General features: G+C 38.9%; 3 protein-coding genes across 5 annotated transcripts in view; 2 read left to right on the forward strand and 1 right to left on the reverse strand.

The window, feature by feature from the left end:
- Positions 1–1,890: 1,890 nt before the first annotated feature.
- Positions 1,891–46,289, forward strand: LOC135470033 (protein EFR3 homolog B-like). Of its 2 annotated transcripts, none has more exons than XM_064748732.1 (22): positions 1,891–2,024; positions 4,132–4,208; positions 4,745–4,872; positions 6,164–6,314; positions 7,277–7,398; positions 18,330–18,467; positions 21,303–21,434; positions 22,617–22,695; positions 23,545–23,680; positions 27,777–27,899; positions 28,271–28,367; positions 28,722–28,773; positions 29,555–29,727; positions 30,065–30,140; positions 30,951–31,112; positions 32,199–32,327; positions 33,375–33,451; positions 34,186–34,322; positions 35,433–35,524; positions 41,461–41,512; positions 42,144–42,250; positions 43,388–46,289. In XM_064748732.1, the coding sequence occupies exons 1-22, from the start codon at positions 2,018–2,020 to the stop codon at positions 43,529–43,531; spliced, it is 2,391 nt and encodes a 796-aa protein (XP_064604802.1). In that variant the 5' UTR covers positions 1,891–2,017; the 3' UTR covers positions 43,532–46,289. The 2 variants fall into 2 exon arrangements, with proteins under 2 accessions (XP_064604802.1, XP_064604803.1); XM_064748733.1 differs by lacking the exon at positions 35,433–35,524 and adding an exon at positions 36,659–36,741.
- A 5,156-nt stretch (positions 46,290–51,445) lies between these two features.
- Positions 51,446–61,981, forward strand: LOC135470846 (multiple epidermal growth factor-like domains protein 6). The gene is made up of 9 exons (XM_064749893.1): positions 51,446–51,461; positions 52,000–52,182; positions 54,342–54,482; positions 55,410–55,544; positions 56,296–56,568; positions 56,969–57,106; positions 58,128–58,265; positions 58,770–58,904; positions 60,770–61,981. Exons 1-9 carry the CDS (start codon positions 51,446–51,448, stop codon positions 60,970–60,972), a joined length of 1,362 nt encoding a protein of 453 aa, XP_064605963.1. The 3' UTR covers positions 60,973–61,981.
- An 80-nt stretch (positions 61,982–62,061) lies between these two features.
- The window catches only part of LOC135471321 (ubiquitin-conjugating enzyme E2 U-like), a 10,676-nt gene continuing 648 nt past the window's right edge, over positions 62,062–72,089 (reverse strand). For both annotated transcript variants that reach the window (XM_064750503.1, XM_064750504.1), the window contains exons 2-10: positions 70,554–70,627; positions 69,782–69,863; positions 69,328–69,420; positions 68,829–68,926; positions 67,270–67,396; positions 66,246–66,434; positions 64,994–65,090; positions 64,398–64,519; positions 62,062–63,425 (exon numbers count right to left, since the gene is read on the reverse strand). In XM_064750503.1, coding sequence (XP_064606573.1) covers positions 63,295–63,425; positions 64,398–64,519; positions 64,994–65,090; positions 66,246–66,434; positions 67,270–67,396; positions 68,829–68,926; positions 69,328–69,420; positions 69,782–69,863; positions 70,554–70,619 — 1,005 coding nt within the window. In that variant the 5' untranslated portion in view covers positions 70,620–70,627 and the 3' untranslated portion in view covers positions 62,062–63,294. The remainder of the gene's footprint in view (positions 63,426–64,397; positions 64,520–64,993; positions 65,091–66,245; positions 66,435–67,269; positions 67,397–68,828; positions 68,927–69,327; positions 69,421–69,781; positions 69,864–70,553; positions 70,628–72,089) is intronic.

Genomic DNA, 72,089 nt, shown 5'->3' on the forward strand with positions numbered 1-72,089 from the left:
ACCCTTAGCCAGTGAGATGCGATGTTCGAATCCAATGGGCCTGCTCTGAATTAGCTCCCTTGTTACATGACAGTGACGATGACGTAATGCGAGATTAATTTAGACTACAAGAATCTATGTTATGTACTTCAAACACTTATCCTGGGCTTTCCAAATAAGTTTACAAAATTAAAATCTGTCTTAGAACTGCTTTCATTTTAAATCTTGCAGTCAGACATTTTCTGAAGTCACACTTTACCCCTAAATAAGCGTCATTTAAACAGGAGAGTGGCCTCAAGGGAAGTAATTCGATGGCAAGCTCTATGAGGCACATCACATACATGTTGGCAGAATTTAAAGGGCCTGGTACGGTAAGGCAATCCACCCCAGACAGGTACGATAAGAAAGTGCAAATTTCAAAATCCCAGCACAATTCTGTAAATTTCAAAATCAGAAGTATAAAACTGGGTCGAAGCACTCATGAAAGTTATAATGCCATAAAAGAGATGGTTGTTTAGTAAATAACCTGCCAAAAATGCATTCTCAATCAAAACACCAATGTTTCGTTCAAACGAGGCACTGTGTTTTTGGTTTACAGTGTGAAGATCAGTGTTGACCAGAAACATAACTTTCATGTGTGTATTTCTACATGCTGTCAAAATTTCGTTTTGGTTAGCGTTTTATCTTCATATGTAAAACATAAACTTTATAATGTGACTCTTTTTTTTCCTTTGGAAAAATACTTCTGTGTGAGTAAGGATAAAGGCATTAAGTAAGTGTTGTCATGAATTAGAATGGATAAGCTGTGGTATTACATGACATTTGGCAATTATAGCGACATCATACGTGAATCCTGGTTGAGAGCACAAAGTTTATAGGCTGAAAGGTTCATTTGTTGTATATTTGTTTAGTTAACTGGTGCAGAACTTCATGCTCAAGAATTTATCAGAAAGTTACATTTGCAGTGCAGTGATTTTCATAACTCTATAGTGCCTAATGTAAAAAAAAAAAGATATTTCAGTGGGATACAATATTTCGATTTTACGACCTATATATCGCTTCGCTGCATATTTGGAGCTTTATATGCCGTATGCTTGCTATATAACAGGAAAAGACGAGTAAAACACAACTGAAAAAAGAAGTAGCCTTACGAGTGTGTCAGCAACTGTCACTCACTTCTATAGTCAGTTTCACTGCTCAAGGTACACAGAGTTAAGTGTCCTGCATGAAAATAAACAGTGGTCTGTTGACCAAAGTGTTGATCACTGTCTCATACACTGCTTTATGTTTTGACATGTACATGTAGCATGCACAGTTCTTTGTTTGCAGTATCCACATGGACAAAACTAGCTAGTTACACTATAAGAGATCAGGCTGAATGTTTGCAGAAATTGCTAAAGGCATCTCAAATGAGGTTACGTCCTGAACAATGTCAGCTAGATAAGCACTTGAAGCCCTAATGTTTCTACAAACATCAGGACAGTTATTTATTTATTGATTTATTTACTTGATTGGTGTTTTACGCCGTACTCAAGAATATTTCACTTATACGACGGCAGCCAGCATTATGGTGGGAGGAGACCAGGCAGAGCCTGGCAGAAACCCACGACCATCCGCAGGTTGCTGCCAGACCTTCCCATGTACAGTCGGAGAGGAAGCCAGCATGAACTTCAGGACAGTTAGAGAACTAACTATTCAACTTTAAATGGTACCCATATATAGCCTATAGATTGCCCATTACAGTTCCTAAATGCAAGAGGTAATCACGGTATAGTAATGTATACTATTCTTTAGGACGAAAATGTTGAAATTCGATATAAACATTGCATTGAATTACTGGGGATTCGAACCACGGCCAACAGAGTTAGAGGCTATCTTCTCAACAGGTGTCGCTGCTGTCAGCAGTAGTGGTTGTTGTTGTTGCTGGTAGAGGTGGGTGACAGCATTTCGGACAAACAACGAAGGTTTTGCAGCTAAAACCGAGGACACAACTAATGTGAATCACTGAACCAGAGTTGAACACAACTGAGAGTAAAAAATGGCAGGTAAGTACGACGAAGTATCATGGCATAGTCGCAAAAATGAGATTTGCTATTTAATGTTTTGTTGTTGTTGTTGCGATTGGGCAAAAGCCGGCGATAGTCTGATAAAAGCCATCAAGCGAGAGCAGGCTTTTGACCAAACCTAGTTTATGCATTAAACGAATCTTATTTTCTCCTTTGGCAGTGTGTCTCCTGTAGACCAGTGATTGAGCTTCTAACAAATTATGCCCTTTATACAACAAGGCAAGGGCTCTTTGACACTTGCGCAATGTTAGCAGTTTCTGACCGGCTACAGACGACGATTAAAACAGAATATATGTTTTACTGCTGAACTGAACTGATCAAAAAGTGACAGGTCACTTTGCCAGTTGATTAAAACTAGGCCTACATGTACCTGCTCGCCAGTCAGAGGCCTTATCTGTGTATGTTGCACATGTTTGCTTTTGATATAATGTTTGTTAATTCCTTTCTTTCTTTTAGTATAACAACCTTCAACTGAAGATGCATCACCATGGTTTATAACTGTTTTATTATATGCAATGTATCTCTGACCAGGATAATATACTTGTAAAAGTATTTGTATGTACCAACAATAAAGTCATTTATCAGAAATGAACCTAAATACCCCATTTGATGTACTGTAGTCACATTACTATATACCATGGCCAAGTGATAATAATCATGTTTGTGAGTTCAAGTCCAGCCATATGTGAGAAGGTCTGTCAGCAACCTGCGGATGGTCGTGGGTTTCCCCCGGGCTCCTGGAATCAGTGCTCCAAATGTTAAGGGTGGTATTTCAAAACATACTGCTTGTATTAAGCTGAAGATTTGCAGGTGTGTAAAGCAGAGCAACACAAGGAGGATGTACCATCATTGATGGGCTGTGTGTTTATTTATTACCTTATGTATTGAGCTGAAGTTTTGCCTTCATGAGTGTCCTACATTCATGAGTGTCCTACTGGCGAGCTCTTTGGTAGCTTTGCTGTCGTATCCAAGTTGAAAATTAATTTTATGATTGTTTGAATGGGAATCAACGCACATTCCAGTAGTTTAGGTTTTCGGAAGTCACAATGAGAGTTTGGTTCCCGGATTCATGTGGAAAGTTTGGTCTTGCCATTTGCTGTTAACTCTGATCATGAAACTTTCCTACATTAACCTTCTCATTTGAAAACTACATGTTTCTTCTTTCATTATTGAAGATAAATTCTTATTGGTGTATCTGTGGTTTATTGTGAAACTTAGCAGAAAGCGCGCTAGCACAGTATAATGACCCAGGAGCCTCTCACCAATGCGGTCGCTGTGAGTTCCTCTGGCTTCCTCTCTGGCCTTAGGTGGGAAGGTCTTCAACAACCTGTGGATGGACGTGGGTTTCCCCCGGGCTCTGCCCGGTTTCTACCCACCATGATGCTGGCCGCCGTCATATAAGTGAAATATTATTGAGTACGGCGTAAAACACCAATCAAATACATAAATAAATACTAGCAGGATTAAATATGAGATTTTAATGTAACAATGTCCATATTATTGTTAAAGGTGAAAACAATAAATGAAGGTTAATTGTGACAGTCCGTTAAAAACTTGTTCATTCTTTTTGCAGTAAAGTTTTCTTGTGGCTAGCTGAAAAATGAGTTGGACAATTGTAATTATGAACAACTGACTTTAATTCGTCTGTCAGCTTCTCTACCTGATGTTTAGCAGCCAGGCAGCCAAGATGACGACAGGGAGCTGCAAATCTCTGCCATTACATGCAAATATAATTAACTTGCCTGACAACAAGTAATAACTGGGCTCTGATACTGCTTCACATACATAGTACATTTGTAAAACCTAGACCTAGAAGAGTTTGTAATATAGCAGACTGGTCATGCTATAATTGTTTACAAGCGTCATTGGGTGGTTCATCAGGGCCTCCTCTCAGGCTGTACATACAAAGGCATGTTGGCAACTCGGGGATAATTGTGAGTTTCCTTGAGCCGGGTTTCCTTGGAATGCTGGCTGCAGCCATATAAGTGAAATATTCTTGAGTACGGCGTAAAACACCAATCAAATAAATAAATTAATTGTTGCCTGTTACGTCAACAAATCAGCTGATTGTTCCTCTTTGTTGTAGGCTGCTGTGGTTGTTGTAGTGCCATGAAGCCCAGGTACAAGAGGCTTGTAGACAACATATTTCCTGTTAATCCACAGGTAGGTAACGTGTCTACTACAGGTTAGGTGTTTTACTATGACCTTAATACTATTCCATTGTACATGGTCTGGAAAAGACTAGTGCCTACTGTATGGGCATTTGAATAAAATTGCCTCATGGTCTCTGGCACGGATGGTTAAACTGCTGACTCTCTGTGACCCTTGATATTGAGGTCTCGTGTTCAAATCCAGCTCTCGCTGCTTAGGCTGCAGGTTTGGGTCAGCAGATTTGTTTGGTACCTGGATAAAGTCACAAAGGGCCATCACATGAGTGAAAAATTACAGAGGACAGAGTTAAATATCAATCAGATAATCAGTTCTCTGTCCAAGGATTGATTCAGTATCATAGATCAAATATTTATCACTCGTGATGCTTCAGATTGCATACCTGTATATTTGCATATATAAGTATATGTTACAAATGGATGTGGTTTTAAAATTTAACATTGCTAGAAGCCACATGGCATTTTTTAGCCGTAAGGAAGAATGCTGTTTGACATCACAGTTGAACATCTGTTATCATTTTGTGCACTCAGGATGGTCTGGTGAAGAGTAACATGGAAAAGTTGACGTTTTATGCCCTCTCCTCCCCTGAGAAGCTTGACAGAATCGGGGACTACATGGCCCAAAAACTCATCAGAAGCTTGGCAAGAAGAAGACTTGGGTAAGTCATGCTTTAAACAGCTAAGACTGTGAATGCCTCAGCAGACTGGCATTGTGGAACAACAAAAACCTTAGGTTATATGCACATGTGTTTGTACACATACTCATATACTCACATACATATATATATATATATATATATATATATATATATATATATATATATATATATATTGGTATATACATTGAAGACCACTTCGGCAGCCATATGGTTAGAGCGTCTGTCTGGAAGTCAGGACACCAGGGAACAAACCTGGGTCGGGTGATACCAAAGACTTTAGGAGCTTGTTGCTACCACTGTTGGCGCTCAGCACCGAGAAATTGGACTGGTTGACCTGGTGTCAGTATAATGTGAGTGCATGGGTGGGGTGTCATGTCTAGTGTCCTTGTCGTGATACTTCAGTTGCAGCATGCGTCCTGTCAAAACTTTGTGTATGTACAGTATATGGCAAGAGTTTCATTTATTGTTAGATGGCTAGTTGTTCCTATCCAGGCATTGTGTATGTACAATATATGGCAAGTGTTTCTGTCATTGTTAGATGGCTAGTTGTTTCTATCCAGGCCATGTGTATGTACAATATATGACAAGTGTTTCTGTCATTGTTAAATGGCTAGTTGTTTCTATCCAGACGTTGGATATGTACAGTATATGGCAAGTGTTTCATTTATTGTTAGATGGCTAGTTGTTTCTATCCAGGCCATGTGTATGTACAATATATGACAAGTGTTTCTGTCATTGTTAGATGGCTAGTTGTTTCTATCCAAGCCTTGGGTGCCCTAATTCCTCAATCTTTTGCTCCAGCTCATGCGGGCTCATCTCTGGCCGTAAGTTGGAAGGTCTGCCAGCAGTCTGCAGATGGTTGTGGGTTTCCCCCGGGCTCTGCCCGGTTTCCTCCCAAAATTATGCAGGCGGCTGTCGTATAAGGAAAATATTCTTGAGTACAGCATAAAAAACCAATCAAATAAAAAAATAAATCAATCTTTTCGCATATGAAAGAGCAACGTTGAGTGCAAGGTATGAACATTTATTATTAGATTTTGGAGACAAAACTGCATTAGTTGGAAAGGCCAATTTCATCAGTATACACAATAATAATAAAGCCTTCGGAATATGTTTGAGTAAACACCTTGCAAACATGCGGAAAGGTTGAAGAATTACAGCATGTACAATATATGGCAAGTATTTCTGTTAGTTGGCTATGTGTTCTTATCCAAGACTTGTGTATGTGAATTGTACAGCTATTATGTAATCTCAGTCTAATGGCTGTTGTTGCTGTTGTTGTTGTTGGTAGGGTCGTGTTTATAGCTATGGAGGCCCTGGACCAGCTGTTAGTGGCCTGTCATGCTCAGACCATCAATCTGTTTGTGGAGAGTTTTCTCAAGATGGTCCAGAAGCTGCTTGAGTGTGATGAACCTGATCTTCAGTGTTTGGCCACAGCCTCTGTAAGTATTGAAAGAATGCAGAAAATGTCAAACAAGTCTGATTTTTGTGACTGCTGTTGTCACATCATCACATCCCAAGTTAAATCCCCATGTCACTCATGCTAAAGTGCATTCTTAAATATGAGTTATTGTATTAAGAAACACACATGAAACAGCTTATCAAATAGATACCCAAGTTCTGAAGTTGTAAGCTGAGTCCCACAAGAGCAACTATTTTCACTGGCCTTGATTTATCCGTGTATGGAATTGATTGCTGTTTATAGCAGGCTACATTTGTGTTTTTAGTTTTAAAAGAAGAAAACAAGGTGAACACCCAGTGTACTTCAAATAGCGGCATTATAAATGTTACTTTGTGTTTTTTCATCTCATGATAAGTTGTATAGGCCTAGGCCTGCCACAATGGTATATCCTTTATTTATCAAAATAAACCCATTACATGAAGCTAATTTAACCCAAAACAATCTATTCATACTGCTAGTATTAATTTTAAGTGGAAAATTTTCTATTGGTTCATGTCTTGTTGTAAACCATGTTCAGTGACACTTCAAAGTGCAAAGGTTCTGAAAGTTGTAATTTGCACTTATAGAGATACACTCATTTTTTGTTTAGAAAAAATCCTTTCTCAGGGAGGATTCCTGAGGTTTTACTGCATTTCAGACATTTGAGCTGGTCTTACATGAATTTCACATGCTTTCCACCAGTATCATGTACACTCGTGTGTCACATGTGGACAGGTTCATGACTACTCACCAAACGCTGTTATACTCTGGTTTCTCCTTTTTCCTCCACAGATAAATCTAACCGCCACTATATACTTGTAAATTAAACATTCTTTAGTAGTATGTTATACAATAATCTGTCATATGAAAAATGTTAAACATGGTGTAAAACACCAAGCATACATACATATGCACATTATACACTAATCAAATCAAATGAATATTAAATATGTTTTCTTTCAGTTTATCAAATTTGCCAACATTGAGGAAGACACCCCATCCTACCACAGGCGTTATGATTTCTTTGTGTCCAAGTTCAGCTCCATGTGCCACAACGGTCTCAGTAACAAAGATGATAGACGCAGGTGAGCTCCACTTTTGGATTTTGCTTATTCATCTGTTGTCTTCTCAATCTTTGAATCGGCCTTACTGGCTGGATCACATTTTTACACTAGAGGGTTTGTCATGTAGAAAGTCCAAGTTATGTCAATGTTTAGTTTTAGCGGGTGTGTACAAAGTACAGAGCACAATTACATAAGGGGATATTCCATCGTTGATATTATGTGTGCATATTAAATAATATAAATTACCAAATTCCTGACCTTGTGTATTGTGTATTAGAGTTAAACAAAATTTTAGGGATAGTATATCAAAAAGTACTGCATGTATTGACCTGAAATTTTACATGCGTATAAAGCACAATAACAAAAGGGGGATGTTCCATCTCTGATTCTCTGCGAGCATATTACTTATCGTAAATTAACAAATTCACGATTTCAGTACTTTATGTATTGAACTGAAGTGATGCATTCATGCATCTCCTACAGGCAAGCTCTACCAAATGTAAGATGCAAAATATTAAAGGCTTAACGAACATGGTGTAGAATTCTTAAGTCTGATATTATATATGATTTTTTTTTTTGTTCAAATTTCCAGGATTGAGCCATAGCTAATTTGTTTGCATGTATACAGTATTAGGTTTCATATTTGGGGACAACTAGTCTCACAGTTTTTACTACATCTTCACAAATCTCAGTGAACATGCTGAACATGCTCTGTGGACCTCTTATTAAATCTGAGACGATACATGATTTTTGTTTCAAATTTCCTGGGTTTGATCTTGGCTAATTTCTGCACATGTACACTAGTTGTAGGGTAAAAATTTTCATATTTGGACCAACTAGTTTCACAGTTTTCGTTACATCTTTACAAGACTTAATGGACATGATGAACATACTTTAAAGATGTAGACCTCTTTAATTCTGAGGTAATTTATGTGCATTTTTTTTTAATTATCAAGGGTTTCATCTAGCCAGTTTCATTACATGTTGACCTATGGTAAGCTTTTACATGTATGGTTGGTGCAGATTTCAAGAAATTGCACCATGATCTATTTGTATTCCAAGTAAAGTATGTACTCTGTGACACCAATGACTTTGCCATTATTCAAGATCTGTTTAGTGATGGTAGTAATGTAAAACCATTCTCAGATCTACTCTGGCATCTTTAGTGACATGTACTTTGAGCTTAGGTATACATGTAAGGCATTTCAACTGATGAAGGATCCGTTGTGATGACTTAGAATAGTCCTCGGAGTGTGCAAGGCAATCTTAAGGTCACATGATCATGAAACATCAATTAAGAAACTTGTGACAGAAAATATGTGAAAAGAGATTTCATTGCATAAACTAAGGACTAGCGTGTAACGGGAATGAACTAGCTGTCAAATTGAATACTGTCAAGGGATCTTCTGTGGCAATGTGAAAAAGAACCATTGATGTTGTGAAGAGGTGTTTGGGGAGTGTGCTTCAGTCAGTGGATAACATGAATTCTAAGGCAAGATTTATGCTCCCTGAATGATTCAGCTTTGATCTCATTTCTGCCATCATAAATGCAGCTGCTGGTTACATCTAGCTAATGACTAGTTTCTTGCTGTGTTGAGTTGTGTGAGTGAGGTAATCGTAATGAATGGCATGGTCCACTTGGTTGGTTGCAAAGAGACTTAATTATTTTTAGCTATGTTTTTACCCAATCTGATTTGTGATGGTGTAAAGCTTTAAACCAAAATGAAAGTTATCTGATCGCCTGGCTCTGTATTTTGATTAACAGATATACCAGGTGTACATATAGTATGACAACAACTTTCCATTGAACATACTTGTGCCGTGCAAATGACGGCATGAGTTTGGTCGTATGGGTTAGGATGTTTCATACACTAGTTCACTGATAAGGATGCCATGCTATATTTTATCATTTTTTGGTGTCGAGAATCATTGTATGCAGTATTCAGAAAAACTTCCAACAGCATTTTCTTTATTAGTTAATCTTTGAAGAGACGTTTAAAGATCTTCAGTCGCTCTGTATATTGTAAATCAGGATGCCTAGGTATGTTATAGTGTTCCAGACAGGAGGCGATGTATGGGTACTTGATGCCCATCCCTTTTTTATTCATTTTGCCCTGATCCTTCAACCTCTTCAATCCGCCTCTACAACCAATTTTGCAACATTTCTGAGAGAGGTATTCGGTGTAGAGAAATACTTTGCACAGTTTTTATGAAGCTTGTATCTTATATTATATTAGCGTTATTTTCATAACAATTGTATACATAAATTCTACTGACTAAATGTGCTGTAGAGGTCAACAAAGATTTACAATAATTCTTTGTCTCACCTCCAAGAAATTTTCACTTATAAAATGGCAGTGTTTTTACTCATGGGGGAACCTAGCGTAACACCAGTCTTTGGCAAATTATTGACAAACTCACAAATATGTATACCATTTTGATGGGAGACCGTGCAGATAGCCATACAAGCATCATGGACCCTGTAATATTTTCACCAAGGCTTCACAATCAGTCGGGCAAAGGATACATTTTGAATAAATGCAGGTTATAAAACCCTTATTCTGCATGTCACATTTGACCATACCTGACTCAAGTGTTAAAATTACCCTATTTTTTCTAAAATTTGGGACACCTGGTCTGCTCATTTTAGCCAGTATATATGTAATTTTAGTAGGAATGTTGAGTTTCTTTTTTGTCACATGGTTAAACCATCTACTGAACAACATACTCATTTCTTTACTGTTCCAAAAGGCTGGTAGAGTAATGTATTATTCTACTTTCAACACTACTAATATCTGTCAAAAATTTTAGAAGAATTATGGTATATGACATGAACAGTGTGGGTTTTACTAAGGTCTCCAGATTGGAGTTTTTACCAAAGGCTGGGCATATTTCATCAAAGTTCAGCTCTGTGTATATGGCTGCCTGCATGCTAATAATCAAAGTACACTTTCTTGCATGAAAATGGATTAGCTTTTTGATAACACAGGTTTTAGCATCAATAATAGTTAATGATAAGGCTATTTTTACCATGCTAATCTTGTCTTGTCTATGAAGTAACAGTTTCTAACATTCAGAGAAGAGGATTTTACATGCATTATGGTTATTACATTTGAACCCTAATTCGACATTGGGTGTTCAGTGTCCTAAGCCCAATTGCACGAAGCTCTTTTAGCATTTACATCCATGTAATTACCATGCCAGCCAGAACTGGAAGCATTAAGCCTTTACAGAATGCTCGTAATGCTGTTAAAGAAGTCTTCATTCGATGACATGCTCGTAATACTATTAAGGAAGTCTTCATTCCAGATGAACGTTTCTGCACTATTCCGTCTATTCTGTTTTAAGGTGTTAAACTTTAAGGGTGGGTTTGGAAATAGTGTTTCATGTAGGTCTTTTTTATACAGGTGTGTAAAGCACAATGACCTGAGGGGAAAGTTCCATCATTAAAGCCAATGATGTTTGTTGTTATTAAATATTTAATACCATAAATTACAAAATTAAGACTTAATCTTTCTTTTGTATTATAACAATATTTTTATGGTAAATGCAGGTGTACATGTATTTTTCTGTAAAAAAAAACAATTTTCTCCTATTAACAAGATTAACAGTGATCTGAAATCACCTGGTTTATCCTGGCTGCAGGGTGTGGGGAAGGAGGGTAAATTGGACAGACCTTTATTCTGTACATGTATGGAATAGGTTGCTATTTAAAGAATTTTTTTCACTTATTTATTTATTTATTTGTTTTTGTTGTTTATTCTGACAGTTGAAAATGATGAGGATTGTAAAGAAATTGTGGCTTTGAGAGAAACTTTTCTCTGAGTTTTAAACTTTTAACTTTTAAAATCACTTCTATCAAACTCTGAATAAAATTGTTAGTGGTGGATGTTTCTTTGAAGTGTCTTTCAGGTTATGCCCAATGGATATATTTTTTATTATTTGTTAACATATGACTTACCATATAGATGATGGAAGTTTAGCATACGTGCGCATGCATATCACTTTTTGTAGCCGACAAATCTACAGTAATACAAATTCATTTTTAAATGATCGTGTATTCCAGTGGTTCTGAAGCGCTCCACATATATGACTTTAACCGTCCATACTTAATGCTGCAACAGAATCAGTGAGAAATGAATTTAAGTCCACTGCCTCATATGTCAGGGGCTGATCAATTATGGCCAAACCAACACTTTAGTTAACTGAGCCAGCAAGGCCTAGGGCTTTTTTAGTGTCACCAGCTAGTACAGGCTAACCATCATATGAACCATAAAAGTGAATAGTTATTCTCGCCAGCACTGTGCAATGACCGAGGAGCCTCTCACCAATGCTGTGGCTGTGAATTCAAATCCAGCTTATGCTGGCTTCCTCTCCAGCCATGAGTGGGAAGATCTGACAGCAACTTGCAGATGGTGATGGGTTCCCTTGGGCTCCTCCTGGTTTCCTCCCTCCACAACGCTGGCTGTCGTTGTATGAGTGATATATTCTTGAGTACGGTGTAAAACACCAGTCAGATAAATAAAGAAATCCAGTTATTCTCAAACATCATTTATTGTCAAAAGAAACAGCCATTAAATTTACAACAGATTATTTGATGAAATAAGTAAATAGAATGCTTGTATATTAGTAGACCTTCCTGATGATAGTCGTATAAAGCCAAATATTAAAACAAAAATACTTTGCTTGTCATTTCATGGGGTTTTGACTTTGAAAACATTATTTGTGTGTTAACCTTTTTCGGCTACTTGTAATTTGATGAAAGCGTTCCAGGTATTTTATACCAATTTAAGGTTACATGATTTAAGGTTACATGATTTATTCTTGCTACAAAATCTACCTAACCTTTTTATGTATCTACCTAACCTTTTTATGTGTTAAGGTGAAAACTACTACCAGGAGGTCGTGTAAAAGGCTTAAAAACCCTAACAGTCTTTGTATCTGTTACATGTTTTAAGCAGCTTGAAATAACCAGTAATACCACAACTGAATCAGTGGCTTAGGGCAGACTAGCTGTTTAGTAGCCTTGTAGTATTGGGCAATGACAGATTTTTTTGACGAAAATAGCCACATTATCGTATTATGTTTGCGCACGAGGAACTCTTAAGAAAACCTAACTCCATTATGTGATCTGCCTGCGGGTTGACAGGGACAGTGACTAGAGTCCATAGGGCCTCCGTGGCCGTGGTAGTTAACAATCCAGTGAGGAGCAGTTGCCCAGGAGCTTCTCACCTTGAGGTCGCTGTGAGTTCTTCTAGCTCATACTGGCTTCCTCTCCCTCCACACGTGAGAAGGTCTGCCAGCAACCTGCGGATAATTGTGAGTTTCCCCCGGGCTCTGCCCGGTTTCCTCCCACCATAATGCTGGCAGCCATCATATAAGTGAAATATTCTTGAGTACAGCATAAAACACCAATCAAATAAATCCAATAAATAGATGTTGTTTATTGACTGCTGATGAACAGTGTTATTTACAAAGCTTATTTGCTGCAGCAGCTTGTCTTGCAGTTCTTCTGCTCAAAACAAAATCTATATCACCTAAATTTTGTTTTAAGCAGCATCCCACTTTTTGTCCGTTGAATGTTTTTTGTGGAACAAATCTTGTGCTGACACAACGCATATTAGAGGTTGACAGTGGAATGCATCTACTTTAATTTGTGAAAGTTTCTCTACCCTACGTGTATCCATCGTTTCAAGCATACATTATTTAAAAACTATTTGCCTGTTCTAGAAATCCGTATTTTTATTTCACATTTATTTGCTCTTACTAGTAAACATGTAAATGTCTGGTTAAAGTGTTAAAACAAAACATACCACCAGACCAAAAGCATACACATGTATGGAAAGCTAACGAATTCCATATAAAGTTTAAAAAGCAAACGTTTTTGCTTTTATGATGTTGCGTATTACAGATATCGCAGTTCAAAGTAAGGAAAATCATGCACATTGAGAAAATGGAAGACACGGCAGTGTTATCAGTTTTAACCAATCAGGTGCAAGTTATTTCTATAACCCTCTAAGGTAGCTGTTCCTGCTAACCTTACCTGGATTGATTTATGTCTTATTTCCTCCTTTTCGACATTTATATGGCTGCATTGTTAAAAATTTTTCAACCTGTTACAAATTTCATGTTCCCCTAACACTTCTAATTCAAATTTGTTAAAGATGAGTTTTTTTGTATTTTGTAGTTAAACAAAGAAGCTTGCATGCTCAATGTACAGTAATAGCTTGACTAGCTTGTACACAGTGTACATGTACCTCAACTGATCGGCTCACACACAACTGTATCTGAGCAGGAAGCAATATTTGACTTTATAAACATTGACCTTTAAATGACCTTTTACCTCGATTAACAGGGCAAGGCTAAAATTCTGAAAACATTTGTACTCAACAATACATGAATTTTGAAATACTAAATGGTATCTCTTTCATATAAACAACGTAATTTGGTAGCAAAATTGTTTGGCATTCACTGTAGTTTTGTGGGACAGTGATTGCAAAAGTAGCCAATTTTGACCTCTAAATATGTCGAGGTCAAGAACAGATTAGTTTGTGAGTTACATACGTGATGTGTTTACTTAACATAGAGATTATACCTTCTGGGATTTCAATAGAAAGCTGTGTGTGAATTTACAGCTGTGTACATGTATTGACATTTGTTAACACTAGCTGTTATTGTATACATTCTCATGAAGTTTTGGGCCTGACTTATACAAGATGTGTGGCACACTGTCTAAGTCTCATTCGTCTGAAACATTGCTTATCTATTTTTGGCCTCAATTTTTTATTTTTGTTTGAAAGGCCTAGAGAATAAATATGGTTGTATATAACTTTGATGTTATGTGAGGTGCTGTCTTTCAGCCAAACTAAGTTTATTACTTTATGCATAATGCTTGGTTCTTAAAGAAGAAGATCGGGGTTAAGTCTTATGTTCCACAACAATGTTGAGGAGTTCCCTCATGATTTATCAGCTGGAAGCAGCTGACATGAGACTTCACTTGTGAATGAGGAGCGTACTTTGTTTTTGATGGTGTGAGGATTATTTGTAGCTGCTACAAGCAGCAGTACAGCACCACTCTGTTGGTTGGCTGGTCAATTTTGTGGACATCCTACATATATGTTTTAACATGAACTATTTGCATGTACTTAAGGGGACATGAACAAGACCTCTAAAGGGGAGATAAAAAAATTAGACCAAAAAATGGCCACATTTTTGTGCATATTTTTCCTTCAGTGGTCCGGTAAGTCATCTCAGTGAAACAGCACTAGATAAAAGAGCGGTGGAAATCCGTCCTGCAACAAGGAGATACATTATATACCACTGTATGTTTGAAAGAAGATCCTGAGACAACACCGACTTTTTGTGGGGTGTTGCAGCAATTGCAACATGCTTAGGGTTTGTGCTCCTAACTTTATCCATATATGAGATTTTCTGGTTAGAGGATCTTCTGGGTGAAGATATGGTAATGAGTGGAGGATGTTTATGTAAGTTGCTTCAGGCACTGGCCAGTGATGAGATATGGATGTGGTTAAGATGGTATTTGGGGAGAAAATCAATGAGGCTTCCTTATTAAGGCCTTCTGCTGGGGGGCACAGATTGTAAGGAGCTCTTCTGCAAGGTCAGACCAAGAACCCACAGTCACACTGGATGTCAGGTCTTAAGGTGGGGGCCGGTGAGCAGTGTTGGGGGGGGGGGGGAGGATTGGGTATGGAGGAGAATATGTATATGTGTCCAGCATGTCAAATACAGGAGTCGTGGACTGGAACTACTGATGTACTCTTCAGCCTAAGCTGTACGTGCCCCACTGCTCCTGCTATTAGCTAGAAAATATTTGAAAGTCTGTATCCGTTCTCAAACATGATCAATGTCTTGTGGGAGCACAGGGGAATTTCCAAAACAGCCAGTAGACACACACTCTCAAACGCAAAGATATTGTCAGCAATCAGTGTAGGTTCATGGGTTGTCATTGACTTGCTGGTAATTGCTCCAGTCTCGCTGCCATTATGCTTTATGGCATAGTGGTTAGTGTGTGGTTGCAGCACAATGACTCAGGAGCCTATCAACAATGTGATTGCTGTGGGTTCAAATCCAACTGATGCTGGCTTCCTCTTTGGCCTCAGATGGGCAGATCTGCCAGAAACCTATGCATAATCATGGGTTTCCCTTAGGCTCTGCCCGATTTCGAACCATCATAATGCTGGCTGCTATGGTATAATTTCAATATTCTTCAGTGCAGCTGAAAACACCAATTCAGATATCTAGCCCCTAAGCTGTTGACCAGTTTGGTTGTGCAGTTATAATTCAGCTATGGTAGGTGGTGGTTGCAGTCTTTAATACCTGATGAGGTTTGTTGGGTACCAGGTTAGGCGTGGTGTTTTTCTTTTGGGCAGTACCTGGCTAACACCACCACTAACCCTGATATAAAAGAAATACCAGGTAGCAGAAATGAGATAGATAATAGACTTTACTGTAAACCATTATTCAGTTTGAGTACTGAAACTGATTATTTTGGAAGTTTCGGTAAAGAGGATTTTCTGTTCGGATTGTTTGTTTCTTGTATTTATTTATTTAATTGGAGTTTCATGCCGTACTCAAGAATATTTCACTTATACGATGGCAGCCAGCATTATGGTGGGACAAAACCCTGGGAAAGCCATGACCATCCGCAGGTTGCTGTCAGACCTTCCCACTTACAGGTGGAGAGGAAGCCAGCATGAGCATGGACTCAGTGGCTGCATTGGTGAGAGGCATCTGGTTCATTGCGCCATTCTGGCATTCTAACCACCTCAGCCACACAGGCCCCTGTTTGTTTCTTGTAAGACAAGAATAAAAATTTCAACCAAAATAAGAAATTGGATGACTGTATTTGACCTAAAATGTTGCTCATCACTGAGTTACTCATTTTGTCTGACTTGTATCATAGAATTCAAAGGTAAATGAGGCTTGTTCGGAAGGTAGGATGATAACTTACTTGCTAAATGTAAGGTCCAGCAAGAAAAGTAATGCTGTATTTCACCTGAAGTTTAGTATTTAAAAATGCACTTTGAGAAGCACACAAGGGCCTTAAAATCATACTTTTCATGCCAACACCTACATTTTTCTGATGAGAAATTAATCAAACTAACCAAAAACTTGTAAGTGGCCATGTATACATGTAAGGTGGTTGAATCAGTCAGAATCAAGAAAAATGTATCCCTTGAAAAGAGCTAAACTTTAGGTGAAGTACAGTATGTAGTATTTTGTACTGTATATGGTGTGTATTTAAGCTGTTCTGTTGGAACAGTGCGAGTTACACTGTACACATGTATATAACAGTGGTACTGGGAAATATTTGACCATAAACATGTGCTGTTCACATTAATTTAGTGTATTTTTGTCTGTATTGGGAGCATCTCATTTATCCATGGCCCAGAGTGTTGTGCAGATCACTATTTATGGATCAGTAATATTCACTCACGTCCGCCACCCATCAAGTTTTCCCTGAACCAAGTATTGGTAATGAGTGGCCCAGTAACATTACAGCAGAGCCTGTCTCCCCGACCTATAGATATGATACAGTGTCTAGGTGCCGATGACCTGTCACTACCCAAATTCCTCAGTCTTTTCAGTGTGCATTTTTAATTTGATATTGGAAACAAAACTACATCAGTTGGATTGGCCAATTTCAGGGCTTCAGAAAAAAAGTGTAAATTTATCAGTCTACACAGAATAATGCTTTAAATTCAGAATATATGAACACTGTGCAAACATGTGAAAAGGTTGTAGAATTACTGTAGTCACATCTTTGTTATTAGAGTGTAGCTTGTTGTGGTAAGTGTAAGGTGCACAATTTAGTGTGATTCCGCACACCACTAAGCTTAGTCCACGAGCTATGGACATAACCCTGTTAAGGAGAGTGCAGTGTATGGTTTGTCCATTACACTATTAAGAATATCAGAGTGATTCTCCATGCCAAGCCATTCAGCAAATGGATGGCATGAGTTTGTGTGTGGCTGTATTGGAATGAGGGTTGAGCCAGCTGTTTGGTCGGAATTGGCATGTCAGTCACCTTGGACTGCTGTGCGGCTCTGCCAGCCTTCCTGTGCTTATCTCACCAGGTTTCAACTTCAGATTTATTGATGTGATTATTCTGGCTGGCAGACACAGGACACACAAGTGTTGTACCTATACACAGGATCTCAGGGGAGTCAACCTTATCCTAGCAGGGGAATCAGCACACAGGCACTCCATGCTGATTGTGTAATGTGGCCGTGTCTTTCTCACCTGGCTTTACATTGATACTGTAGCCAAGGCCTATTGCCAGGGCACTTTAGGTCCCATCAGCCACTGGGCAATGCCTAATAAGGACTGGCTCTGTTTGGCTGTTACATGCAGGAAAGATACCCATTGATGTATGAGGTACTGTAGCCCAGCAGGTGTATCTCTGTATTCCAGGCTATCGGGCTGCATTGGAAGAAACCACGTTTTCGTATTGGAAATATGACACTAGTACATGGAGTATGTAGTGGGATCTGTGTAAACTGTGATGTATGGATTTAATCGCTGTGCACTTAAACGGCCATGTTAAATACGTGTGCACTTTTACATAGCTTTGATATGCATTGACAGTTTGTACATGTGTCTGCCCAGTTCCCATCTTTGTCACAGGAAACTTACTGGTACTCCAAGACAGAATTTACACTGAGATATAGTGTGCTATAAAGTGAAGTGTGTAGACTCATTTAGCATATCTTCTGACAGTAGGGTAGCTGGCTCATTGACTCCCATGGTATTATAAAAGTGACTGGAGTATTGACCAGTTCAAGTCACACCGGATTTGCCTGGGGATTAGTGACTGTACATGGTCAAACTATTTACTGTCTATCAGGTTAGCATCATTGTGTTGACTGCCGTAGTTCGGGTGGCAGGATGCTGATCAAATTGCTCTCATCAATCTGCTGCTCTCGCCGTAGGGTGCGGACCTCGGGGCTGAGAGGCTTACAGGGTGTGGTGCGGAAGACGGTCAGCGATGACCTCCAGGTCAACATTTGGGACTCCATGCACATGGATAAGATAGTGCCATCTCTGCTCTACAACATGCATGATCCAAGGTAAACTACCATTCATTCCTTCATTCATTTCTCTACTTATTTGTTGCTGTTGTTTTGTGTTTTGTATTTTTTTTGCTTCCTTACTCAAAGATTCAGCTGAATCCTCTAAAACTGCATTATGTTCTTTCTTATTATCTGTTCATCATGTTTTTTACAATTTTTTAATTGTTCAAAAGCATTGTGTTATCTCAGTATATACTTCAAATTTAGAGCTTCAAAAGCAAACAAAAAGAAATACAGTATTAAGCATTTTATTCTAGGAATACTTTAGTCAGCTGTTATACATGTACATGTAACATTGTCTCTTGACTGACTGTAGAATTAGCTGGTTTTCCTGTAGCTTAATTACAGTACCTATACACCACATGTTAATCAATACTTGTGCCTGTATTTGCATGCAATGTGTGTAGACTGTACACAGTTCTTATACAAAGATTTAGATTGCAGCAGACCAATTATGCAGATTGCATGATTTTTGTTTTCACAAGACAATAATACTAATATGTTTAGAGATCACTATCTTGTCATGTTAAAATGTCCAAATTTTATGTTGGGGCCGGGAAGGGGGGATTATTTATGAATGATTTATTTGTATTGATCATTGTCGTCATAAATGTCCAATATAATATTGCTGGCTTAAAATTGTTATAAGAATTGATTTTAAAGGTTACTTTTTGATATTTAGCAAAAGATTGAGCTTGTTGAGGTTTTGCTGTTTATTACTTATACATCAGTGAAAACTCAGTATTTCCTTGACTGATAAAAATGATATCTTCACTAGTTAGATATCGCTTTTGTTGTTACATTTTGCTATTACACTGCTGGAGACCTTGACCCATGACCACAGTTGACAAGGCCGTGCCCTTCCGCATAATATATGGTTCACCAGAAAAGCAGTAGAATTTCTTCATATGCTTAATTTACGTAAATACCTACCCATTAGCATTAAGCACCTTCGTAGAATGTATCATTACTTACAGATAGCGCTTAAAACTGTAAAAAGGTTTTGGGAGCGCAGACGTGAACGAAATTGCAGCGCGTATGAATGGAATCAGAAATACGATGAAGATGGCACATTGCTTATTTTTTTCACGGATGCAACAGATAAACGAATATGCATTTATATACATGAGGAGTAAATGTCAGGATATAAATAATAAATTTGTGGGTTATCATTTCCACCTCTCACTCGAACAATATTTGTGGTATTCAACCTTCACTGTGCAATATCCTCTGTATTGCAGCCTAGGAATCGTATATATGGCTGATAACTTACATGTGTACAAAAGGCAGGTGCATGTCATGGGTACCAAGTCATGGGTACCAAGTCATTAGATATCCATCATATAGCTGTCTGTATGAACTCTTATGAATCTCATTGCCTTATGGCCCTGTAACCCTCATATCATTACAAAATATCTAGAAAGTTGACTTAGAAAGTTTTGTTAATTTTGTGGTCCAGATGTTTTGCCCATAACTACAGTCCTGGAAAAAAGTTTGGAATATTGTTTTCACTGATGATAGCATTTACCAGAAACACTTTTGTGCGCCTTACATTGAATGCACACATTCTTGTTTGGGTGGAAAATGTAGTGGATTATGTCCCCTTTCAGCTCATACACACCATTATTGCTTGTGTCACCTGAGCAAAATTACGCTTATCCTGGGCGCGGGAACGCCTGAACTGGCAGGTGGGACACTGGCGACACGTGATATTCAGTGATGAATCTCGTTTTGTCGTCTACCGGGAAGATGGCCGTGTGATGGTGCGTCGTCAGGCTCACGAGGCTCTGAACGAAGATTGCATCATGCCCAGAGTCCAAGGCGGGGGCGGTGGGGTCACCGTCTGGGGTGCTTTTCATAGCACTGGGAAATGCGACCTGCGCGTCTTGGATGGACACATGAACCAGCACCAATATCAACGGATTCTGGAAACGATAATGCTCCCATTTGCTCGGCAACAATTCAGGGCAATCTTTGTGTATCAGGACGACAACGCCACGCCGCACCGGACCGAACTGATACGGAATTTTTCTGGAACAGAAGGGTGTTGAGCACATGCAGTGGCCAGCCATTTCACCGGATATGAACCCAATTGAGAACTTGTGGGCGGAAGTTTCCCGTGGGTTGAATAACCTGGATGAAGCCCCAACGAACGTGGCTGAACTAACTCGTGCTGTGCTCACTTGCTGGAGAGATATACCGGAAGAAACTTTGACTTCCTTAGTTGCCAGTATGCCAAGATGTGTGCGCGCATTGTACAATGCGAGGGGTGGGCACACCAAGTACTAAATTAATTTTCTGTATTGTTAGTGTTTTTGCATATTTAACTTACCAAGTATTGTAGACATATTTCCAATCGAATAAAAGTTACAGCTCGTAATAAAATACATGGGTTTCACTGAATTTCTGCACTTGTTTGGGGCGCTTTCAGAATATCGTGAAAAACTCGTCTCCTATAACATTTAGAAATGTTTTGGTTTGAGGAAACTATTGATAATGCATCATAGAGACTAGTCCAAGTGAAACCAATCGACAGATTATTGACCTGAACGCAACGAACCAGGCTCTTCGTGGAGATGGTGTGAAATTCACCAATATTCCAAACTTTTTTCCAGGACTGTAAGTTTCTCATTTTGCAGGATTTGGAGAGTTTTATTTTTCTTAGAAAGGTGTTCTGAGGTTAGTTTGAAAGTTAGGATGATATCCTGCTGGGAAAATGTAAGTTTTAGCACCAAACTTGATGTTTTAGGACATATATTTGCCACTGAAAGGGCACACTGTTGGGCGTGTTTTTAAGGCAGTAGTTGACCCGCTGATAATGTTTTGTTTTAGTTTCGGCACAGTGGACCCAGAGAGCCCCAAGGACGAGGACCACCCCTCATACGTGGCAGAAACCGTGTTCAGAGACCTGATTTGTCGAGCCTCATATGGAAACATCAAACCTCTACTCAAGCCTATCCTCATGTAAGTACTAAACAGACACTCAACTATCATCAATTAACTGAGAGTAAAAAACATTACCCCAACTCCTCCACCTTTTGCATATGAAAGAGCAACTTTCAGTGCAGTTTATGCACATTTTTAGTTGTTTAGTACGGCGTAAAACACCAATCAAATAAATAAATAAATAAAATACTATAAATTTGGTACAAGGCCTAAAAGTTTGGTCATGACTAAATGGTCCACATTTTGTCTGATTCTTAAGAATTCTATTATTGCGGGAAAGGCGTTTGAGGTTTGTTTGGATGATATATTACATTGTCAAAAGTAATATATTAAAACATTTATATGCTTCCAAAAAATTTTGCAAGTGATAATTTAGGTCGTTTACCATATTTTCAGTAGTAAAATAAAAACTAATACAAAAACAAAGCCAATCATGCAAACGAATTAACCTACTAATGACAGGTCAGTTGTGAAGTACAGTGCTGTACTCGCTTGTACAGATCAGATCCTGTAAATCTCATCTTCGTCATGTAAGTAGCATTACATAGCTATTAATGTAGCCATGAAATCAGTTGGATTGTATCACTTGACCATCGCGCAATTATTGGATGCCAGAGAGCAGAATTTTTTTTCATATGGTACGGTAGGCTAAAAGCATAATATAGAGGGGTGCTGCAGTGTTTATCGTTTGCTCTCCACGTTTATCTAAACATTCATGAGAAAATTTTGACAGATGAACAAATTTCATTATGTGTTCATTTTAAAATTTCCTCAAAATACTAAAGTGAAGATGAATAGGAAGGAATATTCAAGGGCTGGATATAGAGTTCCCAGACGAGAACAGGAAGATCAAAATACATCCTCCTGGCCAGCTGAATCTGTATGTGAGTCTACAATTGTTATTTATGCGGGAGGTGAAAGTCCTTGGACCGTCCTAGGTGAAAGTCCTTGGACAGTCCTTGAGCTATATCATAAAGAGGTCATTATGAAGTGTTTGTACATTATGGGGTAGTATTGTACTCATCGTGTGGTGTTGGAAATCTGCATTGGATTAATACGGATTTTCAACACACATGGACCATTAGAATACCACTCCATCATGTACAAAATCTTTCGCAATAACCTAATAATCTTGCAACATAAATCACAAGATAATGCATTTATATGGTCATTTAATCATTTCGTATATTTTATTTGCAGGCACTTCGATAATCATAGCCTCTGGGTTCCCAACAATTTTGCTGTTAAAATCTTCACCATCATAATGTTCTCTGTACAGGTAGGTATGAAGGTGGCCACCTTTCCACAAAGTAATTTTGGACTTAAATGTTTTAAAGTTCAGGATAATGTGTACAGTATTGTTCAGTAAGCTGAAATCGTGATAGTTTTGCCTTGATTTAGCATTTGCTAGGCTTACCCGTTTTAACTCCACAATTAACCGTTGGATTTGGGAACACTTCGTTAATCAAATTTAGAGCAACTTTTTCCATATATGACATTGCTTTAGTTAATGCACCATAAGGCGACATCATGTACGAGAAGAGTTATGAAAAACTGATTTACAAAGTTTTGTGAAAGTGGGCCCAAAATTAAAATTTTGATTAAAAGTCAAAATCAGCTGTGTGGAATTGGCTGCTTGTACTCCTGATCTGTGTTATATCCATCACATGTCAGTTATGTAATAGCTCCATTTAAATGTTGAACATTTCATAGCACATACAGGTACATTAATATACAACGGATAGTACAAGCCTCGGAAACTTTGTGGCCTGGTGGTTAGCTTGTTAGAGTAACATAATTACCCAGAAGCCTCTAACCATGACCACCATGAGCCTTCCAGCAGTCTGTGGATGTTTCTGGGTTTTTCGAGCCCAGTTTTGTCACACCATAATGCTGGATGGGGTCACATAAGTGAAATATTCTTGAGTACGGCTTAAAACTCCAATCAGATAAATAAACAATCCTTTTGAGGTTTTATTCCCTTTTTAATGGTGAAAATAGTTTTTGATATAGTTTGGTTGATAAAAGATGCGTAAAGTAGCTAACAATGACTCAACAATGAGCTTCAACATTGTTTTAGAGTTTCATTTTCTTTTAATTATGTACAGGTATTGTGTTTTTTCTTCAGCCCCAGTATGGTCACTTGGTGATACAAAGTATCATGTCCCACCTGGATACCCATGCCAAAAGTGACTCCAATATCAAGATCAGCATTGTGGAGGTGTTGTATGAGACAGTGCTGATAGCTGCTGGTGGATCAGTGGGTGAGTATTAGACACTCCTGTATCAAGATCAGTATTGTGGAGGTGTTGTATGAAACAGTGCTGATAGCTGCTGGTGGATCAGTGGGTGAGTATTAGACGCTCCTGTATCAAGATCAGTATTGTGGAGGTGTTGTATGAGACAGTGCTGATAGCTGCTGGTGGATCGGTGGGTGAGTATTAGACACTCCTGTATCAAGATCAGTATTGTGGAGGTGTTGTATGAAACAGTGCTGATAGCTGCTGGTGGATCAGTGGGTGAGTATTAGACAGTCCTGTATCAAGATCAGTATTGTGGAGGTGTTGTATGAAACAGTGCTGATAGATGCTGGTGGATCAGTGGGTGAGTATTAGACACTCCTGTATCAAGATCAGTATTGTGGAGGTGTTGTATGAAACAGTGCTGATAGATGCTGGTGGATCGGTGGGTGAGTATTAGACACTCCAGTATCAAGATCAGTATTGTGGAGGTGTTGTATGAAACAGTGCTGACAGCTGCTGGTGGATCAGTGGGTGAGTATTAGACAGTCCTGTATCAAGATCAGTATTGTGGAGGTGTTGTATGAAACAGTGCTGACAGCTGCTGGTGGATCAGTGGGTGAGTATTAGACAGTTCTGTATCAAGATCAGTATTGTGGAGGTGTTGTATGAAACAGTGCTGATAGCTGCTGGTGGATCAGTGGGTGAGTATTAGACACTCCTGTATCAAGATCAGTATTGTGGAGGTGTTGTATGAAACAGTGCTGATAGATGCTGGTGGATCGGTGGGTGAGTATTAGACACTCCAGTATCAAGATCAGTATTGTGGAGGTGTTGTATGAAACAGTGCTGACAGCTGCTGGTGGATCAGTGGGTGAGTATTAGACACTCCTGTATCAAGATCAGTATTGTGGAGGTGTTGTATGAAACAGTGCTGACAGCTGCTGGTGGATCAGTGGGTGAGTATTAGACACTCCAGTATCAAGATCAGTATTGTGGAGGTGTTGTATGAGACAGTGCTGATAGCTGCTGGTGGATCAGTGGGTGAGTATTAGACACTCCAGTATCAAGATCAGTATTGTGGAGGTGTTGTATGAAACAGTGCTGATAGCTGCTGGTGGATCAGTGGGTGAGTATTAGACACTCCAGTATCAAGATCAGTATTGTGAAGGTGTTGTATGAAACAGTGCTGACAGCTGCTGGTGGATCAGTGGGTGAGTATTAGACACTCCAGTATCAAGATCAGTATTGTGGAGGTGTTGTATGAGACAGTGCTGACAGCTGCTGGTGGATCAGTGGGTGAGTATTAGACGCTCCTGTATCAAGATCAGTATTGTGGAGGTGTTGTATGAGACAGTGCTGACAGCTGCTGGTGGATCAGTGGGTGAGTATTAGACACTCCAGTATCAAGATCAGTATTGTGGAGGTGTTGTATGAAACAGTGCTGATAGCTGCTGGTGGATCAGTGGGTGAGTATTAGACGCTCCTGTATCAAGATCAGTATTGTGGAGGTGTTGTATGAGACAGTGCTGATAGATGCTGGTGGATCAGTGGGTGAGTATTAGACACTCCAGTATCAAGATCAGTATTGTGGAGGTGTTGTATGAAACAGTGCTGACAGCTGCTGGTGGATCAGTGGGTGAGTATTAGACACTCCTGTATCAAGATCAGTATTGTGGAGGTGTTGTATGAAACAGTGCTGACAGTTGTTGGTGGATCAGTGGGTGAGTATTAGACACTCCTGTATCAAGATCAGTATTGTGGAGGTGTTGTATGAAACAGTGCTGACAGCTGCTGGTGGATCAGTGGGTGAGTATTAGACACTCCAGTATCAAGATCAGTATTGTGGAGGTGTTGTATGAAACAGTGCTGATAGCTGCTGGTGGATCAGTGGGTGAGTATTAGACGCTCCTGTATCAAGATCAGTATTGTGGAGGTGTTGTATGAGACAGTGCTGATAGCTGCTGGTGGATCAGTGGGTGAGTATTAGACACTCCTGTATCAAGATCAGTATTGTGGAGGTGTTGTATGAGACAGTGCTGACAGCTGCTGGTGGATCAGTGGGTGAGTATTAGACACTCCTGTATCAAGATCAGTATTGTGGAGGTGTTGTATGAGACAGTGCTGATAGCTGCTGGTGGATCAGTGGGTGAGTATTAGACACTCCAGTATCAAGATCAGTATTGTGGAGGTGTTGTATGAGACAGTGCTGATAGCTGCTGGTGGATCAGTGGGTGAGTATTAGACACTCCTGTATCAAGATCAGTATTGTGGAGGTGTTGTATGAGACAGTGCTGACAGCTGCTGGTGGATCAGTGGGTGAGTATTAGACACTCCTGTATCAAGATCAGTATTGTGGAGGTGTTGTATGAAACAGTGCTGACAGCTGCTGGTGGATCAGTGGGTGAGTATTAGACACTCCAGTATCAAGATCAGTATTGTGGAGGTGTTGTATGAAACAGTGCTGACAGCTGCTGGTGGATCAGTGGGTGAGTATTAGACATTCCTGTATCAAGATCAGTATTGTGGAGGTGTTGTATGAAACAGTGCTGATAGCTGCTGGTGGATCAGTGGGTGAGTATTAGACACTCCAGTATCAAGATCAGTATTGTGGAGGTGTTGTATGAGACAGTGCTGATAGATGCTGGTGGATCAGTGGGTGAGTATTAGACACTCCAGTATCAAGATCAGTATTGTGGAGGTGTTGTATGAAACAGTGCTGACAGCTGCTGGTGGATCAGTGGGTGAGTATTAGACACTCCTGTATCAAGATCAGTATTGTGGAGGTGTTGTATGAAACAGTGCTGACAGTTGTTGGTGGATCAGTGGGTGAGTATTAGACACTCCTGTATCAAGATCAGTATTGTGGAGGTGTTGTATGAAACAGTGCTGACAGCTGCTGGTGGATCAGTGGGTGAGTATTAGACACTCCAGTATCAAGATCAGTATTGTGGAGGTGTTGTATGAAACAGTGCTGATAGCTGCTGGTGGATCAGTGGGTGAGTATTAGACACTCCTGTATCAAGATCAGTATTGTGGAGGTGTTGTATGAGACAGTGCTGATAGCTGCTGGTGGATCAGTGGGTGAGTATTAGACACTCCAGTATCAAGATCAGTATTGTGGAGGTGTTGTATGAGACAGTGCTGATAGCTGCTGGTGGATCAGTGGGTGAGTATTAGACACTCCTGTATCAAGATCAGTATTGTGGAGGTGTTGTATGAGACAGTGCTGACAGCTGCTGGTGGATCAGTGGGTGAGTATTAGACACTCCTGTATCAAGATCAGTATTGTGGAGGTGTTGTATGAAACAGTGCTGACAGCTGCTGGTGGATCAGTGGGTGAGTATTAGACACTCCAGTATCAAGATCAGTATTGTGGAGGTGTTGTATGAAACAGTGCTGACAGCTGCTGGTGGATCAGTGGGTGAGTATTAGACATTCCTGTATCAAGATCAGTATTGTGGAGGTGTTGTATGAAACAGTGCTGATAGCTGCTGGTGGATCAGTGGGTGAGTATTAGACACTCCAGTATCAAGATCAGTATTGTGGAGGTGTTGTATGAAACAGTGCTGATAGCTGCTGGTGGATCAGTGGGTGAGTATTAGACACTCCTGTATCCATCTCATGGTTGTGGATACTTTGCATGAGACTGTGCTTATGATATCAAAAAGAAAACAGTGGACTTGCTCTGTTGCTACTTTAAATTGCTGAATATGTACATCAATAGCAAAGCTAGAAATCCTCCAGTTGTTTACTTTATTTTACTTTACACGTAAATAGATTTTCAGAGGCACACAAAGGGAGGTAACTGCAGGAGAATAAATGCACATGATCTTTGGATATAAGCACAAGATCATTGGCTACTTTACTTTACACGCAAATAGATGTCAGAGAGGCGCACAAAGGGAGCATAAGCACAAGAGCATTGGCTATGTCATTGTGAATGTGGTATATTACTTGGTGAGTGATGTTGCTTTGCTTGACTGCGTTATCGTTGTTCACATATTTTGCAGAATGTCGTGTGGCCGTTTATTGAATATGCAAAATATGCAAGAATGACTCTATGAGGTGTAATAATAATAGTAATAATAATAATAATAAATGTTGACATTTATGACAGGTCCATCTGTGCTGGAGGTGTTCAACACTCTGTTACGTCACCTGCGGATCTCCGTGGACAGTCCCGGATCAGACAATAGCCCCACAGAGCGGCGTTTCCAGGAGTCTGTCATTAACACTATTGGTCAGTTTGCTGAAACCGTCAAACCCTTTATCATTATGTTTTTACTTCACGTTAGCCTGAAACCAATTTTGGCCATATAGTAATTACTATAGCCATGTGTATCCATCACCTAAACATTTTGAGAACAATTTTATGTCTCATTATTAAATTTGGTGAAACTGTTTATTTTCTCTCTCGTAGAAAACTTATAGAAAATGAGTGTTGTCTGATAATATTATACTGGTTCTGCTAGGTTTCCTCCCACCATTGTATAAGTGTGATATTCTGGAATAATACGCCAATCAAGTAAATAAATGATGATATAACTCGAAAACTGCTTATTGTAACAGAAATATTGCCTTGCATTTCATAGAACGAATCTCTGCTTTCAGGTGAATTTGCCAACAACTTGCCAGACTATCAGAAGATTGAAATTATGATGTTTGTGATGAGTAAGATGCCTCAGTCAACAGAGGAAGACATGGAGGGGTAAGACCTTGTAGCAGTGAACCATGCATGTGGGGTAGTGGTTATCTGCCCATGGCTCCTAGGTGGCCGGTGTCACATAGAAAATAGCGCTAAAATTAAATCAACCCTATTGCCTTCAATGAGTCTGGTATGCTATAAACACTTAGAAATCATGTAATTTTTTAAAATATTTGAATCTCACAGTTATGTATATGATTGATTGTCATTCTGCAGCATACTAAACCAAAGGTTTTTTTTAATTTGTGGCCAACCAGTCGAAACAAATTTATCTCAATAATTTTAAGGGCATAAAAGTTTCTACCACCAAAAGTATGGTTAATTGTATACGTGTTTGACATATTCCTTATGATACAGGGGCCAGATGGATGTCCAACTGCAGACAACATTACTCAAGACACTACTTAAGGTGGGTACTACATATAGTTTTTTTATTCTTATAGCCACACCACTCTGTGTACCCTACAATACTGTATAGCCTCGCCATGCTGTGTATCCCTACTATACTGTATAGCTTCACCATGCAGTGTAATCTCCACCAATGTACTATATAGCCTCACCATGCTGTGTATCTCCACTATACTGTATAGCATCATCATGCAGTGTATCCCCACTATATGTATAGCCTCACCATGCTGTGTATCCTAACTGTTCTGTGTAACCTCATTATGTTGTGTATCCTCCCTATAGTGTGTACCTCAACTACATATGTGCTGTGTATCCTCACTATACTGTGTAGCCTAATTGTACTGTGTATCCTCACTACATGTGTGCTGTGTAACTTGACTATGCTGCGTAGCCTCACTATACGGTGTAACATAACAATGCTGTGTAGCTTCACTACATGTATGCTGTGTATTCTCACTACATGTGTACTGTGTATCCTCACTACATATGTGCTGTGTATTCTCACTACATGTGTGCTATGTATCCTCACTACTTGCGTGCTGTGTATCCTCACTATGCTGTGCAGCGTAACTATGCTGTATATCCTCACTACCTATATGCTGTGTATCCGCACTATACTGTGTAGCCTAATTGTGCTGTGTATCCTCGCTATACTATGTAGCCTAACTGTGCTGTGCATCCTCACTACACGTATGCTGTGGATATCTTTTCTACAGGTTTTTTGATCATTCCATTGCTGAAAGTGCAAATGAATTTGCAATTTGTGGTATTTTGTGTTGTAGGTTGCCACCAAGTACAAAACTGTGCTGATGTCTAATGCCTTTCCTTCGGAGCTTCTGCGCCCCTTGTTGAGGATGTCCCTGGCCAGTGATCCCGGAATGAGACTCATTGTCCAGGACATCCTCCACACGCTAATTGACCGACACAACAACACAGCCAAGCTCACCACTGTCCGGTAATAGTTTATAGCTATTTATGTCATGCCCAAGATTATGTATAGTTTTTAGTTCCCTGTCGGCACTGGAGAGCACTTCAGGTTTACGCCATGTCATGGACAGCTCCCATGTGCTTGTGTTATCTGGGTTGTTTGGACACCTTATGTCTTAAACAGAACACAGTAATGCATGTACATTTTTCAGTGGACGATATATTTAGCACATTACTTCATAATGTTTGAATGTTGCCCTGAAACTTCACAACGTTACTTCTTTAGTATCGTAACATGAAAACAAAATAAGGCCTTAAAGTACTGATCTTTTTATTTGTTTGTTTGTGATTTTGTCTTGTTTCAGCATTCCCAAAGATATATCTCAGCTTGGTTTGACAGTGGACAAGTGTTCCAGACAGGATATCATGTTCATGAAACGGGTAAGTCAAGCAACATCCTAACTCACCAAGCCAAACTTATTTACCCTATATAACCTGAAAATTCGACCACAAAAAAGCATTTTGGGAGGCAAATAAATGTCATAGGATATTACTTCTGGTGCCAAAATTTACATTTTCCAAATAGGATATCATCATATCTTCCAAGCAACTTAAAAAGAACCTTTCTAAAATCAGTAGAACTCCCAGAATCTGGAAAAATGAGCAACTTAGTCATGGACAAAATTTTATGTCATTTGGGGTATTTCAGGATGTTGAAGGAAAAGACAACTCAAAACTGAGACACTACCTGTGCAACGTAAATACTACATGTAGATTTTAGTTGTAGGACATCATTTTTGTGCATCATTAATGTAATTCATAAATATTAGCCATTTCAGACGACTGTAATTCATAAGTAATAGCCAGCTTAGAGGATTGTAATTCATAGGTATTGGCCAGCTCACACGATTGTAATTTATAAGTATTGACCAGCTCAGAGGACTGTAATTCATAAGTGCTAGCCAGCTCAGAAGACTGTAATTCATAAGTATTAGCCAGCTCAGAGGACTGTAATTCATAAGTATTAGCCAGCTCAGATGCAGGCTTAACAAACTTGCTGGGAACTTAATCTGACCAAGCCATGATTTACATCTTTCAATGCCACGTGACCTGTGGAAATACTGTACAAGTAGCAGTATTAGCCTGTACTATTGGACAAACCAGATTGTACAAATGGCTGTATCAATGTGTGTATTTGTTTGTACATGTGTATGTGTTGATTGCGGCATGCTGTGCTGTCAATCTGTCTAGGTGGGGACAAGTTTCTATGCCCACCTGTATGAAAACATGGAGAAGGAGTCTAACAGACTGGAGAACTACAAGGCCCTGTACTGTACCATGGCATTGATCAGTATAGAGATGGGAGAGGAAGACATCTTGGTGGAGCTTCTGCGGCTTGCATTGGACATTCAGGTTGGTTACTGGTTATGCTTTTGGACTTAGCCTGAGAGTTTTTGTTTTTCGCTTAGGAATATTGTGTTTAGAAACTACACTGTGGTGATTTTGTACACGTGCCATTAATGTTCTTCTGTATCAAGAGAGTGTTAAATGTGATTGGCTGGGAATCGTGTGAACCTTTGGGAAGGGCTTGTCGTTGCCATTCCTTGTGCAAGACAGCTTCCAGTTGGGCCTGATTAGGCACAGGTGGATTCGTTGCTTGCACATGACGACCATCAGGCCCAGTTGGAAGCTGCCTCGCACAGGGGATGGCAGCGAATTCCCCTTCAGAGAGTATCAGGAGGCTGACAGGTAGGATGAGGAGAAATGTTGACGTAAAACACTTTAAGAGATACCAAGTGTAGAAACATTCGACATAGACGTGCACCACTTTAAGAGACACCAAATGGCATTTATCTTGAGTAATTTCAGCCACTGCTTCAACACTGCTCACTCCAGAACCATACTTGTATAGCCATTGTTTCACATCAAGACCAGTGACAACAGACTTAAATGCATGTGTGTTATCATTTTTTGTGTGTATATATATATGAGGTTGTTACCCTCTAACCCTGTACCAGACAGATAGCCCACGTGTATCTTGTTTTATTTTGTAGTTAGTTTGCGCCAATTTTGTTTTGTGTTTCACACGAGAGCGAGTTTTTCAAGGCTTCCCGATCATTTTGGGATATTCCACATTTGACACAGATTAGATGATTTTCAAGTTGTATTTTATTAACTCTGACGACCACATTGAAAGATGATTAATTGTGCTCTCAAAAACAACAGTTTAAATTGGTATGACAGGTTTTATGTAGATGTCTTATACCCCAATTTTTGCATACCTAGGGCCAGTACACATATACTGTTACTTAATGATCAGTAGCCAAGTGAATAACATAAAGTTATTGCCGTGATCAAAAGGTGTAAGTCGGATAAAAACATTAACATTGAAGAAATAATTTTAAGTTTTCAGTGTTGTGAGGATTATGACTTCATTGCTGTTGTTGTACCTTCAAAGCAAACCTATTGACTGGTATTGTGTGTTGTTGTTGTTGTTAGGATCTGGCCGTGAGCAGTCAGCACTTGACGGTGGCATACCGTTGTGCTATCCATGCCATGGTGGCTGCTTACCTCAACCTGATCAGCCAGCTGACGTCCATACCAGCCCTCTACCAGTGCACAGCACAGGTGAGTAGTAGACCTAATCTCCGGGGCCGGTTTGCCGAAAGAGATCGTAGATACAGTAGATTTTATTTATTTATTTGATTGGTGGTTTACGACGTACACAAGAATATTTCACTTATACGACAGCGGCCAGCATTATGGTAGGAGGAAACCGGGCACAACCCGGGTGAAACCCACGACCATCTGCAGGTTGCTGGTAGACCTTCACACTTACAGTCGGAGAGGAAGCCAATAGATTGTAAACCCTACGATTGATTGCAAAAATAAGTTACGCTGCTTGCAAGAAGGAATTGAAACATGATTTTTCGTAGTGATGATCCCGATTGCCAACCAGATTTGACTTGTACATAATGTTGGTCTGTATAAATGTAAAAAGTACCAGTCAATAACTATTTCTTGCCTTCATATTCGAAAGAGTCCTGCATAATATTACTGATTCAGCTGCAAACAACACGGGAAAAATTGATTTAATCTTTTTCTGCGAAGGACTAACGGTAGGCAGTGTCCCTGCTATATCTATAGCTGTTCGATCCTTGATGTCTCACAAATGATAAAGGTCAGCTTCCCTGTAATTTTCTTTCCCTGTACGTTTTTGTTAACACACTGCTTCTGTGTAAGATATGAATATTAATTAAGATATATCAAGACATAATAAAGTATTTGAATGTCATTTGACGTCTCTAACTGCCCCAGCTGTGTATATCTCTGACTGAGTTGAGTGTCAAGTTCCCAGGATTGTAGGCGAGGCTTGATATTTAATTAGTCTTTAAAAGGATTACCCATTCAACAAGTAGTTCATACCTTTACCCCCCGGGGGGTAAAGCCTTAAACCATGTCCGAAAAATTAGAAAAATTACAGCACATTCACATCAACTAATATAATTGTAGTCGTGTCTTAAGGTTTTGGGCTTGTAAGTAATGGTCTTTTGCAGACATGGATTACATCACTTTTTCACTCAGATCAGAAAAGCAGATTTCCTTGGACATAGCTAGAACTGTTAGATTCAATTGATCTGTCAAGGGTGTAACCCTCCATAATGTATATTTCAGGTTATTGAAACTCGTCAAGAGGAGGCTACTCACCTGTTGCCTGAGTTTGCCTTCAAAGAGTTTGATATCACAGACAGGTAAGTTTCACCAGTAGTCAATTCCACATGCCAAACAGTTACATTACATTTTTTCCACCAAACTGTGTTGCACGGTTTCCTCCCACCATCAAGCTGGCCACAGTCATGTAAGTGAAATACTTTTAGATGTGTGCTAGGGCAGCACAAGGATTTGGGAGCCTCTCACGAATGTGATCACTGTGAGTTAAAGTCCAGCTCATGTTGGCTGCCTCTCAGGTTGTTCATGTGAAGGTCTTGCCAGTAACCTGTGGATGGTCATGAGTTTTCCTTGGGCATCTCAGCTTCCACCCACCATCATGCTGATCGTCATCACAGATATACAAGTGAAATATTTTTAAGTATGATGTCTAGCACCAATCAGATAAATAAATAAAATGAATAAATGAATGAATAAATAAATCTTGGATGCTGAACAGTGCTAGTATTGTAATTTATAACAACACCATTTGAAACAATATGTTGACTCCCTATTACATTTTACAGTGTTTCTGTTTGTGTTTCTCATTTGGCATAGTTAATGATGTATTTTAATGATGTACTATAAACACAGTATCCTATCTTTTTTTGTTTATTTGGAATATTGATTTATGATTTTTGATGGTCCAGGCAACAGCCATTACGGTGTCAGTTGATCAAGCATCGGTTGTTTAAAGCTGTATAATGTAATGCAATAACACGGATTTAATAACCTTGCCCATCTGTACAATATCCATGTACCTATGTTTTCCCAACAGCATGGAGTACCCCTCCCTGGATAACCTCGACCCATCCTACCTGTTTGAACAGTCTGCTATCTCTGAAGCTCTGGACAGCTCAGGATACGACATTTCCAAACTCAACACGCCGTTTTCAGAGAAAGTGGACTTTATGGGTGAGTGACGTCTGTTCCCCAGACAGTCTCAGACCAGAAATTTTGAATATCAAGCTGACATTTAAAATTGATCACTATATTAAAGTATTGTATGTATATATATCTAGGTAATAATAAGGCAAATAGCTGCAGTATGAAAATAAGGCAAATAGCTACATTATGAAAATAAGACAAATAGCTGCAGTATGAAAATAAGGCAAATAGCTGCAGCGTAAGACAAAGGCAAATAGTTGCAGTATGAAAATAAGGCAAATAGCTGCAGTATGAAAATAAGGCAAATACCTGCAGTATGAAAATAAGGCAAATAGCTGCAGTATGAAACTGGCAATTCTTCAGTTGTTTACCTTTGTTATGAGGTGTAAATTTGTTTGTTATATCATCTTGTAATACATGCGATTGTGAGAGGGTATCTTCAGTTTTTTATCTCCTGTATAAGCATTGCCAATATCATACCAGTGAAAGCAGGTTTAAGGTAAATGCTACAAGCAGTACCCTTAATATTTGCATACATGTAAACCACAAAATAAAAATAAGGCGGATGCTCGATGGTTGATGTCCTACCTGCATATAGTTATTAGTTACCATAAATTACATCACCGCTTAACCTCTTGTGTATTGGAATCAGGGTTAAGGTAATGTTAGCTGTGGTGTCTCTTAAAGCACTGCATGTGAGAAGCTCAAGATTTGCATAGTGTGAAACACAGTAACACAAGAGGATGTGCCACTGTTGATGTCTGTTTTCAAGTATGAATTATTGTAAATTACGCAATTCATTGAGGAATATTACGGCCTGTTTGAATCAAGCACCTATCAGCTTCCTTCAGAAGTTTCTTAGGCACATGTATTTGGTGAGAGCAACGTTGTTTCCATTACCCTCAGCATGATGTACCAAATAACTGTGTATGGAACTATAATAGAATACTAATGATCCGTAGGCGTATCTTGTATTATAATCTGGACTTTTGTACATTTCATCAAAAATAAGGCTAGATTTATTTTCATTGGTGTTAACTATTTCAGAAAATACAGTTGAGAACCAAAGGCATGCATTGGGGCTTCTGAAGCCCAACAGTTGTATGTTTGTGTTTGCTATATGATGCTTTATTACAGGGCTGGGTAGAGGCATACATAGGAGCACCAGTGACATCCACTCCATCTCTCTAGAAATAGACAGTGTGGATGCCTCTCCTACAATGGGACGGGTGAGACACACAGCAGCATGGGGGTGTTATGGTTGATCTATGTGGTGCTGGGAAGTTGAGTGGGGGTGGAGGGACAGGTTGCTGAGACAGACTGTATGACTTGTCACCTTTTCCATTCATCAGGCTTGTCAAGTAACTCAAAGCACAGGTGTTGCCTTCCAGCCTTTGGTTATTTGGAAACAATAGCAGATCATTATTATTTCAAGACATAGTGACCTAAAATAATGTTCACAATTGTTATACGTCTGGGTTTAGCATTTGTTTGCATGAAATTTCTTAACAAATTCTTCACACATCAATATACAAAAGGCATAATTGTCTGCAGATGGTTGTTGCCAGGATCTGCTCTCAGTTACCACCCCTCCCCCTTCCCTCGACATTGTCCAGAGGAGACAGTTATGTAGGGAGATTGTGCTGTGAACCTGTGACACTGGCCTCTGTGTGTTGACTGTTAGAGTCTAGATTAATGTGGTAGTGGGCATGGTGTATTCTTCAAACTTTTCACCTCTCAGGCTTCCTTTTTGAGCAGGATTTATGTTCCCAGCAATCTGATTGGCTTTCAAAATGGTTTGTTTGGCGTATAAATTCCACAACTTATATATAAAAATATTTCCTTCTAAATTAGGAATCATATAATAATGAAAAAAAATAAAATTCAGATCAGAAAATAAAATTTTCACTCTCTTGAATACCTCATTGTTCTAACAGCGTAATAATGACATGCTCCATTGAGTTTCATGTGCAAATGTAATATCACTGGTCATGTTGGCATTGTAACAGAAGACTCTCATAAGCTTTGACTGGTAATGTATATAAGCTTCACTCATATACAGTGAATCTGATAAACTCTGTCACTGAAAGCTTGTCTTGTAAATATTATTTCCAAAATTAGTCTCTAATTTGCTGCCATCATTGTTTTGTTTTTGTTTTTTTGTTGTTTTGTTTTTTTTGCTCTAAGTAAGAGCATTAGAGAGGACATTGCGCAGCACTGATATGGGGAAAAGGTTGAGGAATGGCTGTTACTATTTTCTTGTCAACAAGCACTCTCCAGTATAGCTTGCTACTGTAGAACTACTAAATGGACTTTTTGTTGACTGTGCATGAATCTCTTGCTGTCTTTCTACCTGTCAGCAGATATAGACATCACATTCCCACAATTGGAGAGGAGTTCATCAACTTCTTCATGTTCTTCCCTTGAGTCCTTGTTTACCATGGAGGTATTTGGCCGTATGTTTGTGTCTGTTAACATGAAGGCTATACTAACAACCTGGCCAAACTCCTCCACTGGTCCCAATATACCATCCTTTCTCACCCCAGATATCGTGTATCCTTAACCACATTGGCAGGGGACATACCCTAATTTTCATGTATTGAACTTCTAAAGTGGATATTTTAAGAATAGTTTATGTAGTGAAATATTTGTATTATGGAAGAGCACAAAGAACAATTATTTGTGGATAAAATTTAAAAATTGTGGTGGATCTCTCATATACTATTACTGTAATTGCTTATATGCGCATCTTATGTCTGCTGATGTCTAAATCTTGAAATATTTTGAAAATTCTTGAGAATTTCGGAAAATGATGCCCTGTATTTAAAGAACCATAAAACTATCTGCTCCTAACTAAATTACCTGTATCAAACAACCATAAAACTGTCTGCTCCTAACTAAATTACCCGTACGTAACAACTATAATACTGTCTGCTCCTAACTAACTTACCTGTATCAAACAACCATAAAACTGTCTGCTCATAACTAAATTACCTGTATCTAACAACCATTAAACTACCTGCTCCTAACTAAATTACCTGTATCTAACAACCATAAAACTACCTGCTCCTAACTAAATTACCTGTATCTAACAACCATAAAACTGTCTGCTCCTAACTAAATTACCTGTATCTAACAATTATAATACTGTCTGCTCCTAACTAAATTACCCATACATAACAACTATAATACTGTCTGCTCCTAAATAAATTACCCGTATCTAACAACTATAATACTGTCTGCTCCTAACTAAATTACCCGTACATAACAACTATAATACTGTCTGCTCCTAACTAAATTACCCGTACGTAACAACTATAATACCATCTGCTCCTAACTAAATTACCCGTACGTAACAACTATAATACCATCTGCTCCTAACTAAATTACCTGTATTTAACAACCATAAAACTACCTGCTCCTAACTAAATTACCCGTATCTAACAACTATAATACTGTCTGCTCATAACTAAATTACCTGTACGTAACAACTGTAATACTGTCTGCTCCTAACTAAATTACCTGTATCTAACAACCATAAAACTACCTGCTCCTAACTAAATTACCCGTACGTAACAACTATAATACTGTCTGCTCATAACTAAATTACCTGTATCTAACAACCATTAAACTACCTGCTCCTAACTAAATTACCTGTATCTAACAACCATAAAACTACCTGCTCCTAACTAAATTGCCCGTACATAACAACTATAATGCTGTCTGCTCCTAACTAAATTACCTGTATTTAACAACCATAAAACTGTCTGCTCATAACTAAATTACCCGTACATAACAACTATAATACTGTCTGCTCCTAACTAAATCACCCGTACATAACAACCATAAAACTGTCTGCTCCTAACTAAATTACCCGTACATAACAACCATAAAACTGTCTGCTCTTAACTAAATTACCCTTACATAACAACTATAATACTGTCTGCTCCTAACTAAATTACCTGTATCTAACAACTATAATACTGTCTGCTCCTAACTAAATTACCCTTACATAACAACTATAATACTGTCTGCTCCTAACTAAATTACCCGTACATAACAACCATAAAACTGTCTGCTCCTAACTAAATTACCCTTACATAACAACTATAAAACTGTCTGCTCCTAACTAAATTACCCGTACGTAACAACTATAATACTGTCTGCTCCTAACTAAATTACCCGTACATAACAACCATAAAACTGTCTGCTCCTAACTAAATTACCCGTACATAACAACCATAAAACTGTCTGCTCCTAACTAAATTACCCGTACATAACAACCATAAAACTGTCTGCTCCTAACTAAATTACCCGTACGTAACAACTATAATACTGTCTGCTCCTAACTAAATCACCCGTACATAACAACCATAAAACTGTCTGCTCCTAACTAAATTACCTGTATTTAACAACCATAAAACTGTCTGCTCCTAACTAAATTACCCGTACGTAACAACTATAATACCATCTGCTCCTAACTAAATTACCTGTATTTAACAACCATAAAACTACCTGCTCCTAACTAAATTACCCGTATCTAACAACTATAATACTGTCTGCTCATAACTAAATTACCTGTACGTAACAACTGTAATACTGTCTGCTCCTAACTAAATTACCTGTATCTAACAACCATAAAACTACCTGCTCCTAACTAAATTACCTGTATCTAACAACCATAAAACTACCTGCTCCTAACTAAATTGCCCGTACATAACAACTATAATGCTGTCTGCTCCTAACTAAATTACCTGTATTTAACAACCATAAAACTGTCTGCTCCTAACTAAATTACCCGTACATAACAACTATAATACTGTCTGCTCCTAACTAAATTACCCGTATGTAACAACCATAAAACTGTCTGCTCCTAACTAAATTACCTGTATCTAACAACCATAAAACTACCTGCTCCTAACTAAATTACCCGTACGTAACAACTATAATACTGTCTGCTCATAACTAAATTACCTGTATCTAACAACCATTAAACTACCTGCTCCTAACTAAATTACCCGTACATAACAACTATAATACTGTCTGCTCCTAACTAAATCACCCGTACATAACAACCATAAAACTGTCTGCTCCTAACTAAATTACCCGTACATAACAACCATAAAACTGTCTGCTCTTAACTAAATTACCCTTACATAACAACTATAATACTGTCTGCTCCTAACTAAATTACCTGTATCTAACAACTATAATACTGTCTGCTCCTAACTAAATTACCCTTACATAACAACTATAATACTGTCTGCTCCTAACTAAATTACCCGTACATAACAACCATAAAACTGTCTGCTCCTAACTAAATTACCCTTACATAACAACTATAAAACTGTCTGCTCCTAACTAAATTACCCGTACGTAACAACTATAATACTGTCTGCTCCTAACTAAATTACCCGTACATAACAACCATAAAACTGTCTGCTCCTAACTAAATTACCCGTACATAACAACCATAAAACTGTCTGCTCCTAACTAAATTACCCGTACGTAACAACTATAATACTGTCTGCTCCTAACTAAATCACCCGTACATAACAACCATAAAACTGTCTGCTCCTAACTAAATTACCCGTATTTAACAACCATAAAACTGTCTGCTCATAACTAAATTACCCGTACATAACAACTATAATACTGTCTGCTCCTAACTAAATTACCCTTACATAACAACTATAATACTGTCTGCTCCTAACTAAATTACCCGTACGTAACAACTATAATACTGTCTGCTCCTAACTAAATTACCTGTATTTAACAACCATAAAACTACCTGCTCATAACTAAATTACCTGTATCTAACAACCATAAAACTGTCTGCTCCTAACTAAATTACCTGTATCTAACAACTATAATACTGTCTGCTCCTAACTAAATTACCCGTACATAACAACTATAATACTGTCTGCTCCTAACTAAATTACCCGTATCTAACAACTATAATACTGTCTGCTCCTAACTAAATTACCTGTATTTAAAGAACCATAAAACTGTCTGCTCCTAACTAAATTACCTGTATTTAATAACCATCAAAATCCCTGCTCATAACTAAATTACCCAAGTCTAGCTACATTAAGACTACCTGAGCTTAATTAACTTACCTTTATCTAACAACCTTAAAAGTTAAGTTCTCATTACTAGGTTTCCAGTATCTACCATTCATAGAGCTGCCAGCTCATAACGACACGTAAATAACAGGGATTTGACAACCATAAAAATGCCTGCTCATAACTAATATGTAACAGGTATCTAACAAAATTTTAAGAAATGTTCATTACTGAAAAACTTGTATCTAACAACCATAAAATACCCTGCCTCTGAATAAATAACCTGCACATAGCCATCACAAATGCCCTGTGCTAATGTAATCATTTGGCTGTAACTATTTCATCAATTATTTTGACAATTTTTCCTTGTGTTGCATGCTGTCCTTGTCTTTATCACTTTGTCTTTCGTTTTTTGTGTGTTAGATTAATAGATTAATGGGAACTACAGCTCCCAGGTGATACATGTAAGCCAAACCCAAAGAGATTTATGTATCCAAGCTTTTTGTACACAAGGGAACACATGTTGGAACTGGTTTGATTATACATTGTCGGCAAAATATGACTGATTGTCACTTGCTCTCAGGAAGACCATATTGTCATTATAGATTCTTTATTAAAATGATTTGTCCTCACTTTGGTCATATCTTATTCCTGATTCAGCAATACTAATAATGGTTACTTAAATGTTTACAAAAATGCAGAAGGTCCTGGCTTTTATACTGCTGGACATCGCATACACTTGACCAATGAGATCAAGAATGAATTTCACCCTTGCACAAGTTGATTTGTTGTGTCTTTATTTGAGGTGATATGTCAGGCACTTGGCCATATGTGGGAAAGATCTGTTAGCAACCTGTGTTTGGTGGTTGGTTTCCCCTGCGCTCTGCCAGCTTTCCTCCCACCCGAATGTTGACCACTGTCCTAGAAGTGAGATATTCTTGAATATGGCGTAAAACATCAAACAAATAAATAAGTAAATATATATATATATGTATATATATATATATATATATATATATATATATATTCAGTATCTTTATATCTACATCTCTTTTCCTTTGTACAACACACTGATTAGTATTTTACAAATCATATTTCAGAGACAGACATTATCAGATGAAATCACCTTTGATTCCTTGAAGAAAATGCTAGGTAAGCTGTTCATATGTAATTAAGACATTAGACTACTCAAAGATAAGCTAAACCATGCTGTTGCCCAAGGGATGTATATATTCTGTTCAACCCTGTGTGCCTGGAGTGGTTTTTCTTTGTGATATTTAGTAAGTATTAATAAATGATAAGAAACATGTAAATTTAATACAAGAATGTTGTGACATAAATGTGCATGTAGTGTTGTGGCTCTTGCAGTAAATCATAGTAAAAGTGGCTCTCTTAGCCGTTACTGGCTTCTAGCAAAAGTTACCACAACTAGCATTGACCAGTCGTGTCAACAAGATGACAAGTTTAAATCCTGATGGCACAGGTTAGGGCCTGCCTTTAAAGTTATACAGAATCAATGCTAATTGGCTGACATTTATCATACCCAGCTTAGGGTATTCAGCTTAGGCTGGACAAAAATCTATGCTCACTCACAGTCAGTCAGAAACGATTCTGTACCCCTTTAGTTTAAATCATTGTCTGGTGCATGTAACTGCCTGGTATCCCAGTGGAAAATTCCTGAGTACAGCATTGCAAACAGTCAAATGAATAAATAAATAAATCTGGTGTGATGTGTGATGGTGGGAGGAAGTCAGGTCTCTGATGGGATTGTTCCATCTTCCAGCGGAGGACTCGCATGATCACAAGGAGGAGGCTCGCAAGAGGATGGAGATTCTAAATGTGTTCAAGAAGGCTCCGTTTGAAGAGATTGTGGCACGTTCAGAGGCTAAGGTAGGCAGGACTTTGTATAACCATCTTAATGGCTCAATCAAGAGTCGAGGCATGCCAGTCACATTAAAATTGGCAGTCTTGGTATATGTGTGGCTTAACAGTTTTCCAATATTTTGTGTATGCTTTCCTGTCGACTTGTTGTGGGAAGTTCTGTCAGCCATGTGGATGGTCATGGCTTCCCCCTAGGCTCTGCCTGGTTTCCTTCCACCATAATTCTGGCTGCAGTCGTATAAGTGAAATATTCGTGAGCATGGCATAAAACCTCAGCCAAATAAACATATAAATAATATAATAAATAGGACACATGAGGTGTGGTTTCAAACCCCGCCTTGGCAAGACTATTTATTGATTCCCTGCTCTTGCTGTTTGTGGGGCCTCGGTGCCAATAAGTGGTTGAAGACTCTCTTGTGGCTTTGTGCACAGAGTAGTGTTCAATGAAGACCAGCTGTCTTGAGCACTTTTCTCCACCCTTAAAAAATCCACGTTAACTGACTGTTACTGGCATGACCAAATGTCTACTGAAATAGGATATCCTAGCTCTCTCCAGTTGGGTCACACACATACATAAGACATAAAGTTGCCAGTTTTCTGGACCTTGTGTTCAACTTAGAGAAATACATGTAGGCCAAGTAAATTTATTAGTTAAATAAGATTTTAGTTAAATAAGAATCAAAACTGATAATAAGTTGATAATGACATGCATGTAAAGGGCCATTCAAAGTTTTTAGTTATTTGTGACAGTTCAGATTGATACTTTCAAATATTTAAAGTGTGTCAGGTGTCTGTATCAAAAGGGTACATATTCCAATTTTGCTGTCCATAATCATTAGTTATGTTGCACCTGTATATATCTATGCTTTGTGAGTTCTGTAAGGTTTGTCTGAAGTATAAATCAAAGAGTTATTGGGCTACACCTCATCTCTCTGTCCATCAAAACTCGGTTATGCAGCCTTTTTTTTTCATAATGTGTCAACATATTGCACTCATTTGTGTATTTTCAACAAAATTGTGGTCTTTTTGTCCTCTTTTTCACAATGGTTGGTTATTCTGAATTGAATTCTGATACATGGCTTCAACGAGACGAGTCACTGTGTAAATCACTATTTTGTAACCGTTTGTTATTTGTTTCATTTTCAGTCCAATTTGTTCCACAACAAGCTCAACGAAATCCTGGATAACATTTCGACAGGCACGGATTCTCCAGATTCTGGTATTCGTGTGAACGGCAGAGATCCAGTGCCAGTGTTTCAGATGCAGTTCCCAGACCTGTTTGTGTATTGACACCACAGACAGAATTCACAACTTTTGTCTGATACAGCCACGTGTTTGTCTTAGGTATGATGGGGAGGCAGCGTATTTTTGAATCCTGTTAGGTGGCGCTAGTGTGAAGTAGGACCTCGAGTCATTGTTACGTCAAAAATGGTTGGTAGCGTAACATGTACACAGTTTCGATGTATCAGTTTCTATTATGACGTTGTACTGTCTTTAGCATGATGTCACAAAATGAGCTGGGAGACGAACATTTGACGTCAATAAAATTGGCGTCAATTGAAGGATGTGCATACGCACACACTCTTGCAAAGGTGCGCAGACTCCTTCCTTTAATATAGATAGCTATAGGAAAGATGACTTTTTATAACCACAACATCATTCTGGTTATGGCAAGATAAAGTCTGTAACCAAAGCCTTCTTCTATTTAAGTTATAACGTTAAACGCTGGAGCCTTATTCTGGCTATATTGAGTTAAGTTTAGTTACTGAAGCCTTATTTTGGATAGGTTGAGAGTTAAACTTTAGAGCTTTAATTTTGTTAGGATGTGATAGTCTGGTGTATATTTATAAAGGTTGTTGGAGAGATTTTTTTACTGTATAGAGCATGTAAATATACTTACAGAATATGTTACTTATATGTGAATGATAGAACTGGTAGATTGTAGATAAAGATGCCAGTGTCATCTAGTCGTTTCTTACCTGAGCTCTCTAGTCACAATGGGGTGATGAACATTATATTGGTTTTACAACTCTGGCCAAACTATGGCCAAAACAATCAATGGTATTCATTCTGAGCTGTTTGTAGCCAGGTTTTATAAATGTATTCGTCCATCAGCTAATTTTTTGACATTGTATATGTTAATGTGTCAGTCATTCAGTTGACAAAGTCCTTAGTGCAAGATGACATAAAACCCTGCACATTCAGTACTGCAGTTTTTTTAAATTTGTCCTTGTTTCATAATGAAAATATGTCGGATTTTAATTATTTTAGCACCTGCACAGTACAAAGTAAGTTTCTTTGGTATACTATTATGACTATCAAATGCTGCGAGTTGTGTCAAAGACAGGGTATATCCTAGCTTGTCTGGCAGCTCCATTAGCTGTGACTATCAATTTTTTACCTCCTACATGTAAGTTTCAACATGGACCACTCATTTTAACAAGGAGCCTGAGTGCAAGACCACAGGAATTTTTTTCATTTGTTTATACTTGCAGCATGCATTGAGGCATCCTGGTTTTATAAGACTCAGCATGTATTTGTACATCTGAATTGGGTCAGTACCTTACCTGTATTGTTCTTCAGTACTATGAATTCAACAGACCCGCCCTAATTAGTACTTTAAAAAAGTTTGTGCCAGAAGAAAGCATCCATTAACTTGTACACTTTGAAGGGTTTCTTATAGCCGTCTCTGGAGTTTTATTGCATATGGAGTTATATGTAAATAGTTTTATATTTTTGCCCTACCCTATTTCCTCTAAAATTTGGAACACCTGATCTGTTCATTTTCGCCATTATATATGTAATTCCAGCAGGAATATTGAGTTTCTTTTTTTTCTCAAATGGTTAAACCATCTAATGAACAACATACTCATATCTTTACGTTTCCAAATGGCTGGTAAAAAATCATGTAATATTCTACTTTCAACACTACTAATATCTGTCACAAATTTTAGAAGAATTAGGGTAAGTATGATATGAAATGGATTGTTAACATGTAACAAGGTTACCTGTTTAGCTTGCTTACATCTGCAGGAGTTGTTCAGGTGTTGTACTTTAGTGATGAATTGTTCATAATGCCTGAAAGAGGTAAACCTTGTTCACTTGTATGTGAATATTTTTGTTTACACAAGAGGTACATTTATGTATTCATTTATGTTCATGTCATGAAACAGAAACAAAATGTACATGTACTTCAATGTGTGCACCGATGGTCGAATGAGGAACTCTTCATTTAGCCACTGATATGCTTTCCATTTTATATGTGTGTAGAATGTATAAACGACCACCTTAATGTTAATAGAATTTTAATGATATGAAGGAAACTTTTTGTCTGTAAATTGTAAATACATTATATGTAGTTTGCACCAGAGTATGTCTATTAAGACTCGCTTAACTTGTGTATGACTATACAAAGAAGTCAAGAGTCTTCTCCCCACCAAGCTGTAATGTATGTGGCTTGTCTATACCTCTATAATGGCTTGTCTGTACATCTTCAATGGCTTGTCTGTACCGCTATAATGGCTTGGTTTGTGCTGACTCTTGCAGTTAGATTTAAATATCTTGATAGATAAATTATATAATGGGTAATAATTATTCCATGTAAGAACTGAATTATCAGGATGTGTTTTTGTTCTTGTCTTTTACAGAAGTACTCCATTATGAGATGTGGCTGAAATGAATATGTTCTTTGGCAACAACATCATTATTTTCTTTGCCAAACTTTGGAAACATAAGTTTATTTATTTATTGATATGATTGGTGTTTTACCCTGTACTCAAGAATATTTCACTTATACCACAGCAGCCATCATTATGGTGGGAGGAAACCGGGCAAAGCCTGAGGAAAACCCACGACCATCCTCATGTTGCTGGCAGACCTTCCCACTTACTGGAAACATAAGAGCTTAAACTCTTTGCAGTATCCTTCCTTATTTATTGTCCTGTTGTTCACTTACACCTTGCTCAGTGTTGTGACCAAACCTGTTGTTCTGAGCTGTTTATGTAGCATTGATCTTAGACTAATATGTTCTAGGATATAAAATAACTGAAAGTCCTTTTTTACTAGACTTGCCAGATGCCACTGTTTTCTTTAATATAGCAAGAACACATGTGATAAAGCATAATTCAGTAAAGCTCAATACTGAAAGTGCAGTTTACTTCATAAGAGTTGAAGTATATTGGAGAGTTCAAATCCAGTTCTTGCCATTGTTTCTGCCTGGCTGGCTATATGGAGAAGTTTGTCAGGTCCTTCATGCCGATGTAACTGCCACATCAGCCGACCATGCTCCCAGCTTAGCTTCCACATTAACATGTATTTCTGAAAGATAAACTGGAAAGTCAAGAATGAAACTGATCTTCGATCTAGCCAGGGACCGATTCCACAAAGCCATTTTTGACCTATCAAATTTGAAATGAGATTTTGGAGCTTACTTTAGAGCACTATAAATTAAGATTTTCCCCACTTTATAAATGTGATCGGAATACAAATGTGTCAAAATTTCATTTTCCAATACCAGACACTAAGCGTTGTGAGGAGGTTTGAAGATTTGACTTAAGTCACAAAAGGCTTTGTGGAATCGGTCTGTCTGTCTACATGTCTTCGGGGGAATTGTCCATAGGGAAAATTATTTTAGAAAATTGTCCACAGGGGGAAAATATCCTAGGCGAAATTGTCTAGAAGGAAAAATAAAAGGGAAATTTTCCATGGGTGGAATTGTCCAGAAAGGAATGTGTATTGGAGGAATTGGCCATATGAGAAATTAACCTTACTAGGAATTGTCCATATTAAAGCAAAATGACCCATGGGAAATTGTCCGTAGGAGATATTGTCCAGTATTTCTGAAATCTTAGCTGGGAGGAATGAAACAGATCGTGGATCTAGTTCGGCGTGTATGTTACACTTCTATGTAGGTGTCAAGGATCCAAAACATAAATTTCTAAACATAAATGGGGATATGTCCATTGTCCACAAGGGAAATTATCCACAGGTGAAAGTGTCCAAAAATGTTCCGGAGAAATTGCCCGTAGTAGGACCATAGGGGGCAACATCCATCGTGGGAAATGTTCATGGGGGAATTGTCCATAGGGGGAAGTGTGTAGTAGGCAACACCTTCACAAACCTTGACTTGGATGACTTTTATTCAACCTTTCATTGGGTTTGAAGGGCTGATCCCGGTTAAGTCAACCCAAGAGATGTCCAATCCTCCAATTTCCCTTGCTTCCACTGTTCTGCATGAGAGGCCTTCATTGCTGGCTTTACGTGGTCAACATCACTCGTAAGGTTGTTTGTGTGGCCTGATGTACATGTACACGAAGTTCTTTGGCGATTTCTTACGCGTACGTGTACACCATCCACCAATATATGGTATACACTTTGAGCTCGATCTGAGAGTGAAAATCTAGGCGTCACTAGTTCCTGACTTCATGCATGGAGATCTACTCGGCAGAAGTTCAATTTGTGGTTTACTCCGGGCACTCCGATTTCCACCACCCATTATTCTGGCCGTCACCCTACAAACGAAGAATTCTTCAGGAGGGAGTTAAATATCGTGCGATAACATAAATATATGGGGTGATTTTTCGTCGCCTTGTAACAAATTACCCTATACAAACAACCAACAAAAATAGTGCGATTCAAAATTTCAACCCTTTAAAGCATTTGCTCTCAAAAGGTTTGAAACATTTTCCTACAATTACATTTACCCTAAATATTTTAAGCTTTAGATCAGACCCCAGAAAAGTGTGTAGTTGTAATTACTATAACATTCTGAGGTTTTGTTGGATCTGTGGAGCACCATCCTCACCTAATCAAGCTGGCGATGGCCTACCTAGAGCAAGTATCGTACTTGCTGACAGGAAGATATGAAACACAGGCTAGTTTTCAAACGCTCTTGTCGTCTTCGTCGTCTGTGGGTGATGCTTGACCAATGAGGTGGTGTTTTCGAGTCCAGCTTTCGCTGGTGTGTCTATACATTAATAGCTTTGTATTGCCTTACCGGTGTTTTGAGATGAGCGCTGTTTTCCATTGGATTCTACCAAGATCCCTCGACCGGTATTTCTGGTCGCCGTCAAGTATTAAATGAGATATTCTTGACAAGGGCGTTAAAAATTGAACAATACATAAAAGAATCCTTTAAATGTTGCTTCGTCAATAGGCGGTCGGATATGGAGATAGACGCTACATGGGGCTCTTCTGAAACCTATGCTCATGTAAGTAATTTACGTTAGACAGAATAATTCATTATCAGTATTGAGTTGCCAAATCATATAACATTGATTACCTCCAGATAAATTACTAAATAAATAATGACAGAGGTGCCCGGTGACATAGATTACCTGTGCATCTCCTGCAGAGCTCTGTAAAACAAGATAAAGTTGTACCCAATGCATTTTTTAAAAATAGGAATGTACAGCGTCACTTATATTTATTTATTTATTTATAGGGGCCTCCGTGGCTCAGTCGGTTAGCGCGCTAGCGCAGCGTAATGACCCCGAAGCCTCTCACCATTGCGGTCGTTGTGAGTTCAAGTCCAGCTCATGCTGGCTTCCTCTCCGGCCGTAAGTGGGAAGGTCTGTCAGGAGCCTGCGGATGGTCGTGGGTTTCCCCCGGGCTGTGCCCGGTTTCCTCCCGCCATAATGCTGGGCGCCGTCGTACAAGTGAAATATTCTTGAGTACGGCGTAAAACACCAATCAAGTAAATAAATAAATATACTTATTTATATCTTTACACTGGTGTTTAAAACGCCGTATTCAGGAAGTTTCCGCTTATAAGAAGGCGATCAACTTGGCTTATGGGTGGAGGAAAGTGACGTACCCTAATTAAAAGAAATCAATATGAATGAAAAACCTCCTGACTGAAATGGACGTGAGAAAGAGCGAGAACTGGATTGGATCTCTAAACCCAAGGCTCTCTTGTAAGGTGGCATCCACTTGGGATTACTAGTTTTCGTTTTAATGCCATTCATGGCTCTCTTCCAAGGATTGGTGACATAGAGGAAAACTGTTTTCGCAAAAATGCATGACGGTACGCAATTGTATTCTCAATTATATTGGGATTTGATCACGTGAGCAATATGTGTGCAGCGAATAGGCCTACTGTTTTGTCTGTCGTGTATTTTACGACAGTGTGCAGGCTATATATCCTTTATACCACATTCCAAGCCCATAGTAACTACTACGTGTCGGTATATATTTTATTGCCCAGCCCATTTAACCGTTACTGATTCCGGTTGAACTAGATAGCGGTAAGCTCTACACAATAGCTATGGACAGTCAGCTGGCATGTCCACAAACCCAGGAAAGTGTAACTCCATATGTCTGGTTATAGATCACTATAGACTCGGTGCCTGTACAAAATGCATGGAGACATTCGGGTTGTTAGAACGAGACAGAGACTTATTCAATTTGTTTACTTTCGGCACATTTCAGCCGTCATTGATTCTGGGAGGACGGCATATATAAACGACGTTCTTCTAACATAGTCGAATCGTAGAGACGATCGCTTCCTTATTCTTCCATGGATAAAATGTCACAGTAGCTTACATATACCCAGAGCCGACTTCCATTCACACAGATGGCGGAGAATCAGGTTATCATTCTGTCCTTGCTGATGGTTACAATATTTCCTGGTATGTAATATCTATAGGTTACATAGTTACTTTTTTATGTATGTTACACAATTATTTCTTAAGTTACTGACAGTTACAGTACTCTCAGGTAAGTAACATATATTCGTTACATTGTTACTTCTATTGTTATTGCCGGTTACAATGTGACACAAATAGGCTACACAGTTATCTCTAACGTACATAGGTTACACATTTACTTCTGTATGTACGTTACAAAGTTACTTCTGTATTTACCTACGGTTACAGTACTCCCAGGTATGTAACATATATTGATTACAAGACCGCTTCGATGGCCTAATGGTTAGAGCGTCCTCCTCGAAGTCAGGAGACCCCACTACTAAACGCGGGGTCGGGTCAAATCAAAGACTTTGAAAATGGTACTTGCTGTTGCCTTGCTTGGCGCTCAACAGTGAGAGGTTAGAGCAAGCAAGCAGGACTGGTTGGCCCAGTGTTTGTGAAATGTGACTGTGTGGGGTGTCATTGGCGTCTTCCGCGCGATGCTTCAGTTGGGGCAGTCCTTTGGTGGCATGGGCTCGACCTGCCACAAGAAGACACAATGTATATATACACACACATATATACACACACACCTAATGACGAAATTGTTAAGTAGGAGGTTGAACCCCAAGCATACATACACACATACATATATATTGGTTATACAGTTACTTTTGTCCTTACTGGTGGTTAATATTCTCAGGTATGTAACATTTATAGTTACATAGTTACTTCTGACGTTATTCATGTCAAAGACACATGGGACTGCAAGTTGATGTATAATATATTGTGGTTTAATAGTTACTCGTGCTTTATTAATATTTACAAGGGTTTATCCAAGTCGATGAATAATGTATTTTGAGTGAGTGAGTGCTTGGGGTTTAACGTAACAATTTTTCGGTCAAGAGACGACGAAGGAGTCCTTAGAGTACATGCAATGTGCCTCTTTGTTGCAGGACGGATTTCCACCGATCTTTTATATTTATTGCTGTTTCACTGATACGGGTCAACCTGTTGTTGCACTATCCCCTTAATGCTGATCGCCAAGCGATTAAGCTACAACTTCCTCTTTTAAGGTATTAGGTGTGACCCGACCCAGGATTGACCCAAGCCTCTCCAAGTCGGTGCATAACGTATTTTGCTTTCGTAGTTATATCTGCTGTTATTAATAGTTACAAGTCTCTCCGAGTCAGTGTATAATGCACATAGGGTAGGCCTTAAACGTTATGGAGTGGTGCAAGTCTCTCCGAATCCAGTGCACAATGTAGGCCTTAATTATAATAGATATAGGTTGCATTTTAATTATGTTACTAACGGTTACATGTGTGTAAGGCTTAAGAAAGGTATGGGCAAGGTTTCTTCGAAGAAATTTTCGTCATTAAGATTGTGGACATCATGTGCTCCGAATACCTATATGTCATGGCAATTTCTTTGGCCAGGGGCTTTGAGTCAAACGAGTGGATGTGTTACGGGGTTGTTTGGCCGCGGATGTCGTTATCAGTGTCACTGTGCCGGACAGACCCCATGTGACCCCAGCAGCGGACGGTGTCCCCGAGGATGTAAGTCTGGGTGGTCGGGGATGACCTGTCAGACAGGTGAGGCTCTATTTAAACTATAGCATTAAAGATCCACCACTAATAATAGCGTCTTTTGTGAAGGAACCTGTCTCAACTTATACTAACTGCAGTTTCCTGCATCTGTCTCACAAACGGAGTCACAAATCCCTCGTCGGGTCTCACAGCCATAGCCGTAACCCCGGAAACCGGTCTCACGTGTAATACTGTGGCCTCGAAGGAGGACGCTGGTGTTAATTTATAATGTAGTTTCGAAGGAGGATTCTACAGTATTTTCGAAGGAGTAAATTTGCAAATAAATGTCACCGACTAATAAAGAAATGAATTTCACTTACAATAGTCCGGAAAAAGGAAACCGGTCTCGCTTGTAATAATTGCAGTCCCGAAAGAGGGACATCACTTGGGAAGCTATTTCTTTCAACTGCCATTAATGACACGTTTCACGCTATAGTAAATTCATTGCTGATTTTCTCGACTGACGCACCATCGCAAAAGTTTATAACCATATTGACTCACTCAAAGTGTTCATAATTGTGATATCTTGTTCCTTTTTCAACAGAAAATGTGGCACTGGGAAAATACTCCATACAAAGATCCACATACAGGGACAATACAGCGGACAAGGCTGTTGATTGGCCAAACCGTGAAGAGACGTGCGCAATGACAAGGCCAGGATATCCCGGATCTTGGATGGTTGATCTAAAGCAGAGATACGTGTTACACAGGATGAATCTGAAGTCAGGTTAAAAGACATTTCTTATCATTGTCCATTAGACTGGCTGTGTTACAGAAGAGGCGTTATCCCCAGTATAATAATAATAATAATAATAATAATAATAATAATAATAATAATATCACAATTATTTGACATGTATGAACGGAACTGTCAACTGGGCTTCTCCGGTTTCCATTCGCCTAAAGAGGCGTTCTTTCTGCGATCGACTCGTCTTTACCAACGAGTTCAAGAGCTCGAATCCAGCTCTGCTAATAGCCTCCCCATATGCCAGACCACGTGGTATGTAAGGGGCTCTGTAAAAACACGTGCTGTGGTTAGTACAGTGTTGAAAAAAGTTTATTTACGGCTTTAAGTCTGGAATGTTTGAAAGGTATATGGCATCATAGAGCACTGCTTCTTTGTACTACGAAATCAGGGGCCGATTCCACAAAGACATTTCTGACTTAAGTCAAAATTTAAAACATTGTCACAATGTTTAGTTTGCGGCAATTGAAGTTGAAATCTTGACACACTTGTGTTAAGATAACATTCATGATGTGGTCAAAAATTTTAATTTACAGGGCCAAAAATTAAGGTCTAAACTTAAGTCAAAACTGGCTTCTTGGAGTCGGCCCCCTTTCTGACTTAAGTCAAAATTTGAAATACAATCTTAAAGCCTATTTTGAGGCTTTGGAAATCAAAATTTTGTCCACCTCATCAATGTTATCTTAAGACAAGTGTGTCCAAATTTTAACTTTCGGTACCAAAAAGTAAGCATCGTAGAGAGAATTTAAATTTGGCTTAAGTCAGGAACGGCTTTGTAGAATCGGCCACAGAGGCTTAATGCTAACCAAAAATGCTATGAATATTTCACAGCGGGCATTAATATTAACTGTCCACACTTTTTTTATGCAGAGCCATCCGAAGATTTGAAGGACGTTCGGGTGTACATCGGGGAAACAAGCGATCTGGTAACTAGTACCTTGTGTGGCTCGGTCTCAAGCCATACTGACCAATCACAGCTCATCTGCGAGTCGCCATTGTCGGGTCAATTTGTGCACGTGGTCAATACCAAGTCCCAACTTGTTCTGTGTGATGTACAAATATATGGTACGATAATATTTTAATCCTTCTGAATGTAGTACCTGTAATACTGTACCTTGATGCCATCATGGAATAGGTCTGCAATGAATCCGTTTCGTTTAAATTTGCCTATTAACCTTGCGACAGGTAAACTTTCTTTGGGACTCATTAGCATGTGCTCATGCTAAGAAAAAGGCATGATTCAGCGGAGACAATAAATCTCACGTAAATTTACATGCATAGGCCGATTGAAAAGTTCATTTTCTTCACGAAACATTTATTACACAAGCTGCAACAGATCAAACTGCATATAGGATGAGAAAGTATTTTTGGCAGCCAGTAGATATGGAATTTTATAACGGACGGTTAAAATGTTGAAAAAATGTCTTTCCGGGCCTTTGCATATGTTATTTAACCAATAGATACACAGTTTTAGTTGACCGATAAAATATATCGCTTACAAAACATCACATTATTTCCATCGGAATGATAACTTCACTGATTCACGAAACATCGTCTTCAATCAAGACATACCCTTGGAGTACCGCTTAACAACGGCTATCTTCATAAATTATGTGTTACTATTTAAGCTAAAATATTTTTTAAAAAATTTAAAGTTAAGAAAATAAAGTAAAAACCTTAGATGGAGCTTTTAAGTCGGCTTAAGCCTTTAATGCGAATTAAACACTAACCGGTTTATTGTTGTCATTTAAAGTTTAAACGCTATAGATCGCTGCGACCATCAGGCCATTAGCCAATCAAGTCGCATATTCAAATCCAGCTCTCGCTGTTTCGGCGGTGGCTTTAAGTCAAGAGGTTTGTCAGACACTTGGCGACGGGCGGTGGTTTATTCCGGGAACTCACTCTCTTATGCCCATAAACGTGACCGAAATCTTACAAGTAAAATATTCTTCACAGCGTTAAGTATCAACCGATCAATCAATCGCGTAGTCATTATTTGAAGAGATGAAACAGAACAATATAACACAGTTAACAAACTGCATAAATTTAGAAATATGTTTGAAACAAACTGTGACGTTTGGTATTTTTTAAGGCAAATATAGTAATTTTTTCTTATGTGGTATACCTAACGTGCATTTCAGTGTGCAGTGATTACCGGTTTGGTGCCCTGGATTGTGAAGGCACCTGCCATTGTCACAACCCTGACGAGATCTGTAACAAGACTAGTGGCGTGTGTCAGAGCGGCTGTGCGCCTGGCTGGACGGGCCCCGGTTGTCAAGAGGGTACACATTTTTACCACCATAATTTTGTCTACGTAGCCTTGGTTCCCTAAACAGAAAATAATGACTCAAAGAGTTTGTTTTCTGAGTGATGCTTAAATGTATTCTGCTAGGAGTGAGTGAGTGAGTGCTTGGGGTTTAACGTCGTACTCAACAATTTTTCAGTCATATGACGACGAAGGAATCATTAGGGTGCATGCACGTGTAATGTGCCTCCTTGTTGCAGGACGGATTTCCACCGCTCTTTTATTTAGTGCTGCATCACTGAGACGACTTACCGAAGGCAAGTAAGCCGCCCCGCCCGAGCCATTATACTGATACGGGTCAACCAGTCGTTGCACTATCCCCTTCATGCTGAACGCCAAGCGAGGAAGTTACAACTTCCTCTTTTAAAGTCTTAGGTGTGACTCGACCCAGGATTGATCCTGGATCTACCGGTCTATTCTGCTAGGAATACCTTAGCTTATATGTCTAGCCATCGCAGGCTGGGGTATCGCAAGCGCAATAGCGTGTCCATGGAACTAGACATTTTGTTTCAGCTGTGACGACATTATTCTTGTGGTCTTCGTCATCATTTGACGCTGAAAAGAACCCAGATACATCAAGTCTTACTCTATGCGATTATAACGCTAAGGATTTGAGCTTAAGTCAAATGGACCAGAACAGTTTTATGTCCCATGAACTTCAAATATGGACAGGATTTTTGTAAGTTCCATATGCATGAACCATGAGTGAAAAAATCTACTTTCATTTTCATCTACTTACAATAACCCGCAAAAGCAAGGCACCAAAGACCCATTCGTGGATTTCGGGTTTAGTACTAAAATGGCGCGTCATGTTTGCCATGATTTCAAATGAGAAAGTTAATAAAGTAAACATATTAGACATATTTAATACATTTGTTCTTTTCTTCTTGTTCCATTTGAGCAGTCTGCCTTGGAAGCTTTGGCCCGGAGTGCCGTACACCGTGTGGTCATTGTCGGGGTGGGGCTATATGTGAGCCTGTATCGGGCGTCTGTGTGGGAGGCTGTCAGGCCGGGTGGAGAGGGAAGAACTGTGACCAAGGTACAACTGTGGTATATCCATTTATGCTCACCCACCACCAGCCCATCTTTTCATCTATATGAACCTTTGCATCCATCTAACCCCTGGGTCACAGGATTCACACACACACACGATCACCTGTCACTTCATTCATCAAGCCGGGTATCTATATATCATCTACCTCACGCATTAATTAATGGCACCCATATGTGTCTTGACATTTCCCCTATAGTGCCTACCGATGTCGTCGGTGACAGTCACAGATCTGTCTATAGGCTTAGATAGATCTACACCTCGTCTGAGAGTCCGTCAGTCCTCCAGCTCGTCACGAATTAGGTTTTCTGACTTTTTCTTTCAACGTTTCAAACTGAAACTTGGTAGCCTATACCAAGTTCAATTAAATAAAACGTTGAGGTCTATTTTCAACAATTTCTGATATTTACCTGCCTCTAAATATCAGAAAAGCAGAAATTGTTGAAAATAGACCTCAGCGTGTAATTAAATTGAACTAGCGTAAACGTAGGCCTATATGTACGGTTTCACCGAGACAAATTACAGACTATGTTCGAGTTTTGGGTCGTTTTGTCCATTTTCACCAAAATTATGGCCGTTTGGGCTCTGTTGCAAACATATGACAGCTATTATTCCGACGACCCAAACTTCCGAAATGCTTGTTCTGCTAGTTGATTGACCCAAATGATAATCAATAAATCTTAACAGGGTCAATCTCTCACACTACATATATAGGCCTGTATATGATTTCCGGTTTCAGCATGTATACCGGGCTCATATGGCCGAGGTTGTTCATCAATGTGTGGTCACTGCTTGCACACTTCCTGTGACCCCTTGTCTGGGGCCTGTCCCCGTGGGTGTGACCCTGGCTGGATGGGACCCAGCTGCGATACCCCATGTTCCCAGGACCGCTATGGTGAAAATTGTGCCTTTACCTGCGGCAAGTGCCGGGTCGGATCCTCCTGTGACAGCGTCACGGGGTTATGTCCCCTTGGTTGTTCTGATGGCTGGCGCGGAGTGTTCTGTACATTAGGTAATATTACACTTTTTTTCTGGGATCTTTGCTGAATATCTACCGATCGAGATGTAAGAATTCCGTTATATTCCATCTGTATACATTAGTTAAATTTTAAATGCCATTTTGGTCATCTATATAACGAAAGAGTGATAAGAACTCCATTATATCCCATCTGTACGCGCTATAGTTTCTTTTTTAAGTGCTAGTTTCACCATCTATATATCGAGAGACAATTCCGTTATATTCCATCTGTACACATTAGTTGTATTTTAAATACCACTTTGACGATCTGTATAGCGATCTGTATGACATTACTCATATTTTAAATGCTAAATGTTTTAAATGGTTGGTCATCTATATACCGAGCGATACGCAAGGATTCCGTTATATTCAAACTACATACTCTTTTTAACAGAGTGCCGTGAAGGGACGTACGGAGCTGACTGTGCTCACAGCTGCCAAAACTGCCACAGCGGTCATTGTAACCACACCACTGGTCATTGTGGGGTCATGGGATGTAAGACGGGTTGGAGCGGACCAAAATGCAATCAGAGTAAGAGAAGTTATAAATGTAAATAATAGGGAAATAATAAAACCTTCCCGCTGATAGGCCTACCACTCCTTGCCCCAAAGGCCACATTATCAGTATAACAGATAGGGAGACATCATCGAGGCTTTAGGGATACACTCTGACCTTTCTCGTGAACCAGAACCTATCAAATACGAACATAGGTCAGCATTTGGTAGGCTTTGGTTCGTCAAAAAGGTCGGCAACAATCCACCCAGTCTTTCCCTCATTCCTGGGATGGTAATATTGGATGTGGAAGGTGACATAAGTAGTATTTACATGTGTAGCCTACTGCCGAAAAAGGGGTTCTGATTAAGGTGCAGATTTTGGAGGCGTCCACTACTCAAAGTTTCTTGACTTACTGCTACAATAGAAGGAGTTGAATACAAAAAATATACCGGTACTCATTGTGGGACGGGCGAACGGACGTACCTACTGACGGACGTCCATCACCTCCACCCTCCGTCTCCCGTGTGGATGGTGGACGATAAAAACTACACTTTCTCTTTCTGGTTACTAATGCTAGATCAGTGGTACACAAAATTGTTTTATGTAACCTGCTTGCGTAGTAATTCGAATGGACGCAACCAAGGACGCTTCGATTCTGCCGTCCAAATGCATTGCTTGAAAATCCAGACACATTGTGACACAAGATGCCAAAGATGCTAAAAATGGCAAAGGTGAGATACGTTGATATAATATGCAGACGTTTATTTAGCGGAAAACACAGTACTTTAAAAAATGTTACATTTCACTCGTGCATGCTTTGCCTCTGTTGTGTGTCTTTGATTTCCTGTATGTTGATTAAATTCGAACCTTAGTCCGCCTACAGTAGTTCAGACCTAAGCTGTTAAAGACAGTGTTCATTCCTGTCTTTGCTATGAAAAATAGGTGACGTACAGAATTATGTATGTATTGCAAGAGAACAGTAGTAATTCCAGCTTAGGCCCGAAACGCTACTGCACGGGAAAATTAAGGCAACTCTGTGTTTCTTGTTCTTCTCTAGAATGTGACCCAGGTAAACACGGTTCCAGTTGTGAAATAGACTGTGGTCACTGCCGCCATGGGGCCATCTGTGACCCCAGTTCGGGGGTCTGTTCGGGGGGCTGTGCCGACGGATGGGTTGGATCTGTCTGTAAGGATAGTAAGTGTACAGCATAATGCTTCGTTTTACGTTCTTGTGGGTACTTTCATGAAGGTTTTCGCGGTAAATTTTGCTGAAGCATAAGCAGGGTCAAAATGTCATACATCGAACTATAAGAAAAATCGACAACTACGACATTTCTCTTCAGCGCAGTTTAGGGGAAGACATGAACAGTATATCAGAAATTAGATTAACCAACCCTTTTCAAAGCGTGTCTTATATCCTTTTTAATGCAAGAAAACCTGTATTGTCATGAATTCGTCTTCTCGTCGATTCTGCTGGTGGACTAAGCATCTCTGAGGCCTGGTCCTTTTGCATTGTTTTAATGTGCTAATTAAGCATTTATATGAATAGTTCAAATAAAACCCTAACTGAGGTAAACTGACAGTATTTTATCGGGTACCTGTGATCAGTTGGCAATTTATCACACGATTACCGCTTCTCAGGTTTAACTCTCTCTGCGTAAGTCTTTTATTATATTAGTATGTCCATTACTTTTTGCAGAATGCCAACGGGGATTCTATGGAGAAGACTGTGAAGTGAAATGTGGGGTTTGTTTTGAGGGTAGGCCTTGCCATCACGTGACTGGGAAATGCCCAGGCGCTTGTACCCACGGGTATTCCGGCACACTGTGCCAAAGTAAGTTTATGAGTACCAGAATAAGATGCTTATATATCATTATGCATTTAGGCTTAATTTGGCCAATGGCCAACTGGTCCATGCAGAGTACGTCTTGAAGGTTCAACAGAAACCTTTCGCGCCTACACAAAAAGTATTTTGTTAATTTCTATAACAAACTGATACTAGGCAAAATTTCGCATTTTCGAACCATGGCAACTTACAAGTTACTGCAAAGGTCACAGTACATTCAGATCAGATATATTCTGCTTGTAACGCTTTCACAGGTGACACTACTTATCAAATCATAGGTTAATCTGATGGACAACAGGATTCAATCTAGGCGTCGTAATACCAATAGTCATCCATGGTGGACGTTCCAGGTCAGTAATCACAAAACCCATTTCCAAAGCAGTTTTCAACATAATCTACGAAGAAACAAAGAAATTTGAACGGATTCATGCATAGAGATGCAGGCAGCAGTTTGTTTTGACGCCGCAAAGACGCAAGAAATGTATAAGGCGTGTATATTTATTCAATATCCAAATAAGATACTTGTTAAAAGACAGTTATAAAGAAAACTGGCATGCTCTTTTTGGAGACTCCGTCCAAATTTGCTAAGACGAGAATATATGTAAAGTTGAACAAATTTAAAGTGAAGACCTTCGCTGGAATAACCTTTACACGCTAGTTTTTACAGGAATAACTGTCGAGTGACGTCGATTGCCGTCACACAGCACACAGGATCTCACAAATGTTATATGGCGAGATATGTACACGCCCGGTGAAGGACCTTCAGAACACGGATGAATAGCTATGTGAATATGCTATGTGAAGGCAGCGTAATGCAATTAAGTAAGAAACCGCTGTCTTTGTACAAATCGTCTAGCAAATGAGAAGAACCAGGTCTGATAAAGATAACTCTATAATCTACAGCATAAAGCCATATTCGTACCAGACCAGATACAAATTTGCCAAAAGGGGGCCAGTTTCATCATCGGAGTACCTACTACACTGTTGATATCTAGTTTTCTTGAATTTCTTATAGATTTTAATAGGAAATTTTAAAAAACTCGATACACATCGAGGCGTCATTAACAGCAAACGTTGTATGTATATGTTCCTTCAGGTAAATACGATATCTGTTGGAGTCAACTTGACCATACTTAGCCTTTATCACACGTCCACTTTGTCAGGAGGAAGAACCTATTCTTCGAGGTCACTATGGGGTTTATCAGGTGCTTTTCGTGACAGGCTTGTAGGCATATACATACACTTTCCTCTTGAAGTTTTATTTACCTAACTTGTATCACTGTCTGTAGAAGACCGCTGTGAAAGTTATCTGACCTTGACCTATTTTTTTTCAGGGTGAACTAGGCCAGTTCATCAATTTCCTTGTGTTAACACTTTATCTTACGGCAGATGCATGTAAAACTTACTCAGGGGAAATAATTTCCAGTTACCTTGAGCTATGTTTTCAAAACTCGTCAGTACCAGTATCTTGATTCCCTTCTACACACTATCTTTGGAACAATATAAAACACGTAGCCATGATATGGCTGCAATATCGCCAAAATGGCATGAGGTCATAATTATTCATTCATTCAATGCATAAAACATGGGAAGCAGGGTAAAGCTTAGTAGTATGGTTCGCGACCTGGCGAACCAGTTGCTATTTACGAATTTCTAATTTCTCCGTACACCTTGTGGAGCGGTAGATTCTAAGTGTTTTGATAAGCTTTGTGGTAGTAGGCTTCTCTGCACAATTTATCAAACGTACTGCATCTTGTACAATCAGTTGATTTTTATCTTGTCCAATAGTATAAGTTAATTAGATTATACAGTTTTATTTTCTGTAATTCTGATTAAGTCGATCTGTGTTCCAGAGAAATTACTGATAGACCCGACACGTAATCTGCTAACGTCAGTGGTTTTGGGAACAGGCGCGGTGGTTTTCGGCTCTCTGTTCGCTTTCATCATCTGCCTGGTGATAAGATGGCGTCAAGATGACATACAGGACGACGGTGAAGAGGACGAAAAGCGGACTGAGCGGCGGGCCCCTCTCCTACGACGGTTAGAGAGTCTGTGATACCCATCTACTAACCCAATATGCACATCACTGATTAAATACGCAATGCATAGTGTATGCCAACGCTCTGACGTGGCACCCCATACAGCATGTCCAATGCCGGTAGATCCAGACTGTGCTGACTTTGGGTTTCGCAAAAATTTTACTCGGTAAAGGATGGCCCCAAACCAAAGTCAGAGTTTGCTCCATTTAAAAACCGGTTGCAGTTGCAGTGGCAGGTTGTTACCATTATGTTCCCTACTTTTTCGTCTGTCGATTTATTGTAAGCACAATGCCAGTCGACTGTTTTCTAAGCCATGTGGGCCCAAGATTCCTTCGTCATGAAAAGCCACTCGTTGTACTGACAGCCTCGACATACTTGACAAGGGCAGGTAATAGCACCATGTTTTCAAATGAAGCGCATCTTGCCATTGGTTTGGGGCCACCCTTGGCCAAACCTGTCAGAACAATCTTGGACTAACTGCCGGACTGTCAGATACTCAATTCCTGACGTTCTCAAAATCACCTGCAAAATTTGAGAAATGGTACCAGTCATAAGAAATGCCTCATGGAAACATTTAAAATGGAAGTCCCATTAACTGGCATTCTCAGGGTTTGAGACGCATAGATACCACATACGGTTCCAAAAGTGGCTATGCAAATCTTAAAGCATGCTGTTGAGAACTGTGCTTAATTGTGAGATAACATCCCAATATGACTGTGCTCAAATATCGTGATTTTGTTGTATCAACTCTTCGAATCGTAAATCAACTAGTCAAATGAAAATAGGATAACTCATAAGTGCTCACAAATTTGTAATGTAGTGATTTTTGAATTCTGTAAGTCAGTTCTGCATATCACTGTGTGAATGAACCTTAGCTAATTTGTTTTGGTGACATCATATGCAGGTATGTAATATTTCAAACTGCAGTTATAATGCCGACTGATATCCGATTTTTCAGTGTTACAGTGGGAAAACTTATAATGTTGTAAAATTATCAACCATGTCGTATAAATGACCCAACTGTACTCTTCATCAACAAAATAAAGCCCAGAAAATAAAGTCCAGAAATTTCAAACATTCTTTTTGTTCATATATTTGAAACCCACCAACCCAACCAATCCTCCATCCATATGATACACAGAAGGGTTTAATGATGGAGTGTTTTTGTTAATGTACTGGTTAACAATCATAAAACAACCATGTCATGGAAACATCACATTTCTGCTGCAATTCTGTCAAATTCAAGTCCAAAAAAAAGTCAACCCTGGCATCCAATTTGGCAATTACATGCCAAAAACCATGAAGATTTTCAATAATTATTGGGTAAATTATTAAACCAGATGTCCACCAGATGTGTGTCTAACGGATATTACGCTTCCACCAGACTGGGATCCAGCTGGAATTACCACATTTGTGGTCTAAATTACATTTGTGTTTAGTCACATCACTACAGATCTGTGTAAAGAGGACATCATGTCCACTAGTTTGTGTCTCGTTCTTAGGATACAAACTGATGTCCTTTGTCTTCACCAGAACTGTGTCCTTATTTGGATGATCAAGCTACCAGATTTGTGACCACTGTTTGCTCATTTGTATCTTGTTTCTACGACTGATATTTATTAGACATCTAATCTTTACCAGAACTGTGTCCAATTTGGATGATCAGTTGTCTGCATATTTGTATCTCGTCAGTACGACTGATATTTAATAGGCAGCTAGTCTTCACCAGAACTGTGTCCAATTTGGATGATCAGTTGTCTGCATATTTGTATCTCATCCGTACGACTGATATTTATTAGACATCTAATCTTTACCAGAATTGTGTCCAATTTGGATGATCAGTTGTCTACATATTTGTATCTCATCCAAATGACTGATATTTAATAGACATCTAGTCTTCACCAGAATTGTGTCCAGTTTGGATGATCAGTTGTCTACATATTTGTATCTCATCCGTACGACTGATATTTATTAGACATCTAATCTTTACCAGAATTGTGTCCAATTTGGATGATCAGTTGTCTACATATTTGTATCTCATCCGAATGACTGATATTTAATAGACATCTAGTCTTCACCAGAATTGTGTCCAGTTTGGATGATCATTTGTCTACATATTTGTATCTCATCCATACAACTGATATTTAATAGACATCTAGTCTTCACCAGAATTGTGTCCAGTTAGGATGATCAGTTGTCTACATATTTGTATCTCATCCGTACAACTGATATTTAATAGACATCTAGTCTTCACCAGAATCGTGTCCAAGTTAGACAATCAGGCTACCAGGTTTGTGACCAGCAGCCATCGTCTGTCCAACACATTTCGTTTCCAAACATCACGTGTCCACAAAATTTGTGTCTAGTTTGGACGACCAGTTCACTAAGTCATCCACCTCAGTCTCCCATGGCTCCTCTTTCATGAAAACTCTTTCCACTGTCTCTACTGAATTGTTTGGAACAGGAGAAGCTGAAATGTGACAACGTTTTGTAAAAATATTAATTCAATAAATATTGGTCTAACAAATTCATCTGCAGTGGAATATATAATGCATTAAGGTGTACTCGGGATGTCAAGGACAGTGGCAACAACTTTAATGCTGTATTTCAAATGGTGTATTTCGCCCAAAGTTTAACACTCTTTGATTTCTTCATCAGCTTAAGGGCCACTTAAAGAGTTTCTGGGAAGTTTAATCAATTTCCCATCAGAAAAAAAAAAAAAGGGCTGGAATCAAAAGTACGATTTTAAGACCAGTACAATTTTAAGACCTTTATGCTCTTCTGAAAGTGCATTTTTGCATACCAAACTTAAGGTGAAATACAATACCTGACCAACCAAGGGCCACTTTCATGAAACTTCCTAAGTCACATTTCTCATAACTTTTCGTAAAAGACATTATCTAGGTTCCAGTGCCATAAGGCGACGTCGTTTACAAGAAAAGTTATGAAAAATTGATTTACGCAGTTTTGTGAAAGTGGCTCCAGATATTTTTGTAATGAATGTCTTTATAGGTGAAGGGGTTATGTCCTACACGTTATTATCAGAATGGTAAAACTGTTTTCTCAACCTTGCTATAAACTCCATAACAGAACCTTGCTTTTTTGTACTGAATAAAATGGGAAGAAAAACAAGTGTTTTTGAAAACATGTGGTCTTCAATAAATGTAAGACTGCACAAAACAGACTTAGGAGCATAGTCACATAGGCCTCAATTAATACTGAGAGCTGAGAAGTCTACAAAATCCTTTTCAAGACTGGGATTGAAACCCACCTAGGAGTTACTTTATGGTCCATTTTTGACATGATCTGCAAATCTGATTTAAAGAGAGAGTATCTTTTGGGAAATATTGCCGTTTGTTTTATTACGTACACTCACACGCTTTATGATTTACTGACTGGAGATTACACACATCCTCAAATTTTGGGACAATCCGACACTTACATAGTGGTTTTCTAGGAGGCAGGTAAATTTTCTTCATTCGGTTGAGTTTCTCCAATTTTGCAGCCTTCTCCTCGTGCTCTGTCAGCTTATTTGTAAATCTCCCATAGATGAGAATGTTATGTCTGCAGAACAAACAAGTGCACAGTAATATTTCAACACCATACTTTAATATTCAACATAAAGAAGAGATATTATCCTGTATATTAACTCTCTTGTGCATTACTGCTGGTTTATCTACTCTTCATGTTGACTTCCTAAACAATAAAATAGTTCATCTATTCTTTTGATAAATAAATATATATGTAAATGTATCTCCTGCAAAAAATACGTGTACACAACTGTGTACATAACTACCATAGCAACCAGCATGATATTACACCGTGTACATAACTACCATAGCGATCAGCACGATGTTACACTGTGTACATAACTACCATAGTGACCAGCATGATGTTACACTGCGTACATAACTACCATAGCGACCAGCATGGCATTATATTTTGATTGTGATTTCAAGCCCATAACTATGGATTAGCATGGCATTAGACATCCATCATAATTACATGTACTTGCACACAACACTAACTCATACATACTCCTCAACCTGTCGATTTATCTGCTCTTCTATTTCTTGTTCAGTTAACCCCATGTGCCTGTTTCTTGCAGCTTGGTTCTCTTTGATGGATTCTAAAACTGTTTCACACAAATAAAATTGATTCAACATAGTAAAACAAGAAGGTTTAAATTAAAGAAGCATTTGGTTTACAGTTATCAGAAAAATACCTACGTCAAAGTCCACAACAAAGCAAAAATGGCCTTTAATTTTGTGGAAAATTGATCTGCATCTTGTTATGGTGAAGTAATGTACCCAGTTTCAATTCAATACAATGAACTATCCAGAAAAAAAATTCTGGAAAACTGTAAGTCCCAAAACTTGGCCTGTAACTCTTTATGGTTAAGACATGTACCAAGTTTCAATCCAATACGCAGAACCATTTTCAAAACAAGTCTCAAACTAATAAAATGTCTTTTGACCACAAGACTTCCTACTCCACTCTTGCAGTATACTGATTTTGAGGCATTATTTTGTTTAATTTATTATTTGATTTGTGTTTCATGCCATATTCAAGAACATTTAATTTATCTGACAGCAATATACTGGGAGGAAACTGGGGAAACCCACAATGATCTGCAGGTTGCTGGTAGATCTTCTCCAAAGTGACTGGAGATGAAGCCAGAATCAGCTGGACTTGAACTCATGGTTCAAGTCAATAACTCTCTCTTAGTGAGAGGTTCTTGAGTCATTCTGCTATGCTAACACACTATAAACCTCTTTGGCAACGAAGGCGCCCAGCGTCATTTTAAGTACTTGTAACTAGAAAAGGTAAGATGCACTGGATTGGAAGCTTTGACTTATTTATTTATTTGACTGCAGTTTTATGCCATACTCAACAATATTTCACTTCTTTTACTTTGATGCTTAGATGATTTGGAAATATCTAAAACAGATTAGATCATCTGACTAGAGCACTTGATAAATTGCATAAGTTACATGTACTCTTTAGCCTATATTTTAATCGGCATTGTGCAACTTCATTCCTGCACACACATGTACATGTAATTATACAGTATAAATACATAACGGCAACATATTACCCTATTAATATGAAAACATGAACATCCCAACTTGCAAATATTTTTGTCAGGCAGAAAAACATCTGAAAGGGACTTGAAATTCTCACATGATTTCAGCCAGTTGAAAGATTCACCCTCAAGGTGTTAGCTCAGGTTTTCTACCTAAACATTAGAAATGAGGAATGTCTCACATTGTATCGTGTCAGGACTTACATGTATTTTTCGCTCCTGGTGCTGTTTTTGAGGTAGCAATGCCACACCAAGTGCTGTGATAATCCTCAAAGGAGAGGCGTGAGACTTTTGTGGGGGCTGTTGTGACATTCCTCACATATGTTGTCGCCTTGGGGGCTGGGACGCAATGAACCTTACTTGACTGTTTACCCAGCTCTGGGGTAAGCCCAGCTGTGGATGTAAAACAAGGATCATTTAGTACAGTACAGATTAGCATTATGCAGCTTCAAATACAGCTCTTTTGGCCTCCTTTTGAGTCCAGTAGTTTGGGAAAAAACTGAGAAACTATACAACTCCTATTAGGCTAATTTATGCAAGTTAATAACCAGAATATGGATTAAGTGATACTTAAGGGTAGGAAAAATTGCCTGCATTTGACCCTATCATGACACGCAAACGTGTTCAAACATACATACGACTTATATCTTCACAAAAAAGAAGCAGTTTACAGCGCAGATCCAAAACTTAAAAATCCAAAACTGGGATCCATAAAGATGCATTGTCTTGCATGATTTTTCGCAGTTTGTGACTTAATCAGTACACAATTATACACTAGAAAAATCAATCTTTCTATTCTATCAGCAATTACACATTATTATGATTAATTTGAATGCAAAAAGTATCTCAAGAAAATTTGTGCAGAATATGCCTTTTGGGGCCCATCTTATGAAGCAACTGCAGCTTGTCACTGATGAAATGTCCACTGCAACCTTTAATGAAGACATTGTTCATCATGGCAAATGCATGTGCTCAATGCAGTCTTGCCCCAGCTTTTTATTTATTTATTTATTTATTTTATTGGTGTTTTACGCCGTACTCAAGAATATTTCAATAATACAACGGCGGCCGGCATATTGGTGGGAGGAAACCAGGCAGAGGCCGGGGGAAACCCACGACCATCCGCAGATTGCTGACAGACCCCCCAGCTTTTAAAGATGGGTCCCCAATATTCATATCTAAATGTGATCAGAACCAAGGGCTATATGCTACCTATCTAAATACATACCCTCCAGCATCTGACTGGCTGAGACGCAGTCTAAGACCATCTGCCTGTAGGAACGAGGTGAGCGCTTTAGTAAGTCTGCTGCCTCAGTGTTCACAGGGTTTTCCAGACCAGGGTTTGACAACAGGCTCTGAGCAGACAGAAAACACAGCAATGTATTAGGCAGAGAGAAGATATGGCCAAAAATAGTCTTGTCCATTCACTTATCTATGTGCTACCATACTCAAGGATATAGAATATACTCAACAGGATATTTTCAGGTCCTTTGGGGCAACTTGCATGAAACTTAGAAGAGACATTAGGTGATCACATTTCTGCAAACAAAGTTTTGTAAAACTGCATTCTGTCCCCCCCCCCCCTCCAACCCCACCCCATGGTCATGTTAATGTACTCCACATGTAGAAGACTTGACATGATTTATTTATTTATATATATATATATATTTATAACGGTGAAATGTCAGGATTTCCTTCACTGATAAATATTACGTTTTGATATTTCACACCCGGACGCCATCTTGTCAAAAAGAGAATGGTGTCAAGACACAAGTCTGGTCAACTTTTAACATTCCTACATCACATAATACGACTGCTCTCTCTGTTGTACGTTATCAGCTCCACCTCTCACTAGAGCAATACTTATTGTATTCAACCTTCATTGTACAATATACTCTACTAATTTTATGGGGTCTAATGCTGTAATGAGGGGTTTTACATGACATCAGTCATTTGAGTGAATAAAACCAGGGTATTCGGGTGTAAAGCAATGTACCTTACAACCCTTCCACCTTAAAGCAGCCAAATCATTACTGGATTTTTCATGCCTTCAATGTTCAGACAATTCACCCAAATGAGTTAATAAGAGTCCTCAGCGGACTTTAGAACTGCTCAGTAGTAGCACAATATGTTGTGGATACAGACCATTAAACTATTTAAAACATAGTATGACAGAGAATCTTCAATGAGTCATCCTGCAGTATTAAGTTATTGAAAAGAGAGTGAAAACTATAGTTGTTTCTTGTTTCTGGTAAGAGTATGCATATATGCATGCCTGGGGTTTAACATCGTACTTGACAATTTTCAGTCATATGACGACAAGGAGTCATTTGGTGTGCGTACATATGCTGTGTCTTCTTGTGGCAGGGAGCAAGTGGTTGTCACTGACATATCTTTCCCAAGACTACAGACATTGCATCCCACCCAGTCACAATATACCAGCACAACCAGTTTTGTTTCCTTGCCCTAACTTCTCAGTGCTGAGCACAAAGCAAGGCGGCAGCAAGTACCATTTTTAAAGTCTTTGGTATGATGCGACCCTGCGGCTTTGCTTTGATGCTCTAACCACTAGGCCCCGAAGTGGTCTCTCCTGACTTTGAGGTGGATGCTCTAGCCATTAAGCCTCCAAAGTGGGCTCTCCGAACTTCGCGGGGATGCTCTAGCCGTCAGGCCATCAAAGCTGTTTCTGCCGACTTCCCCAACAAAACAAAGTAGTTTGCCACACAAATACTGACTGGTTGATTTTAATGAATGAACTGCTAAAATAGACATTTTATTTAGGCTTACCTGAATAGTCAAGAGGACATAACCTATGGAGAAGCATTCTTTCCATTCCTCCCAGTTGTCCAGTATGTCTACACAAGGCTGGCCTGTTATCATGTCCACTAGCAAAGTAAATCACAGAGCGCAACATAAAATGGAGTGGAAAGCCTGATGTGTCAGTAAGTATGTAAATAAACTGTCCTTCATAATTATATTTCTTTAAATACTCTATGTGAAATACAGTAACCTGAAATGGAATGTAGATTTAGAATTTCATCCCCTCCCCACCAAGCTTGAAATAACACAATGGGAAAGTTATGCAGCTTATATGTACATACATGAACATTAAAAACAATCCCAAAAAAAAAATTATTCAACCGTGCTGAACTCAGTATTCCATCAAAAATGTATTTAATGATATTAAAGCAAGGCTATAAATGTAACATACATCTTGTGCATTGTGGTAACTTTCATACACTCCTACAAATATATTTATAGGCATGATCTGGTCATCCCTACTCACCATTTGGGTGGAATGGAATTGTGTGGAAACAGATTTGTGGAGGACGGAGATTGAAGTTTTCATCAAACTTGATGTACAGCCAGAAAATTCCACCTGAGAAAAGAGCAAATTCAGTATATGTAATAGTAGATATGAGCCAAAGTCAACGTGTAGTACACATATGTGGTTGCTGATAAAATGTGTACTCATTCCAAATCGTACTCAATCCATGTCATGTATTTTATACACTTAAACAACCAATATAATTTTCTCAGAATATAGCCCATTTCTCTACTATATAATATGGATATATAAAATTTGGGCAATTCCTCATCTACTAATGAATGCTGGTAAAATTTAGAAATGGCATGACTTTGATGGCCAGCTTTACTTTAAATTCCCAAGCTTAACACCATACATACATGCATACATACATACATACATATAGAAGACAAAGCCAATAAGTAACACATACCTTCCCAAACAGTGCCCCTCAATCCTTTGATTTTGGCACCCCATTCAAAGATAGAGTGGTTTAGTGGAAATGCATCTACACCCTGTGACATGAAAATATTCAAAAAGATATTAAAACATGTGATGTCTTCAAGTATAACATTAAATCTGGATAAAGCATCTGCTTATTAAGTCAATGCTTAAAATCATTCAAACTTAATGGAAATGTTAAAAATCAGAAATAAATTTCAAGTGCATGAAAAACACACAAAGCTTTTAAACCAAGCATATAGTATAAGCAGCTGCTACCAAAATGCTGACTAACAAAGAGTGTGGTCTACCTGGTCTGAAAGAAAAATAATGGACCTGTTTAATGAATTGATCCCTCTGAAATTTTGAATATTCGATTCTTTGGGCGAGAGGGTCTGAGGGAAAAGCTGGTGTAAAATTCCATATGTAAGCTGTATGCAGAATATGTTGTGTGGCTGCTACATGTGTTTTCTGAGATTCCATATATGCAGCTAGATATGTGTTTTCTTTCTTTTACTGCTGATTGTCTTTGCTCTGTTTTATGATTGTAATGATCATTGCCATGAGATATATATGCTATTGCAACGCTCATTATTAAAATAAATGTAGAGAAACAAAACACCACAACTATTTACTGTAAACTCACCATAAATTGAATGAATTTACATGTTAGATGTACCGGCTCTGGTATTTGATAGTCATGTGTTGGACAGCCGTGTGATCAAAACTCGTATCATCATACAGAAAAGTTTACGCAGACTTACCCATGGTGGATCTTTCTTAAAATTCCTATATTCTTTCTGAATTAGCAAGTGGGCTCGTGACAACATGGTGTGCTCTGAAGTCATATAATTGGATTAACACTGAATGACCTTTTAATTATAAACCAGAAGCTTCTCATTTAATACTTACTTAGTTTCACAAAGTGCATATCACAGTGTATAAAATGAACGTCTACCTACCAACATTAACTCTGTAACCTCAGCTGTGTGCTAGGTAGCATCAAAATTTGCTACTAATTTGTCTCCTAATATTTTAACAAATCACCTGTTCACTGTTTGGATACCAACATTAACTCTGTAACCACAGCTGTGTGCTAGGTAGCATCAAAATTTGTTACTAATTTGTCTCTTAATATTTTAACAAATCACCTGTTCACTGTTTGGATACTAACATTAACTCTGTAACCACAGCTGTGTGCTAGGTAGCATCAAAATTTGTTACTAATTTGTCTCCTAATATTTTAACACATCACCTGTTCACTGTTTGGATACCAACATTAACTCTGTAACCACAGCTGTGTGCTAGGTAGCATCAAAATTTGTTACTAATTTGTCCCCTAATATTTTAACAAATCATCTGTTCACTATTTGGATACCAACATTAACTCTGTAACCACAGCTGTGTGCTAGGTAGCATCAAAATTTGTTACTAATTTGTCTCCTAATATTTTAACACATCACCTGTTCACTGTTTGGATACCAACATTAACTCTGTAACCACAGCTGTGTGCTAGGTAGCATCAAAATTTGTTACTAATTTGTCTCCTAATATTTTAACAAATCATCTGTTCACTGTTTGGATACCAACATTAACTCTGTAACCACAGCTGTGTGCGAGATAGCATCAAAATTTGCTACTTATTTGTCTCCTAATATTTTAACAAATCACCTGTTAACTGTTTGGATTTGCAAGTTTTAGGTATGTCATTTATAATTAACTCTAACCTGTATTAGCTCATGCATCTTTATCCTTTATAAAAAAAAACAATTTAAACCATTTACACATTAACTGATCAAGATGTTATAAAAATTACTGACATGCTCACAGACACAGATCACATGGTAGCCCAGAAAGACTCCAAATCCTTTTCTTATACTGGCCTAGCGAGGTTGGAGTCTTGGCGCTAACAGTGTTAAAATCGTACTCAACAAAGGTCCATGCTGATTCTCTTTCTTATGGAAAAAGGGGCCTCCGTGGCTCAGTTGGTTAGCGCGCTAGCGCAGCGTGATGACCCAGGAGCCTCTCACCAATGCGGTCGCTGTGAGTTCAAGTCCAGCTCATGCTGGCTTCCTCTTCGGCCGTAAGTGGGAAGGTCTGCCAGTAACCTGCGGATGGTCGTGGGTTTCCCCCGGGCTGTGCCCGGTTTCCACCCACCATAATGCTGGCCGCTGTCGTATAAGTGAAATATTCTTGAGTACGGCGTAAAACACCAATCAAATAAATAAATAAATCTTATGGAAAAAGTCTCGTGCAAATTAAAAACACCAACCTAAAGATCTGCTTTCCACATCTACCAC

This window comes from Liolophura sinensis, chromosome 7 (genome assembly GCF_032854445.1).
Source record: "Liolophura sinensis isolate JHLJ2023 chromosome 7, CUHK_Ljap_v2, whole genome shotgun sequence".
Taxonomy (NCBI): domain Eukaryota; kingdom Metazoa; phylum Mollusca; class Polyplacophora; order Chitonida; family Chitonidae; genus Liolophura; species Liolophura sinensis.

Bases quoted from the DNA above. Each gene is read 5' to 3' on its own strand.
- LOC135470033 (XM_064748732.1), top strand. The intron at 27,900-28,270 runs GTCAGTTTGCTG...CTCTGCTTTCAG, and splicing joins GTCTGTCATTAACACTATTG to GTGAATTTGCCAACAACTTG. The intron at 41,513-42,143 runs GTAAGCTGTTCA...TCCATCTTCCAG, and splicing joins TTCCTTGAAGAAAATGCTAG to CGGAGGACTCGCATGATCAC.
- LOC135470846 (XM_064749893.1), top strand. The intron at 52,183-54,341 runs GTTAAAAGACAT...CGTGCATTTCAG, and splicing joins CAGGATGAATCTGAAGTCAG to TGTGCAGTGATTACCGGTTT. The intron at 57,107-58,127 runs GTAAGAGAAGTT...GTTCTTCTCTAG, and splicing joins CGGACCAAAATGCAATCAGA to AATGTGACCCAGGTAAACAC.